This window comes from Euphorbia lathyris, chromosome 9, assembly GCF_963576675.1.
Source record: "Euphorbia lathyris chromosome 9, ddEupLath1.1, whole genome shotgun sequence".
In the NCBI taxonomy this organism is placed as follows: Eukaryota; Viridiplantae; Streptophyta; class Magnoliopsida; order Malpighiales; family Euphorbiaceae; genus Euphorbia; species Euphorbia lathyris.
This window is the reverse complement of record NC_088918.1, coordinates 9,601,657-9,672,648: the sequence shown is the minus strand read 5'-3', so window position 1 is coordinate 9,672,648 and position 70,992 is coordinate 9,601,657. Positions and strand designations below refer to the sequence as shown.

At 39.8% G+C, this 70,992-nt stretch overlaps 7 protein-coding genes across 10 annotated transcripts in view; 4 read left to right on the top strand and 3 right to left on the bottom strand.

Moving 5' to 3' along the window:
* The first annotated feature begins 16,964 nt into the window (after positions 1-16,964).
* On the top strand, positions 16,965-21,804 carry LOC136206601 (protein MAINTENANCE OF MERISTEMS-like). The gene is made up of 6 exons (XM_065997720.1): positions 16,965-18,717; positions 19,444-20,094; positions 20,170-20,334; positions 20,401-20,796; positions 20,867-21,217; positions 21,333-21,804. Exons 2-5 carry the CDS (start codon positions 19,492-19,494, stop codon positions 20,975-20,977), a joined length of 1,275 nt encoding a protein of 424 aa, XP_065853792.1. The 5' UTR covers positions 16,965-18,717; positions 19,444-19,491; the 3' UTR covers positions 20,978-21,217; positions 21,333-21,804.
* An 18,390-nt stretch (positions 21,805-40,194) lies between these two features.
* On the bottom strand, positions 40,195-42,435 carry LOC136206849 (L-type lectin-domain containing receptor kinase IX.1-like). Its single transcript, XM_065998040.1, has one exon. It carries the CDS (start codon positions 42,414-42,416, stop codon positions 40,509-40,511), a length of 1,908 nt encoding a protein of 635 aa, XP_065854112.1. The 5' UTR covers positions 42,417-42,435; the 3' UTR covers positions 40,195-40,508.
* A 1,396-nt stretch (positions 42,436-43,831) lies between these two features.
* On the top strand, positions 43,832-46,637 carry LOC136207243 (pectin acetylesterase 12-like). Its single transcript, XM_065998546.1, has 6 exons — positions 43,832-43,877; positions 44,665-44,747; positions 45,905-46,034; positions 46,117-46,190; positions 46,276-46,362; positions 46,398-46,637. The coding sequence occupies exons 1-6, from the start codon at positions 43,832-43,834 to the stop codon at positions 46,635-46,637; spliced, it is 660 nt and encodes a 219-aa protein (XP_065854618.1).
* Positions 46,638-48,329: 1,692 nt separating this feature from the next.
* On the top strand, positions 48,330-50,557 carry LOC136207167 (L-type lectin-domain containing receptor kinase IX.1-like). The gene has a single exon (XM_065998456.1). It carries the CDS (start codon positions 48,337-48,339, stop codon positions 50,272-50,274), a length of 1,938 nt encoding a protein of 645 aa, XP_065854528.1. The 5' UTR covers positions 48,330-48,336; the 3' UTR covers positions 50,275-50,557.
* Positions 50,558-51,303: 746 nt separating this feature from the next.
* On the bottom strand, positions 51,304-56,066 carry LOC136205392 (zinc finger BED domain-containing protein DAYSLEEPER-like). 3 transcript variants are annotated; one of them, XM_065995957.1, is made up of 3 exons: positions 54,465-56,066; positions 52,008-53,689; positions 51,304-51,788 (listed from the first exon to the last, which is right to left on the bottom strand). In XM_065995957.1, the coding sequence occupies exons 1-2, from the start codon at positions 54,568-54,570 to the stop codon at positions 52,482-52,484; spliced, it is 1,314 nt and encodes a 437-aa protein (XP_065852029.1). In that variant the 5' UTR covers positions 54,571-56,066; the 3' UTR covers positions 51,304-51,788; positions 52,008-52,481. The 3 variants fall into 3 exon arrangements, with proteins under 3 accessions (XP_065852029.1, XP_065852032.1, XP_065852031.1); XM_065995960.1 differs by having other exon boundaries at positions 52,008-53,683; XM_065995959.1 differs by lacking the exon at positions 51,304-51,788 and having other exon boundaries at positions 51,994-53,689.
* Positions 56,067-56,487: 421 nt separating this feature from the next.
* On the top strand, positions 56,488-59,823 carry LOC136206642 (protein MAINTENANCE OF MERISTEMS-like). The gene is made up of 5 exons (XM_065997789.1): positions 56,488-57,149; positions 57,713-57,989; positions 58,090-59,043; positions 59,132-59,542; positions 59,647-59,823. Exons 3-5 carry the CDS (start codon positions 58,426-58,428, stop codon positions 59,773-59,775), a joined length of 1,158 nt encoding a protein of 385 aa, XP_065853861.1. The 5' UTR covers positions 56,488-57,149; positions 57,713-57,989; positions 58,090-58,425; the 3' UTR covers positions 59,776-59,823.
* Positions 59,824-69,461: 9,638 nt separating this feature from the next.
* Positions 69,462-70,992, bottom strand: part of LOC136206189 (zinc finger BED domain-containing protein DAYSLEEPER-like) — a 3,957-nt gene continuing 2,426 nt past the window's right edge. For both annotated transcript variants that reach the window (XM_065997146.1, XM_065997147.1), the window contains exons 3-4: positions 69,875-70,992; positions 69,462-69,657 (exon numbers count right to left, since the gene is read on the bottom strand). The exon at positions 69,875-70,992 is cut by the window's right edge. In XM_065997146.1, coding sequence (XP_065853218.1) covers positions 69,596-69,657; positions 69,875-70,992 — 1,180 coding nt within the window. In that variant the 3' untranslated portion in view covers positions 69,462-69,595. The remainder of the gene's footprint in view (positions 69,658-69,874) is intronic.

Sequence of the window (70,992 nt, the reverse complement as noted above, 5' to 3'; positions counted from 1 at the left end):
GACTCAAAGGAATGTTAATTGGTCATCCTGAATTACTGAATGTGAGACTTTGATCCTGCTGTCCCACGATCCTTAACAGAGATGACTCTGGGGTGTGAACGACAAAGGTTGGGTGTCACAGGAGGTAATGTCAGGGTAGTTATACATTGGATTGAGCATTTATCACTCCCGATTAATGGGAGATACATCCAAGGATCGCTTGTGGAAGACTCGACTCTAAATCTTTGCAAGGTGATAGCTTAAGAGTAAGAAATACATATTTCACTTAACCTATCTATTTTGAGTTGACTCGACCTATACAAGTAAAACGAACGTCTCGCTATATGTGACTTGACATCACCCATAGTCATAAGATTCAGTTCAAGGATGTAGTTGATAAAGGATCGAATTATACTGTAACTAATACGGAAGGGTTAACGACAGAATCAACTTGTCTTCTTAACGGACTCTGGGGGAATGATTACAGACTTGCCAATAACATACTCAGTACATCATTCCGTTATGCAAAGATTAAATATAATTCTTGAAGAAATTAATTTAATAGTTGCATACGGCCAGAAGTAGTAAGCACCTAATGGATGACACATAAGACTTGGAACCAAAAGAGAGATGGATGTCATTAATAGATGGAAGCCCAATTGAGCCCAGTAAGGCCCATTTAATTAGAGGGGGCCGAAATTTGTATGTAATAAATAAGGAATTATTTTAATTCCATTAATCCTAATTTGATTAGGAATGTGAATTAAATTAATTAAGAGATAATTAAGTTAGGAGTTTTAATTAGATTAATATACTCCTATTATTATCCAATTAGGTTATTTATTATTATCCTAGATATATTAGATATATAATGAGATAATAATTGGGAATCCTTTTCCGAATTGAATTCCTATTAAGTAACTTATTCCTATCTAACTAGGGTTTAGATACAAGTGATTATATATACCCCCTCTATGCATGAATTTCGACCCAAGCTCTTACCCTACTCCTTTGTGATTTTCGAAATTACAAGTAAGAGAGAGAAAGAGAATTCGACTCCCCTAGTTCGTGGACAAGAATTCATACGGCTTCCATCAATCGATTAATTTCATCTATCTCCATTTTCTTTGATCTTGTGTTGGTTAATTAGAGGCAATCTATTTTGGTTGCATCTCATACGGTTGATTCTAACTTAACCTCACCGTGTTATACTTCGTGCTTGGGAACTCGGAGAAGAATTATGGGCGCTTCTTTAACAACGGTAGATTGTTCTTCAAAAGGTATTTCTTCTTATCCCTCATACCTTAGCCTAAAATTCCTTCACAAGTGTCACTATAAATAGGCCATTCAGTTGCTTCATTCTATACAGATCTTCAAGCAAGCCATTACGGTGACCAAATTTCTACTCGAAGAATCTGTGTTGGAAAAAGCAAAGCAAATACTTACACCAATTTCCTTATTATTGTGTAAAAGTCTAGAGTGATTATTCAATCATCTAAAGTGTCTTAGCAATTGTTGTTTAGGACAAATTCATTATCATTTCTAGAATTAGAAAGCAGAGGCTGAGTACTCGGTTATAGTACTCAGCGAGAGATTAGGAGTGAGTAGAGGTATAGAGGAAGGTACTCTTGTCATACTCAGTTTCTAAGTTGTAAAAGGTTTGATGCTCTACCTTTAAAGAGCTCAGTAGAGAATTCGAAAGCTCGAAACGTGTTCCGGGGACAGGACGTAGGCTTAGAGGCCGAACCTGGATAAATCTGCTGAGTAACATCTTTCTAACCTTAAACTCCTTATTATATATATTGCTTGCTTAAACAAAACTGACAAAGTAAAGAAGTCACGCTGAGTTGTGTGCATTGAGTATCTGAGTTCAGGAATAGACTCAAGTGCTATCTCCTGACTCAACGACAGAAGCTGACTTAGGTGCTGTTTGATAAAACTGAAAATTAAGTGCTGAAAAAATAAGTACTGAATTTTAAGTGCTGAATATTATAAGTGCTGAAAATATTGAATGATTTAATTTTTAAAAAAGTATGAGTTGATAATGTTTAACTTAAAATGATAAGTTAAATATTTTAACTTATCAAAATAAGTGGTTTTTAACTTAATTAACTAATTTAAGTGGTAGAAAAACAACCGTTATCAAACGCACTTAAATTAAATAAGTGCTTAACATTTTAATTTAAGCAATTAAGTGCTTTATCAAACAAGGCCTTAGTCACAAGTTGACTAAGCTAGTGTCTTAAAATTCACTCAGCGCGTTGTGTAAATCCTTTCTTAAGAAAAGAAGTCAGACTTAATGTACAAATTTTTTAAATAGTTCATATCCCCCCCTTGGAACTAACTTGTTATGTTATAAGGGACCAACAAGTGGTATCAGAGCCTAACAGCTCACTGTGAAAGGTTTAACTACCTAGAGCTGATCCCCACTATGTCTGAAAACAGCATTCGGTTTCTCCCAGGAAACCAGACAACTCAGATCTTACCTGAGGGGCTGTCCATTACTCGGCCTCTCCTATTCTTCGGGTCTAACTACACCTTTTGGAAGAATAGGATGAAAAACTTTATTCAGGCAACGAATATGAGTGCATGGCTTTCAATAGTCCAAGGCCCATTTGTTCCTGTTGAAGTTGTGGCTGGCCAAACAGTTGTCAAAGCTGAGGCCAAATGGACAGAAGATGATCTCAAGAAGCTACAAAATCACGCTTCGGCTATAAACATGCTTCACTATGCGCTTGATGCTGCAGAATATAACAAGATCTCAGGTTGTGAGTCGGCGCAAGAGATCTGGAAGAAGCTAGAGGTAACCTACGAAGGAACCAACAAAGTGAAGGAGTCCAAGGTGAACCAGCAGATGAGACTATATGAGCTGTTCGAAATGAATGATGGTGAAGAAATCTCTGACATGAATGCAAGGTTTACAAACATCATCAATGAGCTCAAGAGACTTGGGAATATCTTCACTGAGGAAGAACAAGTCAAGAAGATTCTTAGGAGTCTTCCTAAAAACTGGCAAGCAAAGAAGACTGCTGTTGAGGAAGCTCAAGACTTAACCACCTACAAATATGATGAACTCGTCGGCTCACTGCTGACCCATGAGATTTCAATGAAGAACTTCGAGGTGAAGGAAAAGTCTGAAGACAAGAAGCAAAAGTCTATTGTCATGAAAGCTGACTCCACTGATGGGAGCTCAGCAGACGATGAGGAGATGGCCATGTTCACCAGGAAGATGAAGAGGCTATTCAGAAAGAATGACAAATACACTAAGAAGCCTTACAAGAAGTTTGATAAGTATAAAGCTGAGTCCAGCGACAGCAAATACAAGAAGGACAGCTCAAAACCCATTACATGCTTTGAATGTCATCAAACTGGCCATATCAAGTCAAGCTGCCCCACGATGAGGAAAGAAAGGAAGAACGGCAAAAAGGCAATGGTGGCAACATGGAGCGACAGTGATGAGTCTTCTTCATCAGAAGCTGATGCCACTGAGTCAGCAAAGATTTGCTTCATGGCTGACGAACTTGCTGAGCCATGCATTTCTAAGCATGCTGACCCCTCCATTGCATCTGATGATGAGGAGCAACCAAATGAGGTAATATCACTACCCCTGCTCAGAAATGAAATGATTAATGCCCCGAGTGACCTCTACACACTTGTCAAAAAGTGTAATAAAAAGGTTAGAGCACTCAGCAGGCGATGTGACGAGGTTGAGGAGGTCAAACTGAGTGACCTTCGATACCTTCTCCAAGACAACTCAACTTTGCATAGTAACATGGATATTATACACAAGTTTGTCACGGAGGTCCAATCAGATTCTAAGAAACTGAGGAAGGACGTCACAACCATTCAGAACCAACTAAAGGTTCCAAACAAAAGAAATATTCCTCTGAATACTCAGTACCGAGGTACTGGTCAGCAGAGATGGAATCCTCAGCGGAATGTCCAGTGTGACTTCTGTGGGAAGAAAGGACACACCACAAAGGTGTGCTGGCACGCTCAACACTGGGGTGCTGACCAGTCAGTGAGACATCCTAAACAGAAGGTCAGCTGTGACTTCTGTGGTAAGAATGGCCATACTGTCCAAGTATGCCGCCATAAAATAAAATATGATGCTTTACCTGTTGAACCTAACAAGCAATGACCCAAAAAGAATTGGGTACCTAAAGGTAACTAATTACATTGCAGGTAAGCCTGAGGTGTGCTGAGAAGTCAAAGATGTGGTATATTGACAGCGCATGCTCGAGGCATATGACTGGTGATGAAACTCAGTTCATCACATTTGAGCGTAAATGAGGAGCAAGCGTAAGTTTTGGAGACAACAAAAAGGGTAAGATAGTAGGGTCAGGAACCATTGGAGGTAATCCTACTATTGAGTATGTCTCCCTAGTCAGCGGACTCAAATATAACTTACTCAGCGTAGCTCAGCTATGTGACAATGGGAGAAAAGTTATATTTGATGACACTGGATGTAAAATATTCGAGGGTAAAACAAATGAGTTAATTTTAACTGCCTCTCGCATTGATAATGTCTTCATGCTGAACTTAGAGAAAAAGTTTTCAAAAACTGTATGCTTAGTATCAAAGGAAGAAAATTCATGGCTATGGCACATGAGACTTGGTCATGTAAGCATGGACCTCTTGGCCAAATTAGCAAGAAAGCAATTGGTTAAAGGACTGCCAGAACTTAAATTTGAAAAAGATCAACTATGCCACGCTTGCCAAGCTGGAAAACAAACCAAACAATCTTTTAATAGCAAAAACATTGTCTCAACTAAGCGTCCATTAGAGTTACTACACTTGGATCTCTTCGGTCCAGTCCAGCCGCTGAGTCTGGGTGGAAGAAGATTTTCCTTGGTCATTGTAGATGACTTTTCTCGGTACACTTGGGTCATCTTGCTGAGTAGCAAGGATGAGACCTTTGAGACATTTTCAAATTTGGTTAGAAAACTTGAAAATGATAAAGACCTAAAATTGGCTCACATCCAAAGTGATAATGGTGGAGAATTCAAAAACCAACAGTTTGTTGAATTCTGTGAAGCCAGCGGCATTGACCATAATTTTTCTGCTCCTAGAATGCCTCAACAAAATGGGGTTGTTGAAAGGAAGAACAGAACCTTGGTTGAAATAGCCAGGACAATGTTGAGTGAGCATAGGCTTCCAAAGTACTTTTGGGGAGAAGCTGTCAACACAGCGTGCTATATTCTTAATAGGGCTCTTGTTAGACCTATACTAAAGAAAACCCCCTACGAACTTTGGAAAGGACGAAAGCCCAATATTGGATACTTTCGAGCCTTTGGCTGTAAATGTTTTATTTTAAACACCAAGGATAGCTTAGCCAAGTTTGACTCAAAAGCTGATGAGGCTATCTTTTTAGGCTACTCAACAAACAGCAAAGCATGCAGAGTTTTCAATAAACGAACTCAAGTTTTAGAAGAGTCAGTACATGTCGAGTTCGACGAAACTAACCCTGCAGATAGATACCAGCCGCTGATCGAGGATGATCCACACTCAGCTCCCGCTGATCAAGAAACAGCCGCTGAGTCATTTCCTCAAGGGCTGACCAAAGGTAAAAGTGAACCTCAAATTGTTTTCACTGACCAGTCTTCACCTGCAGAGATTGTTGAAACACAGACAGCATAAGACATCAATCTACCAAAGGAGATAAGAATACCAAGAGGACACTCAGAGAGTGCTATTCTTGATGCCGCTGAGAATATCATGATGACAAGAAATCAACTCAGGAGATACCTCAGCAACGTAGCTTTCGTCTCAGTTCAGGAACCAAAGAACTTCGCTGAAGCTGAGCCCGATGAATTCTGGATGAGCGCAATGCAAGAGGAGCTTGATCAATTCAGAAGAAATGATGTATGGGAGTTAGTGCCACATCCAAGGAATCAGAAGACCATTGGAACAAGATGGGTCTTCCGCAACAAGCTGGATGAACAAGGAAATGTAGTCAGGAACAAGGCACGACTTGTAGCTCAGGGCTACAGTCAGCAAGAAGGTATTGACTACGGTGAGACCTTTGCCCCAGTGGCAAGGCTAGAGGCTATTAGGATTTTATGCGCTTATGCAAGCTATATGAACTTTAAACTGTTTCAAATGGATGTTAAAAGTGCATTCCTTAATGGAGTTATAAACGAGGAAGTTTATGTAAATCAGCCTCCAGGGTTTGAGGATTCTAAATTCTCAAACCACGTTTATAAACTCAAAAAGGCTCTGTACGGCCTCAAGCAAGCACCACGTGCTTGGTATGAGAGGCTGACCAATTTCCTGCTGACTAGAAATTATGTCAGAGGCAAAGCTGATACAACCTTATTCATTAAGAGAAAGGGTAAAGATACCCTGCTGGCTCAAATTTATGTTGATGATATTATTTTTGGTGCAACTAACGAGTCAATGTGCAAGGAATTTAGCAAGCAAATGCAGATTGAGTTCGAAATGTCAATGATGTGAGAACTCAACTTCTTCTTTGGACTTCAAATTAAACAAGGAAAAAATGGCATCTTCATCAGTCAAGCTAAATATGCCAACAATGAGATATTGAAGAAATATGATCTTGAAAATTGCAAGCCAATATCCACTCCTATGGGCACTGGCACTGTCCTATGTGCTGACGAGAATGGTAAGTCGGTAGACAGCAAACTATATCGAGGTATGATAGGCTCTCTACTTTACTTAACAGCAAGTAGACCAGACATTCAGTTCTTAGTATGCTACTGTGTTAGATATCAATCTAACCCTAAGGAATCTCATTACATCGCTGTAAAAAGAATCCTTAGATACTTGCAAAGCTCAGTGAACGCAGGTTTATGGTATCCCAACACTCATGATTTTACACTCGTTGGATACACTGACGCTGACTATGGACGGGACAAGCTTGAACGAAAAAGCACCTCTGGAGGATGTCACTTCCTAGGGAGCTGTATTGTATCCTGGTTCAGCAAGAAGCAGGCGTCAGTAGCCTTGTCTACCACTGAAGCTGAGTACATTGCTGCTGGACACTGTGTTGCTCAAGTCCTATGGATTAAGCAACAGCTTGAAGACTATGGTGTTCAAACAAAGACAATTGAAGTCAAATGTGACAACAAAAGTGCAATTGATCTATCAAAGAACCCAATCCAGCACAGCAGGATGAAGCATGTCAGCATCCGACATCACTTCATTAGAGACCATGTACTCAAGGGTGAGATCAAGCTGACCTTCGTCCCAACAGATGAACAGCTTGCAGATATCTTCACGAAGCCACTGGCTCGTGAGTAGTTCAGCATACTGAGAGAAGCCATTGGTATGTTTAATCCTCTTCAGTAAATTCCAGTTCTTAATACATATCCATGCTGAGTGAATTACCATGCTCAAAGACTTATATTATTACTTGCTGAGTGTTTAATGCAAAATGAATGAATATCACATACTGAGCAAAAATGCGCACTGAGTGGTTATCTCAAGCTGAGAAATCAATCACTTAAACCATCCACTTGCGTAAAGCTGACTAACTCAGAATTTAGAACGATTAGAATTCTAACGCCGAGTAAAAGACCCGTTGCACTTAATGCTAAAGCACGTGAATAGCCACCTAGGATAACGTATGCGCCGAATGTGTCATAAATGCCAGTATCCTTGTCGGGTGACAATCCCAAGGCAAAAATGACACATGGATTCGCTAAGATCCACCTCTCACCTCTATAAATAGTGGGCAAATCCCCACTTTTATTTCTTTACGCTTACAAAAGTTTTCAGACTTTCATACTCTCTCTAAGAAATCACAAAATCTCTCAATCCTCTCTGCGAAAATGACTAAGGTTTCACTAAACATATCCGGTGCCGTTCACCCCCAGAACTCCTCCGATGCAAGCCCTAAATCTCCTACACAGCGTGATCTAACTCATGCTACCACACCGAGCAAGCAAACCCAAACTGTCCAAGGCACCTCCTCAAAGGGAAAGAAGCCTAAATATAGAATATACACCAAAGTCTTTGAGAACGTCCGAGAATGCAAAATTGACTTCTCCAGGTGGTTCTCGGATGAATTTGTAAAAATTGAGAAGCCATTCTGTGAATGGATCTCAAAGAACGAATGGACCGAGTTGTTTTCTATACGCTGTCCTACCTATCCTGACTTGGTTAGAGAATTCTACCACAACTTGTGCGTAGCCACTGACAACCAAGACCTTTTGGCCACCAAGGTAAAAGACAAAACCATCTTTATAAATCCCACTTACCTTGCCAACCTTCTGAACCTCAAGAATGAAGGATCCATTCTGAGAAAGTCTGGAGATCAGGATGATACTGGGTACTCCACAACCTTCTGTAAACCGACTGGCCATGCTGGCGAAATCTCAAGCACTTCAATGGGCCAGCACCAAAAGATGGCGCACTATCTGCTGACCAATTACATCTACCCTAAGATTAATTGCACCAGCTCAGCGACGAATTTCGAGCAGTGCTTCATATGGCACATGCTGACCTATAAGCCCATCAATATGCCAGTTTTCTTGATAGCTGGTTTCCTAAGGAGCACTGGCATGCTAAGGCTGGGTTCACTCATCACCAAGATCCTCATCGATCACTGAGTGGATCTAACCGAGGAAACTAAGGCTCAAGGATCTGAGATTACTGCCGCTGCCCTGTTCGCCCTCAAATTTGATCAGTCGATCAAGAAAGGAAAACTTGCCGCTGACCCAAACGCTGAGGGGACAGTAATACAAAAGGGCAAAAGAACTAAGGCCCCTGCTGCCAGAAAGAGGAAAGCTGTCCAAAGCATCTCTAAGCAAGCTGCTCCTGCTGCCAAAAGGATAAAGATCGTGTCCAAAGGAACGACTTCACAAGCTGAGCCTGAGTCAGCTAAGAAAAGACCTAGGCAAGCTGAGCCTGAGGCAGATGAAAGGGAAAACATTGATGAAGAACCCCTGAGTAAGAAGCAGAAGAACTCTTCGGAGCTGAGTCCAATCGATGCCATTCCTGTTGGCTTCTTCGTGCCTCAAGACTCTCACTATACTCAGAGTCAAGGCATGCACGCTGAGCAACAGGAAGATGAAGTTGAACTGGATGATCACCTCATCGAACAATTAGAAGAAGAATTAGATGAGGATGATCAGGATGATGAGTAAGAAGAAGAAGGAGAAGAGAGTGGTCAGGATGACACTGATGAGACAGCATATGAAGAAGAGGCTGAGCCAACTCACACTGAGTTGACTGCAGAAGAAGAAGCTGAGCAAACTGAACAGCAAGATGCTGATGAAGGAGTAAATTCTCCATCTCATTCCATTCAATCCATTCAAGCTGATCCCACTCCTCCAAGAACCCAGGGCAAGAGAAGAAGACTTGTCAAAACAACAACCGTGCTTGATGTCATGGATGACTTAGCACAGAAACGATCAACAACTGACCCCTCTACTATTAAGCTGAAGTTCTTCAAGAAATCTTCTACTACTCAGCCAGAGGAAACTGAAAAGCAAGCCTCTGTTTCTCTTCAATAGGAACAAGCCGACTTAGATGCTTCTGTGAACCCAACAAACACCGAGCCAACTCTCAATGCCGATGTTGAACCTAGCCCTCTGCCGGCTTAGGAAATCCCTTCTCAACTTTCAACAGAAAGTCAGCTTGAGCCTGACTCTGAACCTGCCTTCAATACTGCTGTTCAATCACCTCACCATTCTAATGAACAAGTGCAGGATGAAACACTAAGACCAGTAACTGACCCCACTGGCACGTCAAATGCTGACCTGAACCTAACACCTTCTACAACTGGTCACACTGCTGCTCAATCATTGAATTATCTCAGTGCCACTGAGTCTGGTTGAAGGATCATCAACTCAGCTCAGGCCTTACTCCAAGACCTTCATCAAGGTTCTGAACCTACTTCTGGGTCTGCCGACAATGAGTCCACTCAGCTCCCTCAAGTCACTCAACTTCTCAACGAGGTTCGAGGTCTCAAAGACTTGCTGAGTGTGATGATAAATATACAAGCCGAACAGCCTAAGCAGGAGTCTATCACAAAGCTGGCGGAACTCCAGCTGACTATGGTTCATCATATCAACTCCCTTCAGGGACAATTTCATGCCTTGACAGCTGCGAACCCAGGGTATGCAACTTCCGCTGAAGTTCATCAACTGTTTACCTAGCTTCAAACTGAGCAAGAGAAGACAAACCAACAGCTTTCCACTTACTCTCAATGCTCAGTAGAACAGATCGGCGAAGCTGTTCGTCTTCTGAATCTCAACAAGGCAGAGATGGACACTGACCAGATGAAACAGAATGAGATTCTCCAGCACACAAATCAAATATTCACCCATGTCCGTCATTCCAACATTCAGCGTCAATATTATGACTCATCTCTACTCAAGATGTTTCATCAAGCTTATGCGGCACTGACTGATACACTTACATGGATGGGTAAATCACAAGCCTACGCACTGAGCATACTCAGCGCTACTGAAATCGGCGTGCCTCAAGAGGTATTTGATGATGGAGTTGCTATCTTTGATGGCATTAATGAAAGCACCGGCAAACTAAAGGAATTCTCAGCTAACCTATCCATTGCTTCTCAAAACAGCACCTTTAGGCCTCCTCCTCCTCCCGATGCTGCCAAAACGGGGGAGAAAGAACAAACAGTTAGAACTCAGCATGAGGTCGCTGGAAGTAGTCCGCATAAGGGAAAGGGCAAAATGGCCCATAGGAGGAAATAACATAGAGCTTAGTTAAGTTAGCTAGTTTCTATGTATTCCAATCTATGTGTAATGATGACTACTTGCTAATACTATACTTGCATCTTATTTCACATTGTTTGCAATCTTATGCGATGCTAAGTTGTTATGTTTTATATAATGCATCTAAATGTATGCTGTGTGGATTAAATGCTGACACTGACTTGTATGATATAAAACATTGTCTTATAAAACTCATTGAACAACAAATACTCAGCGCTCTCTGATAAGATCAATCTTCCGCTTAAAACTGAGTTAATAGAATATGTTTCATGAGCTGACCTTTACCTAGGACTTACTCGATTAAATCTTAAAATGTTTAGAGTAAAACTGAGTCAGTAGCTCAACCCTTACGGGGGAGTTTATTATGTTATAAAAGGTCAACTATCATGGGGGAGCTCAAAACTGAGTTCTTCACTGAGTAGTTTTGCCAACATCAAAATGGGGAGTTTGTTGAAACACCTTTCCACATGATTTTGATTTGACAAAATTATTTAAGTATATGATTAAAATATTCTAAACACATTAAGTTTAAATGCTTTGATTTATCATACTAATGTGTTTGTTCAATGTTGAGTTAAATTGTTTATAAGACATAATGACTTAAAGGCTAAAGGCCCAAAGTAAAGTCAAAAGCCCAAGTCAAACAGATCAAGACCACTCGGCCCGCGTAAGCAAAACGCTGTCGTTATGAACAAAACGCAGCTCAACATGAAGAAGGATCTGGAAGATTTTCTTCATCTACTTCGGAACGAAGCTGCTGAGTTGGACGACAAAGAGTACAAGACAGCAGCTGAGCAAGGAACAACTTTGAGACAAAGTATTTCCACTTTTGGTAAAGTTCAGAAGACACAGAATGCTGTCTAGAAGACTTTGCCATTAACGGCGAAACATTCTGTCTGTCTGACCAAAAGCTGACCGAAGACAGAAGATGCAAGAATCTGATTGGGCAACGGTACTGAGTGTGTACTGAGTGACAACGACATCAAGCCGTTTCCCTCCAACGGTTATTTCGAAATTTGAAATAACTGACACCTCAAGTGTCACTATAAATAGGCCCTTCAGTTGCTTCATTCTATACAGATCTTCAAGCAAGCCATTACGGTGACCAAATTTCTACTCGAAGAATCTGTGTGAAAAAGCAAAGCAAATACTTACACCAATTTCCTTATTATTGTGTAAAAGTCTAGAGTGATTATTCAATCATCTAAAGTGTCTTAGCAATTGTTGTTTAGGACAAATTCATTATCATTTCTAGAATTAGAAAGGAGAGGCTGAGTACTCGGTTATAGTACTCAGCGAGAGATTAGGAGTGAGTAGAGGTATAGAGGAAGGTACTCTTGTCATACTCAGTTTCTAAGTTGTAAAAGGTTTGATGCTCTACCGTTAAAGAGCTCAGTAGAGAATTCGAAAGCTCGGAACGTGTTCCGGGGACAGGACGTAGGCTTAGAGGCCGAACCTGGATAAATCTGCTGAGTAACATCTTTCTAACCTTAAACTCCTTATTATATATATTGCTTGCTTAAACAAAACTGACTAAGTAAAGAAGTCACGCTGAGTTGTGTGCATTGAGTATCTGAGTTCAGGAATAGACTCAAGTGCTATCTCCTGACTCAACGACAGAAGCTGACTTAGTCACAAGTTGACTAAGCTAGTGTCTTAAAATTCACTCAGCGCGCTGTGTAAATCCTTTCTTAAGAAAAGAAGTCAGACTTAACGTACAAAAATTTTAAATAGTTCCTATCCTCCCCCCCTGGAACTAACTTGTTACGTTATAAGGGACCAACAAGTCTTTCTAAACTCAGCATTGAGATTAGAAATGGGAAACCCATAGGGGTTAATAAAATGAAAATCAAAAAACTAAAGGGTAGCCAAAAGAATTCCCAAATTTCTTTTAATACCTTGGAGAAAAGGGGGGCGGCAGGAACCTCCATTAGGCTCATAGGAGTCCCGAATAAATACCTGGCTTAGTTAGGCGGGCCTGGGTCTGTTGTCCTCTCCTGATGGATCTGTTTGTTTGGAATGTGAGAGGAGCGGCTATCAAGGCGACCCGCATCCATGTAAAGGATTTAATTAAACAGTTTAACCCTACTTGTTTTGCGTTATTAGAAACCAAAGTTAGTGGAGTTAGAGCTGATGAGGTGGTTAGTTTATTTAAAAGTTGGAAGTGTGTCAGGTCGGAGGCCACGAGTCGGGCTGGTGGGATTTGGCTTTTCTGGAAGGCGGATCTTGTTCAGTTTGATATCGTGTTGGTGGATAAGCAATTTATTCATAGTAAAGTTACTTATCCTGGTAATAAACCCTTATTTATCACTGTGGTGTATGTTGATCCTATCCTTGCTAATCGTAAACGTCTTTGGGAGGCTTTGTTTTCTTTAAGCACGGGTATGGCGGATGCCTGGTTCATTGCTGGAGATTTTAATGATATTGCCCTTATGAGTGATCAAAGAGAGGGAGGTAATCATTATATTAATCGTTGCCTCAATCATAAACAGAATATGGATCTTTGTGGTCTGTCCGATCTTGGTGCGGCTGGTCACAAGTTTACTTGGAAACGTAATAGTACCTTGGTTCACTTGGACAAAGTTTATGCTAACATTGTAGCCTAGAGTAGGTTTCCTGAGGAATCTGTGTTGAATCTTCCTTTCCGTCATTCTGATCATTGTCCGATTTTAGTCAAGTTGATGAAAGCTCCTCATTCTAAAGGGATAAGACCCTTTAGGTATCTGGTGGCTTGGGAATCTCATCCCGAGTTCAAGAATTTCGTTCATGATAATTGGAAACCCCAGTCCAATGTGCTTATAGCTGCGGAGGGTTTTAGAAGGAATGTGGTGGATTGGAATAGAAACATTTTTTGCCACATTATTAGAAGGAAACAGAAAATTCTGAGCAGGATGGAAGGCATTCAGCGTATCTTGGAGAACAGATTTGATCATAGTTTGAGTTGTCTTCTTAGGTCTCTCCAGAATGAGTTGGAAGCGGTGCTGAGGCAAGAGGAGTTGCTTTGGTTTCAGAAATCGAGGAAAGCTTGGATTAAGGATGGTGATAGGAATACGAGGTATTTCCATCTTTCCAATGTTATTAGGAGACAGAGGAATCAGATTAAGGCTATCAAGGACCCTAATGGGAATTGAGTTTATGAGGAAGATGAAATCCGTCTTTTGGCGATCAATTTCTATAAAGATTTATTTAAAGAGGAGCCGGTGGAGTTGGATAGAGCTCGTACGAGGACTACGTTTCCAATGGTTGGTGAGGATAAGATGATTGATGTTTTTCACCCTATTGATCAAAAAGAGATTAGTCAGGCGGTGTTCATCATTAGAGCTACTAAAGCTCCGGGGATTGATGGGCTTCCGGCCGTTTTTTACCATAGACACTGGGATACTGTAAAAGATGGTGTTTATGATTTCTTTAAAGCAGTTTTTGATGGCTCGAAGGATGTTAGGATGGTTAATAAAATACTTCTGGTCCTGATTCCTAAAGTGGATAAACCGTCTTCCTTCTTGCAAATGAGGTCTATTAGTCTGTGTAATGTTCTTTACAAGGTGATTATGAAAATTGTGGCTAATAGGATTCGTGGTATCCTTCCTGTTATTATTAGCCAAAATCAAGGAAGCTTTGTCCCTGGAAGACAGATGATGGATAATATTGTTATAGCTCAGGAGATGGTCCATTCAATGAAGATAAAAAAGGGTAAGCATGGCATTGTGGCCTTGAAACTGGATCTGGAGAAAGCTTATGATCGGCTCAACTGGAGATTTCTTCTGGATAGTTTGGATAAAGCTGGGATCCCGGAGACCTAGAGGAGGTTGATTGAGGTTTGTATTTCTTCCCCTATCTTCCAAGTTTTAATTAATGGGGATTTGTCTGAGGAGTTTACTCCCTCCCGGGGCATCCGTCAAGGGGACTGTTAGACAAGGTGCCGCGGCCTAATCTCCCGGGCGGATCGGGGGGTGGACACCTCATGGCGACGTAAGCGGTGATTGGCGCCGAAAGGAACCAATCGTGGAATCAAGCTGCTCGGCAGGACCGGAGCCTGGAGTATAGAAGAGTCGCCACCCACGAATGGGAAAATGAACACCGATCCCTTGCGGGAGACCGGTGTGGGTTCGGGAAACTTAGGTACGAGCCGAGAAGGCTAGCTCCTTTCCGGAGAAAGGCTACTAGGCGCCCCAACATCGCCCGGTTATGAACCACCGGCCTCCTACTTAGCGTGTTAGGCGATAACGGACTAATCGCATATTTCTTTAGGTTTAAAATTCATTTGAAAACCTTTTCTTTCTCGCTTTGAAAAACCGTTTTGAGCATGTTATTGAAAGCCATTTTAGTAAAGAATCACCCATTTACATGAATTAAAAATACATAGGAGAGAGAGGGGAAGAAGGAAGAATTGATTCATTCACGGTGTGATTTTAGGCTTTAGACTATACACTAACTCTAAGCTAATCTCACTCCCCAAAAACGAGTTCATTTACATGTTTCGTTCCTTAATCGTCGTTGGAACGATTTAGGGACGTTTTAAAACCCCGTTAATGACGTTCACTCGGATCGCCGTTGGAACGACTTGAGCATTTGAAACCGTTGAGCAAACGTTTTTACTCTAAAAGCGTGATTAAACATACAGTCAATTTATTTTGTACAAAAACCATTTGATTAGGAAAAACGATTCAAAACTTCATTATTCACAAAAGCGATTTTAATTACGAGGTTCGCTTAATCCGTCGTTGGAACGAATTAAGGTTTTAAAACGTGATATTTTGGAAACGGTTTAAAAATGTCAAGAAAACATTATTTACATTTTAGGAATATCTAGACAAGCTTTAATTTAAACAAACAAATTAAACTCTCTTTTTGTGGTTTATTTTCCCCTTTTTCACTCAATTATTTTCTACTTGAACATAATTACAATAATTAATGAATTAAACCCAAATTCACCCAAATAAGACTAATTTAAAAGAGTATATATATAAGTATGAAAATAGAGTAAATATATATAGATATACGTATGTACAAAACATGATTAATAATACCCACTAAAACAAAATAGAGAAAATAATACACATTAATAAAAATAGTGATAAAGATACTACTAAGTATAATGTATTTAACCAAGTTCATAAATAAGAAAATGATATTTAACCCCTCCCCAAAATGGTTTGTGATAAGTAGATATAGAAAATAACCCCTAATAACCCCAAAATAACAAATATGTATAACTTAAATGAATTTAAAGGAAAATCTATATATATACATATAATTTCATCAAATTAAATTAATGAAAAATAATATCTAAACATGTTAAATAAACATATACCAAAAGGTTGAAAATAATTTGAATACATATATTACATAATTATCCATATATATATATAAAGGACCAAAAGTCTAAGAGTTAAGAAAGGAGGACCAAAACAACATTTTTTACATTCCAGCAGCTTTACCGACGGAAAATCCGTCGGTAAACAGCCTTTAGTGACAGAAAATGGATACAGAATCAGTCCTACAGTTTCCAGATTTATTCAAAGGCTTTAGATTAGACTTATTCTATCGTTTTGGATCCCCGAACTCCCAAAATTGGATCATAGTCTATAACGGAGAATCCTAAAATGATGTTTTATTTTAAAACGTTACTTAGAAATATTTTCAAAACTTATAATTACAACGTTTTTTAATCCCGAACTACCTTTGAATCGGATCACGGTTCGTATTGGGATATTAAAACGAGGTTTTTATTTCAAAACAAAATCGAACATTTATTTAATACGTGACGAAAATTAAATAAATACGAAAAATTAAATAAAGCGTGATAAATAAATAAATAAAATTATAACATAACAATAAATAAATAAGGAAAATAAATTAAATAAAATAAAACGAGTCTAGTCCTCGGATAATACCTCAAGATCGGTATCGGACAGTCGAAGTCGGTTGATTCCACGAGTTATGATTTTCCGGTTTTTGATGAAATATTCAACTTTGGAAAATTTGGAATTTTTTTGGGAAAAAAAATATTTTCTCCAAAAAATTGACTCTCTCTCTCTAAAAATGTCTAGAGTGAGAAAACTCCAAAAATTCTCCCCCCCTCCAAATGCACGGGGATCCGTGCCTTAAATAGGCAACGGATCCCGGAAGCTTTGGGCGACGCCCAAATAAAATTGCGCGTCGCCCAACCTCAGTTGGGCGCGCGCCCAACCAGCGTTGGGCGCGCGCGCCGAACTGATGTTGGGCGTTCGCCCAACGAGCGTTGGGCATCCGCCCAACGTCGCTGGGCACTCGTCCAACGGCTGCCGGGCGCGCTCGCCCCAGCGGCCGTCGGGCGTGCGCCCCGCGCTGTCGGGCGTGCGCGCCCAACGGTCGTCGAGCGCGCGCTCCGCGCTGCCGGGCGTGCGCGCCCAGCGGACGTCGCGCATGTGCTCTTTCGCCGCCAGGCGTGCACGTCCAGCGGACGTCGAACGTGCGCCCCGTGCTGCCGGGCGTGCGTCCGACTGTCGTCGGACATGCATCGGCATGCCGCTAGGCGCTCGCACCACCTCGCTGAGCACTCGCGAGCCGTCCACTTGACGACCGCGACTCCCATTAACTTTTCCTTTCCCTTTTTTTTATTATATATTTGTTCTTCTCTTTTTTTTTTTAAATTTCCGCTTCGACCGCTTCGTTACAGGTTTTCGTCACAGGTCCTCCGACTCGGTGTCTACAGTTGCCCCTACTTTCCTATTTTGACAGTGATGTGTGTGTTTTGAAAACGTTTTTTGCTAACGCAACACATGCAATATAAAACATATTAAAGTAAAAGACACGTAAAGAGTAGGAGGAAGAATACCTGATCTCTGCGCTGCGCGCTCCAGCTTCGTCTTCGATCCTCTTCGTCCTTGCCTTCGAATCGGCTGCTGGCGGATGTTCTTCTTAAGGACCCTAGCCTAAATTGACTGCGGGTAGAAAGCTCTTTCTAGCGACCCTAGTCTCTAAATCGATTATGGGTAAAAATGGCTCAAAAGAAACCCTGGTCCACGACCGCGGGTAAAATGGCTCAAAAGCGACCCTGGTCTACGACCGCGGGTAAAATGGCTAAAAAGCAACCTTGGTCCACGACCGCGGGTAAAATGGCTAAAAAGCAACCCTGGTCCACGACCGCGGGTAAAATGGCTAAAAAGCAACCCTGGTCCACGACCGCGTGTAAAATGGCTCAAAAGCAACCCTGGTCCACGACCGCGGGTGAAATGGCTAAAAAGCAATCCTAGTCCACGACCGCGGGTAAAATGGCTCAAAAGCAACCCTGGTCCACGACCGCGGGTAAAATGGCTAAAAAGCAACTCTGGTCCACGACCGCGGGTAAAATGGCTAAAAAGCAACCCTGGTCCACGACCGCGGGTAAAATAGCTAAAAAGCAACCCTGGTCCACGACCGCGGGTAAAATGGCTAACAAGCAACCCTGGTCCACGACCGCGGGTAAAATGGCTCAAAAGCAAAAGGTTCTCTCTAACAATTCTGAATTCTGAAGCGCTGTCGTCGGTATCTTTACTGGAGCTATCGTCTCGGGTATTCGAGTTGCTTGATAAGAGCGTTCTTATCTTTTCGTCTGGAACGATTTAGACTAATAAATATTTTTCTGTCGACTGTTGTCTGTATTTTAACTGGCACCACTGTTCTGTGAAATTTGGGCTGTCGTCTGGAGTCATATCTTCATGTTATCGGTCACCGCCTGGCAGAAAATCAGGCTGAAGCGGACTGCAAATCGAAGGTTTGTGCACCTGATAATTAATTATTTACTTTTTACCTTTATGTCACATCATACCTTTTTCGCTATTTACGGGAATGTCATTCCCTTTTCTTATATAAGGTGGTGGGGTTTCATTTCAACCCCACACCTTCTCTCTCTTCTCTCTCTCTTTAACTTCTAATTTGGATCATTCTCGTGATGGATTTGGATAAATACGATGGTACGAAGGGCATGGATGCGGGTTTTTAGAACCTGACTACAGTGATCCCTTTCCAGGATCCTGCTTCACATCTGAGCCGGACCCATGCTAACCAGGTAAGTACCCCTTACTCTTTTATTCTTTGACTAGACTTCTAGGCTTTAGTAGCCCTACTTTGAACATGATTTGCATGCTAACCTCTAAGCCGTTTAGAAGACCTTTAGTTAGAAAACGCGAATTTCTATGCACGTGAGCAATGCTTTATTTATTTTTTGAAAGAATTTTGACTTATATGCATGTGGATAGTAAAAATACAAACAATGCATGCCAACAGTAAAAATGTGAATAACCCGTGAATAGTACACGTGAATAGTGAAAACGTGGATAGTGCATGTGAATAGTAAAAATGCAAATGTGCACGTGAATAGTGAAAACGTGAAACATGCATGTGAATAGTAAAAACGTGAATAGTGCATGTGAATAGTAAAAACGTGAATAGTGCACGTGAATAGTAAAAAATGTGAATAGTGTACGCGAATAGTGAAAAAAAATAAACGACTAAATCAAATGCTTTTGACCTACGTTAGAATTGGATTGATTTCCTTGCCAACACGCGGGAGAGTGGAACACCAAAGAATAATGAATTAATCAAATTCTATACAAATGATCCTATGAATGACACCTCACGGGGTAACGACCCTAATTAACTGGTAGTTCTAAGTTAGACCTAAGCATGACCGAAAGAACAACTAGGTTAACAGACTTTTATGCGTCGAAGCGAGGTTCTCGAGGAGTAATGATTTTAGCTGGGCCCCTTTCCTTACCTGTCCTGTTTCTTCCAGGTTCTTGAGATTTCTGGGACCACCGAGGGTATCCACCTCTGGCATGCCATGCTTAGCCCGACGGCCGAAGCCCGAGTCCAAGAGTTGGGCTTCGAGCCCTTCATCCTGGCGCTGCCACGCGCCAACGGAGTATGTGATCGTTTCGGCCTGCGCACCTCGTGTGAGAGATGGGTAGACTCGACCCACACCTTTCACTTTTCATTTGGGGAGGTGACAATCTCGCCTCGTGACTTCTCCCTGCTGACCGGGTTGCGGGGGAGCTGTACCCCGGTTCCCCTCTTCTTTGATATGGTGCGTCCCCGGGTCGACCGCGATGAGCTAGCTGCTTTGATTGGACCAAGAGTCTATACAGGGGTCGGGTCCACCCCGGTGAAGTTTATCACCACATCAGGACTATTGAGTCGCAGGGACTCCTGTGGGCTGGACGACACCGATCAGGCTGTTCGCAGCTTTCTTCTGTATGCTTTGGGCGAGACGGTCTTCCGCACCAAGAGCGGGACGATACACGCGGGTCTCATCCAGGCCTTTCATGATTTGGAGGCAGTGTCGTCTTATGATTGGGCAGGAGCCGGCTTGGCTTTTCTGTATAAGTTTTTGGATCTGACTTGCCGGAAGCGCAAGGACTTCGGTGGTTACACCTTTGCTCTCATGGTACGTCTTTCATCCTTAACTTGTTTCTTTATTCTTTTCACGATTTCTGTTAGTAACCTTTGTTTCTGCGAGTAGGATTGGGCCTATGAGAGGCGGATCCTTCCATGCGAGCGTCGACGTAGACCGCGGGTGGTTAGGCCTCCGCTTATGGCTCGGTGGAGTGAGTTTGATCTAGGCGCCGAGAAGAGGCGGACGGTGACGCGATTCTTAGCGTGGATCGACTCACGGACTTTGGGGGAGGTGAATATCTTCTAATTATGCTAGATTTTCGTTTGATCAGACTTGACTTTTCTCTTTTGTTTTCAGATTCGGTTTAGGTGGGATGACCTCGACTTCGGTCCCGATTACGTATACGTCACCCGCATCCAGGGGCAGCAGTGCGTACTTACCGGCCCCTGTGGGCGGGCATGGTACTTGGGCGACCGGGGCATCACCGGGGTTAGTGCCTCGTATTGGACACCGGGCGAGATCCCCGCCTCCATGTTTGCGGTGCGGACCATGCCTCCGTCGGACATTCGTCGTGATTTGACCCGCCGCTTTTCCCCTAGAGATGTATGGGACCATGCAGGGAGTCCCGCTCTCTATTTATCGACACTATTGACCCCGATGGACGCCCCTGAGGTTATGATGGAGGTGGACTCTGTGGCAGACGTGTTTTCAGTGGAGGCTGTCGCTGCAGTCTTTGGTCGGGAGGAGGTTCCGGTAAGTGGTTCGACCTATTTATTTTTATTTACGAGGTGGTTAGTGGTATTTATTGTGCCTTTGCTTGCAGGGAGGTTCCTGGAGAAGTGCCCACACGTCAGATTTTTTTGATGGGGTCCGGGCTCAGACGTCTGCGAGCGAGCCGTCACATTGTGCCGGCAAGTCCTCTGGCGCTGCTTGACCAGAGTGGCCCCCTTTAGGCGTACCTATCCCCGAATTTGGGAGAGACTTCTCGACAGTTTGCTATGACGAGTCCGGAGTGGCCTATGCCGGTGTTGAGATGGCTCCTCCTGCTTTCACGTCGAGGATACCGTTTGATCCCCCAGACGCTCTCCAGACTTCGAGGGAGACGTGCACCGACTATGTGGGGCTATCTGGTTATTTCCGAGAGCGACTCAGCCTTCGTTGCGCCAGCCACCTGGTAAGTATCCTTATTTTATTTTAGTGTAGTGGAATGTATGCACATATGTATGTATGACTTCTGTTGTTGCCTTGTTTCAATGTTCTATTTTCTTTTTTCTTTTTTTTTTTTACAGAGCGATCTCCATGCAAACGAGCAGAGGTGGAGTGATTCGCAGCGGGAGGCCGATGCCAGGGTCGGCCAGGTCTATCGGGAGAGAAATGACCATTGGTCCGGGGTGATGCGAGCGGAGACCGAGGGGCGTCTTGCTGCTGAGGAGAGGACACGAGCGGAGACCGCGGGGCGCCTTGCCGCCGAGGAGAGACTTCGAGTTGCCAAGGAGGCCTTATCTGCGGAGCGGGCTTCCCGTCTGAGGGACTTTGAGGATTACTGGGATCTTCCTCCTTATTAGGCTCATTATTTATGGCTTTGTAGCTTTTTATTAGAATTACCCCGATGTATAGCTTGTGTATAGGGAAAGGGGTGGATAATACGTAGGCTTTTTTTGTGAAAAGAGAGGTAAGAAATGTATAACTCATGATTCATATTACCGTGCATTCAGTAGATTGTAATGATTCCAATCATCCTCTTCAAATATATTCATGCCTTTATTTATTTACAAACAATAGAAATACTTAGCCGCTTATACATTATTTTTATAATTGCTCAAGATACAACTGCTGTTACCAGGACCTGCCTTTTTCGGTTTTCAGATCCCAGCGATTTTTCATCTCTCCTTTTACTATCCCGGAATTTTCAAACGAGTGCCCTTTCGGGTTTTCACCCATTGGGATGTCCCTTATTGTTGCATAGGTCGCCCTTTGCGGGTTTTCAACCTATCGGGAATTTTCATTTCTTTTTTTTCTTTTTTTTTTTTACGAAAAGTATTTCTTAAGCCTATCCAGATTGGTAGGTTCGGAGAACCCCATGCCGTCCATAGTAGTAAGCTTCACCGCCCCTTTGCTTAGGATTTTCTTCACGAGGAATGGTCCTTCCCAGTTTGGCCTGAACTTGCCCCTAGGGTCGGTGTGCGTCATTCGGATCTGTTTCAGCATCAGGTCCCCTTCTTTGATAGGGCTGGCTTTGACCTTTTTGTTGAAGGCTCGGGCCATCCTTCTCTGATATAACTGCACGTGGTAAAGAGCCTCCATCCTTTTCTCGTCTACCAATGCCAACTGCTCACATCGCTTCTTCACACATTCCGTCTCGGGAATCTCTACTTCTACCGCGATTCTCAACGATAACTTTTCAATCTCAATTGGGAGAACGGCTTCTGCACCATATACCAAGGAGAACGGCGTTGCCCCAGTTGACGTTCTAATCGTCGTGCGATAAGCCCATAAAGCGAGCGGAAGCTGCTCGTGCCAATTCCGATGCGATTCCACTGTCTTTACAAGAATTCGTTTAAGGTTCTTATTAGCCGCCTCTACTGCACCATTAGCTTGTGGGCGATACGGAGAAGACCTATGATGCTCAATACTGTATTCCTGGAGGAGACTTCTCACTTCCCCCTGAAACTGGACCCCATTATCCGTGATCATGTGATGAGGCACTCCGAACCTGGTGATTAGGTGCTTTTCGATGAACTTCCTCATCTGCTTAGACCCCAACTTGCTAAATGATTCTGCCTCTACCCACTTGGTGAAGTAATCAATAGCGACTGCAATGAATTTGTGCCCATTCGACGCATTAGGCCTCACCTCCCCGATGATATCAATGCCCCAAGCCGCAAACGGCCAAATGGGTGCTAGCACGTGTAGTTCCATAGCTGGTAAGTGATTATAATCTCCGTGGATTTGACAATCATGGCATTTCTTTGCATATTCGTTACAATCTCTTTCCATGGTGAGCCAATAAAAGCCTTGCCTTATGATTTTCTTTACCAATACTGCTCCTCCCATATGGGCTCCACAAATTCCCGAGTGTACTGACTCCATTGCCTCACGGGCTTCTCCTTCATCCAAGCATCTCAATTGTAAACCATCGGCGTGTCTTTTGTAAAGCAAGTCATTGTGGATGACAAATTGCTGAGCTAACCTTCTGATCACAGCCTGATCCCTAAGTTCTGATTCTGTCGGGTACGTTCCACTCTTCATGAAGTTTATGATATCGAAATACCAAGGCTTTCCATCTGCCCCCAACAGCATTACATCTTCGTAGCATGGTTTGTGAGACCTCCTCAGCACCAAAGGCTTCGAGGCAAGATTCCGGAGATTATCCCATACCGACACCAAAGTGGCCAAAGCATCTGCTGCCTGGTTCTGTGTTCGGGGAATGTGATAGAAACGACACTCACTGAATCTCTGCGCCAATCCCTCCAACTGGTCTAGGTATGGACGCAACCTTTCTTCCCTTACTTCCCAGTTTCCCTGTGCTTGTTCGATAATCAGTTTTGAGTCACCCCAGATTTCAACATATGCTGCTCCCAGTGCTGCTAATGACTCCAACCCATAGATGCACGCTTCGTATTCGGCCATATTATTGGTGAGAGGGAAGGATAACTTCTTAGCCATTGGGACCCTTTCTCCTTCTGGTGAGATAAGTAGCACTCCTACTCCGGCTCCATTTGAGTTAACCGCTCCATCGAAGACCATTTTCCACGGTATAACTTCTATTGCATTCAAGTGCTCATCGGGGAACTCATAATTTATCTCTTCCTCTTCCGTATTTAGAGGCTGATTGGCTAGAAATTCCGCTACAGCTCTCCCCTTGATAACTTTCTTTGTTACATATTCGATGTCAAATTCGGACAAGAGCAACAACCATCGGGCTAGCTTCCCTGTTAGAGACGGAGTTCGGTACAGATACTTCACGGGATCCATCCGAGAGATAATGATCACTTTGTAAGATTGAAAATAGTGCCGCAGTTTCTTTGTTAGCCATACTACTACCACGCACGTCTTTTCAATCATGTTATACTTAAGCTCGTATTCCATGAACTTCTTACTCAGATAATACACCGCGTGCTCCACACCGGTGTCCCCTTCTTGGGCCAGCATTGCCCCAATAGATCGCTCCTCGATCGCTACATAGAGGAGAAGCGGTTTTCCAAGTTTAGGCGGTCTCAGAACCGGTGGATTAGACAGATAGTTCCGGACACTCTCCAATGCTTGCTGGCACCTATCATTCCAAACCGTGGGTTGATCTTTCCGTAGCAGCTTAAAGATCGGCTCGCAGATCGCAGTGAGTCGTGCTATGAACCGACTGATATACTGAACCTGCCCCAGGAATCCTCTCACTTCTTTCTCATTCTTTGGCGCCGGCATTTCTTGTATGGCCTTTACTTTGTCGGGATCCACCTCAATCCCCTTGTTACTGATAACATAGCCTAAGATCTTCCCCGATGAAACGCCAAAGAAGCACTTTTTCGGGTTCAACCTTAGCTTGAATTCCGCGATTCGGGCCAAAAACTTCTCAAGTGCAGCAAAATGCCCCTCTCTCGTCTCCGACTTGACCATCATGTCGTCCATATAGACTTCCACCTCTTTGTGTATCATATCATGGAACAGTGTCGTAGCCATCCGTTGATAAGTTGCCCCGGCGTTTTTCAAACCAAACGGCATTACCCTATAGCAGTATGTTCCCCACTCAGTCGTGAACGAGGTCTTTGCCTTGTGCTTCTCGGCCATCTGAACTTGCATGTAGCCCATGAAACCATCCACATTCGTGTGTAAGACACTGGATGCTGCACTGTCAATCAATACATCGATATGAGGCAATGCAAACTCATCTTTGGGGCATGCTTTGTTAAGATCTCTGTAATCAACGCACATTCTCACTTTTCCGTCTTTCTTTGCGATTGGCACTACATTTGCGACCCACGGAGGATAGTCAATTACTTCGATGAAACCTGCCTCTAACTGTTTCTTCACCTCTTCTCTGATCTTATCTGCCCATTCCGGCCTCATGCGACAGAGCTTCTGTTTCACGGTCTTAGCATCGGGGTATGTTGGGATACGGTGAGTTACGATTGATTGATCAATTCCTGGCATGTCTTCGTATGTCCAAGCAAACACTATTTTGTATTTTTTAATTATTCTCTCAAATTCTTTCCTCTCTTCAGTGGTTAATTCTTGAGCAATTTGTATAAGTTTAGGATTTTCATCCGTGCCAAGATTGAAAGTTGACATTTCTATTGTATTGATTTCAAATGTAGGCATGTTATATGAATGAGAATGCATGGAATGATCAGAATCAACATCAAGCAAGTAAGCAAAATCAGAATTCATTTCATTGATAGTATCGGCGAGTACATCGTCAGATTCAAATAAAGCAGTAATACAATTTTCATCATCGGGGTTCTTAGGTTTCTTATAAGCCTTGGAGGTACTGGGCTCGTCCAACGCTCCCACAGTTGCTTCAATAGTGATGACCTGCTTCTCAGCATTCAGATCTAACATCATGATCTCCTCGACGAAACAGCTTGCCTTTCCTTTGCCCCAATCGGTAACATCATTGAAGATCTCGAAACCCGACAGTATCTTTCCTTCGGTGCTAGTCCATGACTCAGGAGCCCCCGAATAAACTTTCCTGTGACCCTCGTTCACAAAATACTTCTTTAGGCCCACTTTTCCTTCACCACCTGTGTTGGACGGACCTCCCTGCTCATACCCCAAACCCCTCCGGGTTTTCTGACTCTTGAAATCCGGGAATTCTGGCAACCCTTGATGGTGTGCTCCCAAGCCCATACCGGGGATGAAACCCCCTTTCATCATCTTCACCACATCGGTGGTCATGCTAGACTCGTAGATCCCAGAAACTTGGAATCCGGAGAAAAGCTGAGGCTCAATTCCCAATGCCGCCACTGAACTCAATTTCTTCGCTCTGATCGTCACTATCTCCTCCCCGAAGGGAAATTTGATCATCTGGTGGATCATGGAGGGCACACCTCCCAACTTGTGGAACCATGGACGTCCCAACAATACGGCGAACGTCACCGGTATATCCAGCACCGTGAATTCAGTTTCCTCTTCATGCGGCCCTACTTTCAGCTTAGCCTTAAAAACTCCTTCAATGTGCCTACGGCTATCATCATAGGCCCTGATCACGGTTTCCGAAGCAGTCAAATCTCCTCTTTCTACTCCCAACTTGGACAAAAGTTTCAGTGGGCACACATTAATGGCTGATCCATCATCGACCATCACACAACTAGTCTTTTTCCCGTTAATTTCAGCTCGGATGTACAAAGGCTTGTTGTGAGCCTTCCCCTCTTCTGGGAGATCTTCATCAGTAAACGTGATTTCGGTCTTCTTCCGGGCCATAATTGCCCCTACTAATGCTGTCGGCTCAGTATCGGTAGAAATAACCAAATTATGCAGCTCTTTCATCAGATTTTCACGGTGGTATTTGGAATGGCATAAGACTTCCCACACCGTAGACTTAGCTTGTGTTTTCTTCAACTGCTCGAGGACCTGGTCATCTGGCTTGGGAGCCGATCCTTCCCTTATCTCAGTCTCACCCACGGGTGCCTTTCCCTCGGCCACCCGACCTGATCTTGTCATGACAGCAATTTTCGGCTCTTCATCAGATTCATCCCAAATATTGATAGGAATTCTCCGATCAGTATCCTCCTCATCCGAGGAACTTTCCCAAATGTCCACAATCATCAGATCCATTACGTGAGGAACGTTTGAATTCAAATAAAAGGGATCCGCTGATCCATACAAAGCCCAGCCTATTAAATCATCGTAATCCCTGAGGGATACTCTGCTCATCCTCCTTGCTGCCAATGGAATTGCACCTCTCTGTATGCACATGAGCTGCACCTTATCACTCATCGTTTCACGACACTGCTCATAGCGGTGCCTCCACCTCCTAACATAATCCACGAATGGTTCCTCGGGGAATTGCCTGATCCTATCTAGATCTTCCAGGGATCCCGTCCATGGAACATACATCTCATATCTCGCCACAAAAGCATCCCTAAGCGGTATCCAGTGACCCATTTCCTCCTCTGATAGGCCTTAGTGCCACAACAAGGCTTCTCCCATGAGGGTTTCCGGGAAATGTTCATGTAATTCACATTGAGGGAACCCGGCGTCATACATATGGTTGCGGAATAACCTTGCATGCTCAATAGGATCCCAGTATCCACCATACCTGGGCATTGCTAACACCGCTTCAGGTGTCTCATAGGAGGGCGAGTCTGGTGTTTGTTCCGCAAGCATCCATACTGTATACTCTTTGATAAACCTCTTCGTCATCGCAGCCCAATCGCGCTTAATATGCATTGGGAGAGACATGTACCACATCAGCGGCTCCCCCATCAGTGAATTGCAAAACAAGCTAGTGATCTCTTCTTCCTTAAGACCCAAAGGCCCCATGGCCGACAAGTAGAAGTGAAGATGTTCCATCGGATCCTTGTTGCCATTATACTTACTGACCCTCGGTAACGGACACTTGATAGGTCCAATCTGCATCGCAAAGCGCTCTGCGGTCCTGTCCTTAGCTCTCTGGTACTTTTCTAGGAATAGATCAGACAGTCGTTCCCAATCATGCTTGCAGGAGTCGGGCAACGAGTGGAACCATCCCAAAGGCTCACCTATCAGCGAATGGTGGAACCACTGAGTGATCTCGTCCACCCCAAAAGATTCAACAAACATATCGTGCATATACTCACGCAAGTGCACATCGGGATCTTCCCCTCCACTAAACAGACTTAATTCTGGCACAATAGTCCGAGACGACCCTTCCCCGGTCTCTTCAGCACTATCTTCATCATACGGTGCTCCACCATCCAACCCTTCATCCATCGGTTCACCCTTCTGTTCTTTGCCAAGGAAGGACACATATAGACCAGTTCCTACATTGCTCTTCTCATCGGAGTCCAACAAATCCTCTTCATTTTCCCCGAAGGATTCCCCAACCCTGCTTTCTTTCAGCCCGACTCCGATCATGCTCACCCTATGATTAGGTAGTGGATTACGCCTAGTGGAAGGGTTTGCCAACGAAGGATCAGCTATCTTCTTCTCCTCAATCAAATCTTGGATCTCATGCTTCAACCTCTCACAGTTCTCAATAGTATGCCCATAACTGCTGTGGAATTCGCAGTATCCCCTAGCTTGTATCTGCGGAGAAGGTGGTGCTTTGTTATAAGGAGTGAGGGCTTTCAACAATCCCTTTTTCTGCAATCGTTCGAAAACTTTTGCGTATGTCTGATCAAATTTGGCAAACTGCCTCTTTTCGATAGCATTAAGATCAAGCACTTTCACTGTGGCCGATTCTGTACTCGCGCTTGGCCCTCCGGCACTATATCCAGACTTTGTCCACTTGGTATAAGCTTTCTTCGGCTCACCATCCCCCTCCACTGTCAAGGCGCAACTATACATCTGATTAAAATCGGTAAAAGGCATATACCGTAGCTCATTCTTAATATATGGCAACGTGTTGCCAATTACCATTCGGATCTGATCCTGCTCAAGCGGCTTTTGCTTCATAACTGCCGCCTTGGCTCTCCACCTCCTTACAAAATCGGAAAAAGATTCCCCGGCCTGCTGCTTAGTGCTCTCTAGCTCCTTTAGAGTAACCTCAAGCATAGTATTGAAACTATACTGAGCGATAAATGACTTTGCCAACTCCTTCCAATCTCTTTTCGTAACCATTGGCAACGCATGGAACCATATGAGGGCAGCCCCCTCCAGTTAAGTGTTAAACAGACCCAGGACTTGATCCTCAGTCAGGATCTTGTGCTTCATTACTGTGATATACTGACTCATGTCGGCGGTAGGATCCCCAGTTCCATCGAACTTTTTCATGTCAGGGAGCCGGAATTTCAAAGGCAAAGCAGTTGCCAACAAAAAATTCTTCAAGTTATAAAAGTCCTGACTTCCGGAGCTTCCCCCACGCAGATCCTGCACCTCCTGAGTGATATGCTGCTTCCACTCCTCTTCCTTAGCCTTCTCTTTCTCGAGCTGTTTCTGGATATAGTCCTGATAGTCATCCTCGTTCCCAAAGTGGGGACCAGTGTTTGCCTCATTCTCAGCGCGCTTACTACCACTCTTGTTATCCTTCAACGCTAGCTCCGCTAGCTGGGCCAAAATTCTGGCCAATTGATCATTAATGTTGTTCACAGAGTTTTCCAATTCGGCCACCTTTTCGTTGGTCGCAGACATACTGATAGAAGACTGAGTATACTTGGGTGAAGATGATCCGGAAGCCACAGCTGCAGATTCAGAACTGTCTATCTGTAGCTGATCAAACTGCCTGACTAGCCGATTACTCTCACGAAACCACAACCGCTTAATGATGACGTCTGCGCGAACGATATCCATTAGTATGTATGCATGATTTTATATGCATAATTCGTGGTGTGTGCGTTTATTATTTACGAATATATAAGATAAGAAGAACAAACGTTAGTTTAATTACACGCATCACAACATCTCTCTTCCACCCTTATTCCTCCACACACTCGATGGTCCAAGTCTCTTTCCTAGGATTTTGTTTTGGGGCTCACATTGCGGTCCAGGGGACACGTGATACCGTCGATTATTGTGGAAAAGGTAAATCATCCATCAGACAATACAGTTCATTTTAACGTATCAACGTTTAGTGACTAAGATATCGACCAAATTGGATTGTCCTTTCGGAATAACTCGTCTTTTGTTATTTCACGAGACGCATTAGTTCGGGTTTTGACTCCCTTTCGAGCGTATCTCGGATTTAGACGCGGTACGAGTTATTCTTCTGGTTCAATCGTTCGTTACCGACAACGATTCGTTCCCTTTTATTCGCGTGGGTTCGTGTCTCGATTTTGGATTACAACGGGATCTTTTGGATCTATTGAGAGACGTAACCACGTGTTTGTTTAGTGAGAGTATCACTTTTGGATTTTATTCTTAGGGAACGGAATTATCGCGTAACGTGTTCATTCCTAGCGTTAAGATTAGCTTGCTCGTTTTAGCTACGTGAAAAGACGGCGAGTCTTATTCGAGCGCACGATAATCTCTCGGCTAGCAACAAATTTTTACTTCTTCCAATTTACGGGATATATCATCCTAGCGTGGTTATAGAAAATCAACGTTTCGTTGAATCGCATGCTTATTCGAAGCAGGGATATTATCGTTCTTTTTCATTCAGGCACAAGTCAAGCAAGAACGCATGTCGGGCCATATTTCTTGCAGTTTTGGTAACGGTCGAAATGATCGAGCCATTAGTCAAACCCACAGTCTCGTCCATATGGTGCAATCATGCGGTTTAGCTTAATTCGGCTTCGTGATTTTAAACAGCGTATATACCAGTTCGAGGCACGTATTTAACGACATTGGTTCATTTTCTTTAACTATTCTCGGGATTGACATATATCGTAGATACAGAATAATTTTGGTCGTTTGTTTATTTTCCTTTTATTTTCTTAGTCACTTTTGCGGATACGTCCATTTCTCCTTAGAACAACGCAAGTTATAACGTAAGATCTCATTTTTTATTCGAAAGGGACGGGTCACGTTTATGAAACTCTTTACGTTACGACAAGGTCGTTCGAAACAGAAATGTTCTTCGTTTTCGTTTTATCATAATATCGTTTTATCCCAACGTATTTAAAGAATGTGAACAACGGCTATCGTTAATATAGTCTTTTGAATCGAGATACGACTATCCTTAATATCAAATCGATTTGTACTAATACGTGCTTACGTCATAACGTGTTTCCTGAACATGTGCCTTCTTCGGGACACGGAAAGGGACCAGACGGGTCGCACAAGTTCATTCATACGAGATGACTAAGTCGTCTTTAGTTCGAATCATTTCGATGCTTTGGGGCAGTTTATATATCGGTTTAAGAGTATACATTAACGTTCCGTTTCATTTTCTTTACGTATTTTAGGATTAGACACGTATCATGGCAATTTGAAAACACGAATTGATTCATTTATCACACCAAAAATAGTAACGGGTAATCCTATGGCAACTTCTAAGGCTACTATATGCTGACACGGCTGACCGCGGGACCTCACAGGACCGCACAAATTCGCCCCTAACGAATGGATGGGGACCCTTTGGCGCCTTACTGTAAGGGGGAACTTACACTAGCCTCTTTCGAGCGACGAATGGACTCTCGCTAGAGGTTTCACGGAAATTACCCAAAAGGTTTGCAATAATGCGTATGAATGCATACGAAAAGAAATAATACGATCCGTCCCCGTTAAGGGCTTAATACACGCCTTCCGGAATCAAATTTCTCGCTTCCTCAGCAGAGTCGCCACTTGTTAGAAAGGTGCCGCGGCCTAATCTCCCGGGCGGACCGGGGGGTGGACACCTCATGGCGACGTAAGCGGTGATTGGCGCCGAAAGCAACCAATCGTGGAATCAAGCTGCTCGGCAGGACCGGAGCCTGGAGTATGGAAGAGTCGCCACCCACGAATGGGAAAATGAACACCGATCCCTTGCGGGAGACCGATGTGGGTTTGGGAAACTTAGGTACGAGCCGAGAAGGCTAGCTCCTTTCCGGAGAAAGGCTACTAGGCACCCCGACATCGCCCGGTTATGAACCATCGGCCTCCTACTTAGCGTGTTAGGCGATAACGGACTAATCACATATTTCTTTAAGTTTAAAATTCATTTGAAAACCTTTTCTTTCTCGCTTTGAAAAACCGTTTTGAGCATGTTATTGAAAGCCATTTTAGTAAAGAATCACCCATTTACATGAATTAAAACTACATAGGAGAGAGAGGGGAAGAAGGAAGAATTGATTCATTCACGGTGTGATTTTAGGCTTTAGACTATACACTAACTCTAAGCTAATCTCACTCCCCAAAAACGAGTTCATTTACATGTTTCGTTCCTTAATCGCCGTTGGAACGATTTAGGGACGTTTCAAAACCCCGTTAATGACGTTCACTCGGATCGTCGTTGGAACGACTCGAGCGTTTGAAAACGTTGAGCAAACGTTTTTACTCTAAAAGCGTGATTAAACATACAAGTCAATTTATTTTGTACAAAAACCATTTGATTAGGAAAAACGATTCAAAACTTCATTATTCACAAAAGCGATTTTAATTACGAGGTTCGCTTAATTCGTCGTTGGAACGAATTAAGGTTTTAAAACGTGATATTTTGGAAACGGTTTAAAAATGTCAAGAAAACATTATTTACATTTTAGGAATATCTAGACAAGCTTTAATTTAAACAAACAAATTAAACTCTCTTTTTGTGGTTTATTTTCCCCTTTTTCACTCAATTATTTTCTACTTGAACATAATTACAACAATTAATGAATTAAACCCAAATTCACCCAAATAAAACTAATTTAAAAGAGTATATATATAAGTATGAAAATAGAGTAAATATATATAGATATATGTATGTACAAAAAATGATTAATAATACCCACTAAAATAAAATAGAGAAAATAATACACATTATTAAAAATAGTGATAAAGATACTACTAAGTATAATGTATTTTTATTCTAGTTAAAAACATGTAAAAATGAACCAAGTTCATAAATAAGAAAATGGTATTTAACCCCTCCCCAAAATGGTTTATGATAAGTAGATATAGAAAATAACCCCTAGTAACCCCAAAATAACAAATATGTATAACTTAAATGAATTTAAAGGAAAATCTATATATATACATATAATTTCATCAAATTAAATTAATGAAAAATAATATCTAAATATGTTAAATAAACATATACCAAAAGGTTGAAAATAATTTGAATACATATATTACATAATTATACATATATATATAAAGGACCAAAAGTCTAAGAGTTAAGAAAGGAGGACCAAAACAGCATTTTTTACATTCCAGCAGCTTTACCGACGGAAAATCCGTCGATAAACAGCCTTTGGTGGCAGAAAATGGAAATTTACAGAATCAGTCCAACAGTTTCCAGATTTATTCAAAGGCTTTAGATTAGACCTATTATATCGTTTTGGATCCCCGAACTCCCAAAATTGGATCATAGTCTATAACGGAGAATCCTAAAACGATGTTTTATTTTAAAACGTTACTTAGAAATATTTTCAAAACTTATAATTACAACGTTTTTTCATCCCGAACTACCTTTGAATCGGATCACGGTTCGTATTGGGATATTAAAACGAGGTTTTTATTTCAAAACAAAATCGAACGTTTATTTAATACGTGACGAAAATTAAATAAATACGAAAAATTAAATAAAGCGTGATAAATAAATAAATAACTAAATAAATAAAATTATAACATAAAAATAAATAAATTAAATAAATTAAATAAAATAAAACGAGTCTAGTCCTCGGATAATACCTCAAGATCGGTATCGGACAGTCGAAGTCGGTTGATTCCACGAGTTATGATTTTCCGGTTTTTTGTGTGTTTTTGATGAAATATTCAACTTTGGAAAATTTGGAATTTTTTTGGGAAAAAAATATTTTCTCCAAAAAATTGACTTTCTCTCTCTAAAAATGTCTAGAGTGAGAAAGCTCCAAAAATTCTCCCCCCTCCAAATGCATGGGGATCCGTGCCTTAAATAGGCAACGGATCCCGGAAGCTTTGGGCGACGCCCAAATAAAATTGGGCGTCGCCCAAAGCCAGTTGGGCGAACGCCCAGCGGCTGCCGGGCGCGCTCGCCCCAGCGGCCGTCGGGCGTGCGCCCCGCGCTGTCGGGCGTGCGCGCCCAACGATCGTCGAGCGCGCGCTCCGCGCTGCCGGGCGTGCGCGTCCAGCGGACGCCGGACGTGTGCTCTGCGCCGCCGGGCGTGCACGTCCAGCGGACGTCGAACGTGCGCCCCGTGCTGCCGGGCGTGCGTCCGACTGTCGTCGGACACGCGTCGGCATGCCGCTAGGCACTCGCACCACGTCGCTGAGCACTCGCGAGCCGTCCACTTGACGACCGCGACTCCCATTAACTTTTCCTTTCCCTTTTTTTTATTATATATTTTTTCTTCTCTTTTTTTTTTTAAATTTTCGGAACCAACCGCTTCGTTACAGATTTTCGTCACAGGTCCTCCGACTCGGTGTCTACAGGGACCCTATGAGCCCGTTCTTATTTGTTATCGCTATGGAGAGGTTATCTCATCTCATCCAAGATGCTGTGAACACTGGAAGGCTCCATCCGGTTACTATTAATAGATTTTGTCCCCCGATCACCCATTTATTCTTTGCTGATGATGTTATGATCTTTGTGGAAGGGAATGAGGATCAAATTGGTGTGATAATGGATATCCTGACAAACTTTTATTCTGCCTCTGTCCATAAGATTAATATCCAAAAATCTAGAATGTTATGCTCTAAGAATATGAACCCTAGGGTTGGAAGAAAGTTGAGTGAGATTTCGGGTATTTCTCTAACCAATTCTCTCGGTAACTATTTGGGGGTCCCTCTCCATAGTGATAGAGTTTCAAAAGCCTCCTTTAAGGATATCCTCGATAGGACGAATAAAAATTATGCTAATTGGAAAGCTAAGACCCTCTCCCTTGCGGGTCGTCTTACTTTGATCCAGTCTGTGGATGGTGCTGTCCCGAATCATTTAATGCAAGCTTGCAGGCTGCCTGAGCCGGTTCTGAATGACCTTGATAAGATCAATCGTCAGTTCTTTTGGGGGGATTCGGAAGAGGGGAAAAAGATTCATTTGGTTCCCTGGAAAGAGGTGTGCCAACCTAAGAATAAGGGTAGGTTAGGGATCAGACAAGCCAAAGATAATAATAAAGTGCTTTTAAGGAAGCTTCTTTGGAGGATGTGGCAGAATCCGGACGCTCTTTGGGTTCGGTTATTGTGCGGGAAGTACAGAAAGGATAAGATTTTCGGGGGCCCGAAAGAAAGAGCTCCTAATTGTTCCTTCTTATGGAAAGGGGTTAACGTTGTTTTTTCGGAGTTCTGCTCTGGGATTGGTTGGTCGGTGGGCAATGGTAGATCTATTAGTTTCTGGAATGATACCTGGCTTGATAAGACTCCTTTATCAGAAGTGTGTATTTCTCCTTTGCCTCTGGAGATTAGAAACTGGAGTATCGCTGATGTGGTAGACTCGGAGGGCGATTGGGTTTGGTCGAGATTTGATTTTTACCTTAATCTTGAAACGCTCCTGAAAATTCGTGGAGTTAAAGTTAGTTGTAAAGAGGAGGATGGGGATAGTCACTGTTGGTCCTTGACTAGCAGTGGTACTTATTCCTGCAAATCGGCTTTTGAAGCTTTCAGTCCTAACTTGGATATCCCTCCTTCTATTTCCTGGGAAAATATTTGGGCCTTAAAAGTTCTTTATCGCATTAGGAGTTTCCTGTAGCTTAGCGCCAAGAATAGGTTGCTAACTAATGTGGAAAGAAAGAGACGCCATCTAGTTGAGGCTGATACTTGCTGTAGGTGCAAAGTGCAGGCAGAGACCATCTGTCATGTTCTAAGGGATTGTGTGGGAGAAAGTGATTCTGAGGAAGTTGCTTCCTAACTTCTTTGCCCACTCTGAAAACGATTGGTTATTAAATGGTGTGAATGGTTTGTTAATGCCTTATTTGGAGCATGGTGCTATCCTCTTTGCCATTGTCTGCCACCAACTTTAGAAGTGGAGAAATACTGAGGTGTTTGATGGTAAAGCTATTGTGATTCCTAATTTTCTTGGTTTTTTCTCCAAGAGAGTTAACACTATCATCAATAGCTACAAAGGGGATTATTTAGCCAGTACTTGCCAGAGTTCTGTGGAGCATCTTTTAGGCTGGAGTAGACCGGGGGAAGGGATTGTGAAATTAAATACCGATGGCTCGTGTCTTGTGGACGGAAGAATTGCAGCTGGAGGGGTTCTGAGAGATGCTGGGGGCAATTGGGTGGCTGGTTTTTCACAGAATCTGGGGATGAGCTCTTCCTTTTCTGTTGAACTCTGGGGTATCTTCTCTGGTCTCAGATTGACTATTGACCTGGGGCTTAAAAGACTGCTCGTGGATTCTGACAACCTTGAAGCAGTTAATATGATTGCTAATAACAAGGCTATATGCTTGAGTAGCCGAAACCTTGTTAATGAGATCAGAAGATTGTGCTATTCATTCGATACCATCTCCTTTTGTCATGTGTACAGGGAACAGAATAGGGTGGCTGACCGCCTTGCGGCTGAGGGCCATGGAAGGATGCCAGGAATTTCAACCTTCTCTTCTCCTCCGAACTTCCTTTGTTCGATTCTGTCGGATGATCGGGTGGGGGTTAGCTTCCCCAGGCTAATCCCGGGTTAGGTTTTGGTTTTTTTGTTGTTTTTTCTTTCCCTTTCCTACCAAAAAATAAATAAATTTTAATTAGCATTTAAACTTTAAATACATATTAATAAAATTTAAAAATCTAATAAATTATATAACTTAGATTGACTTATAAAATGCATATCTTATTATTTTATTAGTTTACGTGTTAATAATATTAATAAAAATAATAACTATTTAATTTTAAAACTATATATTTTTTTAAATTTGTATATTTATTAATTTTAATTTCTCATATTAAATTTATTAATTTGATATCTTAAAATATCATGATTTGATATAAAAAATGTTATTATTACTATAACTTTTATCAATATATTGTTAATATTGTATTATGTATAAGAATCTTAAGGGTCTATTTGGTTTACTTGTTGTTTGCTGTTAGAAAAAACATTTTTCCAAAAAGCATAATTTTCATGCTTTTGTAAAAAAACTACTTTTCACATATAAAAGACAAATATGAAGTTTCTAACCAAACATCCAAAACTCTCCATTTTAAAGTAAAAAGACAAATAAGATAAGAAAATGAGATAAACAAACACCTCCTAAATGTGAATAAAAATATAATTTTCACATAATTTTTTGAACCCGGTGGAAACTCTAACCCTTGACCTTCTATATTTTTTGGTTCTTTGACATGTTTGCTTTTTACAACCATGATTTTCTTAATCTCATTCCTATTTCATTTTTCTTATAGAGGATTTCGAGTACTCATTAATATCGGATGATGTCGGGTGCCTGAGCGTATTGATTATTCATTCTCATTTTAGCAAGATTTTCTACTTATTTAATTTCATTTATGTCCACTGTTCAATTTAAGTAATTTTTAATGTTTTCGAAATTGACTAGATGATTTTGGAAAATGGTTAAAATTCGATGCAATTGATGAAAGTAATTAAAAGTGGGCGAAAGTAACTGAATGTCATTAAAAGTGGATGATATTGATTTAATATAATCTAAATCTAGTTTGAAATTCTAAGATCATGTTTTTTTTTAGTATTGTTGTTATTTTATTTTTTTTTGAACCAATTATTGTTGTTATTTTTTAAGCATCCAATTACTTCAACTAATCCAAAATAATTATATCACTTTAAGTGACTAAAATTAAGTGGAAAACAACCAAAACCGATAAAAACATCATATATTGTGTGAAAGTGATTAAAATTGGGTAAAAGTGATTAAATGTAGAAGAAAATGACTGCAATTGATTGAAAATGGGTGAAAGTGATTAAAATTTGATGATATTTTGTAAACGTGATTGAAATTGACTAAAACTAGATGAAATTGGCTGAAACTCGTTGAATAATAATAATAACAATATTAAAAACTTAAAAAAAAAACAACTAGGAGCTATTTGAAAATGACCCCCTTTGGTCCTTCTTCCTACCTCCTCCACACCAATTACCGTCGTGCTTCACACTGCAATCTCGCCAGCTAATCTAACGACGATTCATGAAATGAATCCTCTAATTTGCACAACTTTGATTCCATGTTCACTACCACCACCACAGTTCGACTTTGAGTTCATATTAACTATATTTAAATGTTTACAACAATAACAAAGTTTTAGTCCCGAAATAATTTAGGATCGGCTAATATGAACCGTCATACGAAATCGTGAATCAAATCATGTCAGCGACATAAATTCACTCCATATTTAAATGTTTAAACCAAAATAATTACACACATTATTTTAAATATCAAAACAAAAATAACATAATTAAAGTTGACATTCAAACCTAACTTAAATTGAGAATGCCGTAACGGTTCTGTCAGGAATTCCCGTCGTAATGGTGTACTAAAATTTGCGTTGGTTTCACCCACGTTTTTCATGCCGTCAGAATTCCGTCGTAAACCAGTTTACGACGGAATTTGACCGATTTGTGAGGTAACTTTCCGTGGGTATTCACGATTTTTCTAGTAGTGTGTATTGTAACTCCACTTAATAAATAAAAAAGTGTGTCCACTTATAATATATGTGGGTCCATACTATACATGGTAAAATATATATGAGAGGTCCTCCATTTGACATGAAGAACCGGGTGCTTCTAATAATTTCCCCGACAGTAGATACACTTTTCTAATTGCAATTGATTTCAAGTATGTTTGAATAGTAAATATGTAAAGAACCTACAAATTCGTGTTCCAACACCAAAATGGTTAAATAACAGTTTAATATGGAATTAAGGGTCAATTCTCCCCTGAAGTTGGTAGATATGTTCGGTTTAGTTCAAATTAAAATTTAGATATCAACTCAATCCCGAAGTTATCAATATTTAACAAATTAATCCAAATACAATCAATTTCAATACCTAAAATTTTATCGAATTTGGACTGATTTGTCAAATATTACCAATTTTAGGATTAAATTGATACCTAAACTCCGATTTAGGTAAGCTGAACCACTAATTTTATGAGTGAAATTGATCCTTAATTCCTTTAATATGAGATATGGTTGATAGAGAATATACTAATAGGTATCAAGGGTAATATGGGAATTGGGGGACATATGGTTTAGGATCTGATCAGTGAAGAGAGAGTTAGATGCTGTTTGATAAAACTTAAAATTAAGTACTGAAAAATTAAATGCTGAATTTTAAATGCTGAATATTGTAAATGTTGAACATATTAAGCAGTAAAACTGTTTGGTTTTTATCGAAAATTAAGTGCTGAATGTAATTAAGCTATTTGATAACTACAATACGAAAAATAAAAAACAAAAAATTGGACAAATTTACCCTTTTCTATTTTTTTATTAATTTTTATCCTTTTATATTAATTCAACTAATCTAAAAAACAAATAAATAAAATGTACATTATACAAATATTATAAATTTTAAAATGGAACTAAAGATAATTTTCAAGGAATACATCATGGCATGGCTGCTTATTATACCAAATAATCCATATAAAAGATCAGACTAAACTAATAAAACAAAGACAGAAAAAAAAAATTAGAAAACGAGGATTGATTTGCCCTCAAATTTAGGGGTATAATAGTCCATTGGATTAAAAATAATTAAAATGTTGTGCTGAGCGTGTTAAGTGGATATAAGTTTAATTAATTGGTAGATCCTTGTGATTAGTGATCCGATCCGATCTGATTCATTCGTTCGTAGAGCTATTTATTCGTAGTCCCACTTATGGGGTTAAATCATTCTGTTCTAAGAAGAAATTTTGAAGGACAGGTTATTCCCATTTCATTTGATTGTCAGTGGCGAATTGAAAGCTAAGCAGTGGGATCCCTCGTGATTGATTGAGTGATTATAAAGTTTAACCATTGAAGTTGATAGTTTATTAAATAGATCTTACACTAATGATGTGACATGTATATTAAGTAGACCTGTCCACGGGCCCGGGTACCCGCCCGGCCCGCCCAGGCCCGTGTCCCTTGGACCGGGCGGACAATAAAAATTGTTCATCGGCCCAGCCCGGCCCAAGCCCGCCAAAGCCCGCCTATTTTTTGGGCGGGCTTGGGATTAATAAAAATAACACGGGCCGGCCCAGCCCGGCCCGCTTATTAATATTAATTAATAAATATATATTTATATATTAAATATTTATTTTTAAGTATAATATTTATTTTTTTATAATTAACAATTATATATATATATATATATATATATATATATATATATATATATTTAGGTGGGCTTATATGGGTTGGGCTCGGGATTTGATTTTTAAGCCCGAGCCCAGCCCGGCCCAAACCCGCCTAAATTAATTGTGGGCTGGACTGAGCTTGGGCTGAGCATTTTTACTTAAAAACCCGACTGGCACGGCCCGAGCCCGGCCCAGCCCGACCCATGGACAGGTCTAATATTAAGTAGTTGTGGATATGAGATGCTCTAATATAAAAGCCACTCAATTTTATGTTTTCTAACATTACAACAACTAAACTTCAATTAACACCTCAAAATGACCATGGACGACTTCAAATTAGAAGAGCCCAAGAAGTAAAATGGTTTAGACCCACATTTTTCACGGAACCATGATTTTTATTTTCCAAAATTACGAGTTTCAGAACTTTCTCTTCCTACTCATTCACGTTCTATATTGTAACCAAAAAACACTTAAAGTTGAGCGATTTTCATGTTAGCTTTTGAAATTTAGTGGTCATACTGTGAAAATGAGGCTGATGGGTAATTCAAGCAACATCTACACAGAAGATACCTCCATGAAATGAAATTGTGAGAGATTTGAAGTAGAAGCAGGAGATGTTAAATCATGAGTATCAATTGGGAGCTGAGGTAGAGAGGCTTCAAAGCGAAGGGCTTTAGCTACTTGTCCAGAATTGAGTCTTTCCTTAGGTTTTGGGTGACTACACCATAAACCCACCTTCAACAAGCATTCCATTTCTTCCCTGTTGAAGTTTTTGCTTAGTTGTTCATCAGCTGCATCTATTACATTCCCTGCCAAGTAAAGCTCCCAAACCCATTTCACCAATGGAATCTGAAATTGATCTCCTCCACTTCCATGCTTAACACTCCTTCTACCACATGCAATTTCTAGGGCTACTATCCCAAAACTATACATGTCTGCTTCCTTAGTAGCCTTACTTTCATATGCATATTCTGGGGCAATATAACCCCATGTACCTACTACTCCTGTTGTTTGAGTCCTGAATTGTGGATCAACAAGCTTTGAAACCCCAAAATCACCAAGTTTAACACCAAAATCAATGTCTAAAAACACATTAGATGGTTTGATATCTCTGTGAAGCACACATTGTTCTGCTTCTTCGTGAAGATAGTGAATTGCTGAAGCCAAACCTATGGCTATTCTGTAACGCACCTGCCATGGAAGAGCTCTCTTTTCGCCGAATAGATGAGTGTCAAGGCTTCCATTAGGCATGAAATCATAAACTAGTAACAAGCTCTCTCGTTCATGACACCAGCCAATGAATTGAACTAGATTTCTATGTATCAAACGGCTTATTACCTTAACTTCATTGATGAAGATTTTCTCAGAATTCATGGAGATTTTCTTCACAGCAACTAGCCGAGAAATGTCACTCAAAGTTCCTCTATAAACATGTCCAGATCCTCCTTTGCCTAGCCTCATATGATCTGCAAAGTTCTGCGTTGCCATCTCTAATTCTTCCAAACTGAATCTTCTGGGAAAAGTTCCTCTTTCGAGATCTCTGCTCACTAACGCATAACTTCCATGGCCGTTTCTTAACAACTTAGTTCTTCTTTTCCGAATCACAAAATAACCTGCAATAAGTATCAAAAGAGACAAACCTGCTACTCCAATGAGTACTACAGTTTTCTTCTTCTTCACATTTTTGCTTCCAATTTCATTGATGGAATCCAAATCAGAATCGAATCCCCACGAGTGAATAGCCAAATTTTTCTCACAGAATTGACCTGAAGCAGCAGAAAATCCAACCCTAACCCAATCGGGAAGCACTTTCTTCAGATCAATGATGTACGACACTTTATAAACACGATCGGCGTCATAACTGCAAATCACACTAAGATTTTTGGCAGTGGAATTATAAGATATCCAAACACGACCTTCCTTGCCGCTAGTTGACCTAAGATCCCAATTAACATACGCAGATGAAGAAATGGAGCCATTGTTGATCCCAATATGAGTAAACGGTGGATCAAATGAATTTAAATTAGTATCAAACTCAACGACAACGATCGGATTCCGACGAGTAGTGGAATTAAATAAACCAAGACCACGACCAGCTGAGTTAGGTGGAATTGGATAGGAAACGGGAACGAGAAAGAAAGCGAAGCCATCGCTAAGCTTTGAAAGATCAAATATATCAATGGTGAAGGAAAAATTGGTAACGAAATTGGAAATCGTACCAGTTGAAGAGTCGTAGAGATGAAACGGTTTATAATAAGAAGCTCGACCAACTCGAAATCGCGAATAGCTTGCTGAAGGAATAAGGCGAATGGCTCCATTAGAAATGATTGCATCGCCTTCGTAAAAAATTTCAGTCGTTTCTGGTGGGAAATTTGGTATATTGAAAGAAAATGGAGTGACAAAATCAGGGAAAAGGAAGATGAACATCAAAACAAGGATCGACACTGCTTTCTCGTACTCCATTTTAGCAAATCCAAAGGAAATTAAGTCTGATTGAATTGAATTGGGATAATAACTGCACAAGGAAGGAAGCACCAAAAGTCAACTAGTCAAACTACCAAAAGTCAACTAGTCAAACCACAAATTGTAGCCTCTCATATTTAGCATGATTAAATAATTAAATAATAGAAGTCAAAATTTAAAGAAACACAAATGAAGAAAACATTATATTTACAGTAAAACCTTTGCCTGTTTGGGAATGAGCTGTTAGCTCATTACTGTTACCTTTAGCTGATTGATAATAGTGGTTTGTGCAAAAATACGAATAAGGACATTAATTTTGACGCAGGAGAAGATGAAGTCTATCTATTAGGGTTAAAGAAGTCCATTAATTTTTGCAAAATGCTAATTGAAAAAGCTCTTTTTAAGAGCTTTTTCTAAATTAGCGTTTTCATCCCAAAACTCTCTTCCAAACCTCTAAAGTTGGTCAAAACCGCTCTTTTTATCCCAAAACACTCTTTACCAAACAGGGCCCTTGTACAGGAATATATTTGGGACCAAATTATTTGTATAATAATTGGAAGGTTATTTACTAAATAGAATTTGATAATAGAGATTATTACCAAGTTTAGACTGAGATTTTTTTATAACAAAATAAAGGTTATTCCTATATAGAGTATTCTTATATAGAGGTTTTACTGTATAATTGAAGTAAATTACAATAATGAAGTGTCGACTTTGTTTTTACTTTTATTACAAATAAGTTGTAAGAGAGGTTAAGCGCGGACGGACGAACGAACGGACATGCCTTTGGTATGAATCAGAAATTATTAGAGATTAATTAAGAATTAATCAGATTTGTATTTTAGATATTTTCCTATTAAATAAAATATTATATAAATATAATTAAAATACGAATTATACTATATAAAAATAATAATATAATATTGATATTGTTGAGATTTAGCAACACCGCAGAGCGTCCCTGTGAGACACCGTTGGGATCGGCCGGGGGGCACTCTGATGCCTAAATCAGTAAATTTCTTAAGAGAATAAACTGTAATGACAAAACGAAGCTAAGAAGAATGTGTCTGAAAGTGTACCTTACTATCATGTTACAAGGGTATTTATACAAGTTTAAGTGATAACTGTAATAACCTTCTCTTTTAATGAAGAGTAATGCTCTTTTAATGTAACTTAACTCCATCTTCTAACCTCCAAGCTTTGGCCGGTTCTTAGCTGTCATTAATGCTAGTTAAATGATAGGGAGTTACGCCGTCTAACCCTCTGCTTCTTCTGGAAGGATATCGCCAGATGAGGCGAATCCTCCTGGGGCCCCCTCTTGGGCGGATCCTTGTAAATAGCCTTAGTACGACCCCGTATTTCTAACCAAGGCGGATCATCAAGTAAGCTCTTCTAGACGACATTGTATTCCTGTTATGAGCTACGTGGAGGATCACAAGAAGGAATGCTCAAGACGACACCGTATCCCTATCTGTTCGCCGTATATCCTGGAGCGGGTCCTTTCTACCTATAAGCCCTCTTTGTTAGGGAATATTTCTAGCTTAGTCCTTCATATTTATGGCGGATGTTATCAGAGACCCCCCTAAATGGTCTTTTAAGTTCTTTAGGACTTCTCAGCTTCCTCGCATGCTATTAACATTTATTGTACCTGACAAGGCCTTTATTTAGGCCAATTTGTAGGGACTGCCTATGAATTTGTCCAGCTTTTTCCATTTTTCTCAGATATTATTATTATTATTATTTTATAAAGTGTAAATGATTTATTAGATCCTATATTTTTACCTAAAATACTATTTAGACCTCGTATTTTAATAATACACTATTCAGTAACTTTTGTTTATTCAACAGTTTAGTCTCTCAGATATTTGAACTATGAAAGAGTTTAGTCGGTTTATAAGGGACTAAACTGTTGAATAAGACAAAAGTTAAGGATTAATCAATGTATTATTAAGATACAAGTACTAAACATTGTGGTAGGTAAAAATGTAAGGACTAATAAATTATTGGAATAAGATACCAAATAGGCGTATGGTTTTTGGGAAGTATCAATTTAGGCTCCACTTATACAATAACATTAATACAGACTTAACGATTAAAAAGTAGTACCAATTTCGGTATCGATAACGGAACGTGACATGTCGTTCATATTACTTGTTAAGTTCTGATGTACGTGAAGCTTAAATTGATACTCCCAAAAACGTTAGGCTTCTACATCATCCTAATTAGTTTTGTGCTTTTGATTTCACAGTCTGCTTGGATGGAACATTGCCTGGCTACCATTTTCACCGCGGATACGGGTCAGGGTCGAACAGTTGGCTCATTCAATTGGAGGTAGGAGTGACTATTCGAGTTATCGTGTCAAAATCATGTTATGTTACTTGCATAGTTTCAAATACATTGCTTAGTATTGGCTCGGGGAAAGTGTATGATAAGCTTTTTGGTCCGGTTGTTTTTTGATATTTGTATCAAAGTCTCCTAGACATAGTTATCAAAGACACGCCTAAGGCGCTAGGCTCCAGGTGTGTAGCCTGAGCAGTCAAAAGACGAGCTCTGCTCAAGATGCGCACGCCTGGCTACGCCTTTCTGAGCGTAGCTCTTTGTCGGAGGTGCCCCTAGGCGCAAATCATGTATGCGATTAAACATCAGTTCTCAAGACTGCTTTATGCTTTGATCTTAGCTCAACCGCGTTTCCATGAACGGTAGAAGCTACACATTGGCCTCTTTACTTGCGCGGAAGAGTATGAATTGAGATGGATGGTTTCGTTGAGTCTGCCTGTGATGTAAACTTTGTTCAAAGGGAAGGTCCGGGACCAAACTGATCCTGAACCATTCAGATGGTGACATATCAACACAATTGTTGATGTTTCATAGGGATGTAAACTAGGTTTGGGTGCAGATCTTAAAAATATTATATTAGATCAAATATTCGATGAAAAGAATCCAAAATCAAACGAAACTGCAGATTTTTTTGATCGAACTGGTTGAATTTGATCAAAATTAGTTAGAATTTCATTCCAAATATGAATCTTTTTCCTCAAGTATTTGGTCCAATATATTATCTCTAGGATATGTGCACAGCCTTAATATAAACTGAGAAGAGATCCGCCTTGATGCTGACGAGATAAGTATAGTGCCCTGTGGGGATCCCCGTCCCCGTCCCCACGGGGATCCCCGCGAATTCTCCGATTAGGTTTCGTGGACATGATGAGGAATCCCCGATATGTCGGGGAGCGGGGACGGGGAATGTAGTCCTCCTCCCGCCCCATTTACATCCATAATGTTTCACCATCTGAGTCGTCTTGGTCTTGCCCTTTACGCCAGTCATTAAGGATCAGTTTCAACGTCGGTTAGGACCAAAGGCAAATGCCCTATGAGCGCTTAAGCCGAAATGGACCTCAATCGATTTAGTCCCTTAAACCGGTAGTTTAGTTGTATCATAAATTCTGTCTTGAATTGAGTACTTGACTTAATCAGAAACTCTTGTGCAGGGAGGAGGATGGTGCAACAGCATTAGAAATTGCGTTTATCGGAAGACATCGCGGCGAGGTTCCTCCCGATACACGGAGAAACAATTAGCTTTTACCGGAATCCCAAGCAATAAGCCTCAAGAAAATCCCGGTACAGTTTAATTCTCAAACTTTCATACGAACTGTTCCGGATTTGGCTTACAAAATGATTCTAATTGGTGTCATTTTTGCAGATTTTTTCAATTGGAACCGAGTAAAACTCCGGTATTGTGACGGCGCCTCTTTCTCCGGCGACAACGAAAGTCGGGTTCGAAATCAGCTCTCTACTATCCACATTGTTGCTTCTTAAATGACCTTTCAGGCATTCAATGAAATGATTGTGTTTATTACAGGCCGCGCAGCTACAGTTTAGAGGCGAACGTATATGGCGAGCGGGAATCGAAGATCTAATGTCGAAAGGAATGCGCTACGCTAATCTTGCCGTGTTGATTCTAAACTTGTTTGCATTTTTCAGGCTCTTCTTTCGGGGTGCTCGGCCGGTGGTCTAGCTTCTATTTTACATTGTGATGAGTTCCGGAACTTTTTCCCCGGAAAATCTAGAGTGAAGTGCTTAAGTGATGCTGGTTTATTTAGGCGAATGACGCTTTCCCAGGTAACAAAATCAGGGAAAAGGAAGATGAACATCAAAACAAGGATCGACACTGGTTTCTCGTACTCCATTTTAGCAAATCCAAAGGAAATTAAGTCTGATTGAATTGAATTGGGATAATAACTGCACAAGGAAGGAAGCACCAAAGTCAACTAGTCAAACTATCAAAAGTCAACTAGTCAAAGCACAAATTGTATCCTCTCATATTTAGCATGATTAAATAATTAAATAATAGAAGTCAAAATTTAAAGAAGGCTTAACACATCATTTATGATCAACTCGTTGGCTCCCGAACTTTTAAAATATATGAATAGCTCCTCAATTCGTATAAAATGGTCGGATAATCCATTTAATTTATGTAAAATATAATCAATTAATCACTCGGTTACAAAAAAAAAAAGGTAAATTACATGCGGAAGGTGTATTGTACGCACCTTAAAAAAAATTAAAACGTAAAAAAAATTGAAATTAACTGTATGGTTGGCGGTAAATTTTTAAAGTTCATCCCTTTTTTAGTCTCCAACGCATTAAAACTGTAAAAACGTTATCATTTTTTTTAGAAACTAGCATTGAACTAATAGAAAATTAAACATGTTTATTTTTTTAATGGTAAAGACATAATAAAAATGAATATTAAATATGTCTATTTTTTTTAATGGTAATGACATATTAAAAATGAATTCAAAAGTGTCAAAATAAAGAGTTCATTTACATTAATTAATAATGGTAACATTTTTTTTATAATTATTGAAAAAAATAAAAAAATAAATAAAAACTTTTTTTAAAAATATGAAGTTGAACATAAACCTCTCAAATAGAAGTAAACATCCTTAACCATCTCATCTACCTTTAAACATTGAAATAATACTACATAGAGTCAATATAATTCTCTCCAAAATATTACGAGACGCCATTACTAAATTTTTTTTTTCTCAATTCTCCGGCCTCCTGCCGGGGCTCGAGCCCCCCCCCCCCCCCCTTGGTTCCGCCTCTGCAGCCATGTGATTAATTAATTACATTTTATACCAATTGAGGGGCTATCTGAATATTTTATATAAGTTAAGGGGCTATCAAGATACTTTGAAAGTTTAAGACATTAATCAAACTTTTTAAACAAGTTCAGAGGTCCATGATATATTCAGCCTTTAAAGAAACACAAATGGAGAAACTTCAGGTACGGATAAGACTAATTATGTCAAGACTCAATTCTTGCCTGTGCTCTGAGTAACTTTCTTTACAGAATTGTCTTGTTTTTGAAGTAGTTTTTTTTTGTAATATGTTTTAATTTATTTTGTAAATTATGTAATAAAATTTTAAGGCACGTGCAACATATCTTCCGTATTTGATTTATATTTTTTTTACAATCGAATGATTAATTGATTACATTTTACACAAGTTAATGAGGCTAATTGAATATTTTATAAAAATTCAAAGGATTATCAAGATACTTTGAATATATTAGATAAGCAATTGAGTTTTTTTAGGACAAGTTCAGATGACAAATGATGCATTAAGCCTTAAAAAAACAAAAGTTCTTCAAAAAAAAAAAAAACAAAAGTTAATCAATCGGTTGTTTAAAGATTACAAAATAAAAAATAGCAATATTATTTGAAAATTTCAAATACTTTTCTTATCAATCTCTAATGGAGATCTCTCGTGAGATCTTAAAATTTGATATTTAATAGTAAAAAAGTCAACTTATACTGCCATAACAAAGCCAGAAAGTCAACCCTTGATTTCAACGCATAACAGTTTTAAATACTTAAAAATAAAATACATGGACAATAAAATACCAAATGCTAAAATGTTGTTGGTGGTGATCGTTGTTTTAACCTTCTTGTTTGGTTTTCCCGGTTTTAGCCATCCGCTTAGCTTCAACTATCCGGATTTTCCACCGGAGACGACAGATATCCTTTTCGAAGGAGATGCTACCGCCGATAATGGAGCTATTCGCCTAATCCCTAGATCAAGCTATTCGCAGTATCGTGTTGGTAAAGCTTCTTATGCGAAGCCCTTCCATCTCTATGACTCTTCCACTGGTACCACTTCCAATTTCGTTACCTCCTTCAGTTTCCGCATTGATGATCTTGATCTTAAACTTAGTGATGGCTTTACTTTTTTTCTTTCTCCTGTTTCCTACCCAATTCCGCCCAACTCTGCCGGTGCTTATCTAGGTCTATTTAATTCCACAGCTCATCAAAATCAGATCATTCTAGTTGAGTTTGATACATTTTCTAATTCATTTGATCCGCCATTTAATCATATTGGGATCAACAACGGCTCGATTACTTCATCGGCCTATGTTAATTGGGATCTTAGCTCAACTAGTGGCAAAGAAGGTCATGTTTGGATTTCTTACAATGCTACTACCAAAAATCTTAGTGTGTTTTGTAATTACGACTCCGATCGTGTTTATAAGGGATATTCTAATGTTTCTTACGGAATTGATCTCAAGGAAGTTCTTCCTGAGTTTGTTAGGGTTGGATTTTCAGCTGCTTCAGGTCTGAACTTTGAGAAGAACTTTTGTATTAACACTTGGCGATTCGATTCTGATTTGGACTCCATGGAAGAAACTGGAAGCAGCAGAAATGAAAACAGGAAAACTAAAATTCTAATTGGAGCAGCTGAGTTGTTGTTTCTTTTGATTGTTGCAGGAGGATTTGGTCATTTTCTGGCAAGGAAAAGAAGCAAGAGTGCGTTGAGAAACAGTTATATGTTGATGAATATGGATCTTGAAAGAGGTACTTCACCGATAAGATTCACTTTAGAAGAATTAGAGATAGCAACAAATGATTTTGCAGATCATATGAAGCTAGGCCAGGGAGCATCTGGACATGTTTATAAAGGAACCTTGAGTGACATCTGCCGCCTAGTTGCTGTCAAGAAAATCTCATCCACAGAATATGTCAATTCTGAGAAACTCTTCATCAATGAAATCAAGGTAATAAGCCGTTTGATGCATAGAAATCTAGTTCAATTCATTGGATGGTGTCATGAGCGAGAGAGCTTGTTACTAGTTTATGATTTCATGCCTAATGGTAGCCTCGATACTCATCTATTCGGCAAAAGGAGAGCTCTTCCATGGCAGGTGCGTTACAGAATAGCCATAGGTTTGGCTTCAGCACTTCACTATCTTCATGAAGAAGCAGAGCAATGTGTCCTTCACAGAGATATCAAACCTGCTAATGTACTTCTAGACACTGATTTTAGTGTTAAACTTGGTGATTTTGGGGTTTCAAAGCTTGTTGATACACAATTCAGGACTCGGACAACAACAGCAGGAGTAGTAGGTACTTGGGGTTATATTGCTCCGGAATATGCATATGACGGAAAGGCTACCAAAGAATCAGACATGTATAGTTTCGGTATAGTAGCCCTCGAAATTGCATGTGGAAGGAGGACTATTAAGGATGGAGAATTTCACATTCCATTGGTAAAATGGGTTTGGGAGCTTTACTTGGCAGGGAATGTAATAGATGCAGCTGATGAACAACTAAGCAGAAACTTCAACAGGGAAGAAATGGAATGCTTGTTGAAGGTGGGTTTATGGTGTAGTCACCCAAAACCTAAGGAAAGACTCAATTCTGGACAAGTAGCTAAAGCTCTTCGCTTTGAAGCCTCTCTACCTCAGCTTCCAATTGATACTCATGATTTAAAATGTCCTGCTTCTACTTCAAATCTCTCACAATTTGATTTCATGGAGGTACCATCTATAACTACAAGCATAGAAGCTGGTCGCTAACAGCTTAATTGACTTATTTAAATTTTCTCAAGTGTTTATATTTGTCTGTTAAGGGCTTGTTTGGATAATAAGTGAGGGTAAGTGTAATTAGGTAGCTTTGTTTTAAGTGAGGGTATGTAAGGATGAATTTTGGATAGTTTTCTTTACACCCAAATCAGAGATAAACATGGTTTCTCAACAAACAAAAAAAAAAGAGATAAACATGGTAAATATGTAGTATTTATATCGGGACTCTAAGTATTGTATACGTCATTTGTCTAATTGTATTTCAGAGATTTGTATCCATGGAATGAGTAAACATAACTACATCAACATATACAACTAGCAATTAGAAGTTAGGCTTAATACATCATTTGTCCCCTGAATTTGTCCAAAAAATTTAATGGACCCCTGAACTTTCAAAATGTCTCGACAGCCCCCTGAACTTGCATAAAATGTTGAGTTAGCCCCCTGAACTTACATAAAATGTAATCATTTGATCACTCGAAAAGTAAGTTAAATACGGAAGATGTATTCCACGTATTTTAGAATGTGATTACATAATTAAAAAATAGATTAAAAATGAAGTTATTGCTTGCTCAACTATACAACTTGTCTTCTCTAATCTAAGAACCGTATACTCTGATTTCAGTCGTTTTACTTTTTTTAATACTCGTGCAATGCATCTTCCGCGTTTAACTTATTTTTTTTGCGATCGAATGATCAATTTGTTACATTTTATGCAAGTTCAGTGGTTTAATTGAACATTTTATACAAGTTCAGGGAGCTATCGGGACACTTTGAAAGTTCAAGGAAACAATCAAGCTTTTTGAACAAGTTCAGGGGGCAAATGATGTATTAAGCCTAGAATTTACAAACAATAGTCATTTATACTACATAAAATATATATAGATCACATAACACGATTAAACTTAATATATCATGAGACCTTGTAATTGTCCAAATATTCAATTGGTCTCTTGAACTTTGGAGATGTCTCATTATCCCTCTGAACTTACTTACAATGACATAACAACCCCATAAATTTGCTTAAAGTTATCTATTTACCCCTAAAATTGTTACAAATTACAATGATCAATTAATCCCATCAATTTACTTAAAGCGATACGCATTTTAATTAATTCAAATCTCTCCTTGTTCTTGCACGTGGATTTAGGAGACTAATGAAACATTTTAAGCAAGTTCATGAGCTAATAAAACATCTCCAATGACAGCTCAATGACTCAATCAGATAATCCGAATAAGTACATAAAAACCGTGATGTAGTAAGGGCAGGATAAAAAACGAATAATCACGGTAAGATTGCAAATCATTAAAATCCTAAGTCAAGAAATACCATAAAACTTCTAACAGTTCATGAAATCTTCAACTTCAAATACTCAAGCTAGAGTATATCAGAGATCATTACTACCCAAAAATCAAAATTCTAAACAAGTTCATATCAACAAAATGTCAATCACTGTCACTCCCTCCTCCCCAACTTGAGCCAAGTTCGCCAAATTCAGAAATCAATCCTGAAAATTCAAAATAAATGAAAAAAATGTCGATGAACAAACCAAATGAGACACTGAACATTGGAAACGGATATAAACTATGTTGCACGGACAGCATTTCTGCATTTTGTATATGTTTCAGTTCCCGTTTCTCAGTGTCTGTGCAACATAGATTATATAAACAACAGAAAAACATGCATATAAACAAATCTATCAATACCGAAAAGTTCATTAACATACCCTCATCATACATTTCATCCTCATCATGTTCTTTCACAATATCCATTTGACTTTTAGGAAGCCCCACTCGAAGCCAATCTTGAGCACATACCAAAGCTTGTAAGATTTCGAAATCCATATCACCTCTATACTCGTCAAGAACGCCTCCACCAGTGTTGAATGCTATGTCCGGACGCACATTAGACTTAGGAATCGCCAAGATATCTCTAGCCATACGTGCAAGTACAGGAAATTTACCGGAATTGCATTTCCACCATTCTAATATATCAAAATCATCGGTATCATCTTGCGTTAGCTCATCTAGATACGACTGGAGCTCCGATTTTTTATCTAATCGGAGCTTCTTGTATGAAACCATGAAGAAATTCTTATAAACAATATCTTCATTTGAAGCTGAATCTGATTTCTCAACAACATTGAGCTGAAGTTGAAGCAACTTCTCGCATTCATTAAACATCTCAAACAATGCTTCCTTCACATCTTTAAACAGAACACTCCCTTTCTCTTCCCCGTAAATTCGGTCGAAAGCAAACTCCAAAACCTCGAGTTTCGAACGAGGATCGAGAATTGAAGCATGTAAACAATCTTGTTCATCTTTTCATAGCCTCCCAAGTACTCATCAAGCTTCAATTTCATTTTGTTAGCAACATTTTGCAACTTCAAATCGTTACCATTTTCCCACTCCAAAAATGTTGCATAAAGATAACTAATATCCACCCAAAAGTTATTGGATGTAACATTTGAAGATCTAGAAATGTTCACCATAATGTCATAAAATGGTCTCAAAATAACACTCAATTTCCGAACAATAACCCAATCCGCAGAGCTAGGCGAGCCATCCTCGATCGCGAGTTTGAAATTCGGGTCGAGTTTCTCATACCTATCGAATGCCTTCTCGTATTTTTCAGCTCTGCACAACATCACATATGTAGTGTTCCACACATTGCTCTCATCTAAATACAATCTATCTGTGCTTTCGATCTTTTCGTCCTCAACACACTTCTTGAATTTCTTTAGCTTCTCAGGATTAAATTTAACATATCCAACTGCATCCCTCACCCGATTCACCGATAAACTCGCCTCCTCTAAAGCTTCAATAGCAACTGAGTTTATTATCTGAGCAATGCACTTCATTTGAAGGTACTTGCAGTCTAGAAAACCGCTTCCTCTCTCGATTAACTTATCTTTCAAGTAGACAATGGCGTCGTAATTTGAACTCGCCTTGTCCATTGTAACGGTGAACACCTTGTTAATCCCCCAATCAAGCAAACATGATTCGATTTCCGCACTGATTTCCTCACCGCTGCAAAGAGGATTTCCAAGAAAGTACAGAATCTTTCTATGCAACTTCCAATCTTCATCAATGAAGTGAGCTGTGATGCCCAAGTAGTTTAGCCCGTATTCTGAAGTCCAAGTATCGGTGGTTAAACAAACACTTTGACAATTTGTTTCCATAAATTTCTGCAATTTCAACTTCTCATCCAAATACATCTGGTAGCAATATTTCGAAAGGTCGAGTGAGGATGGAAGTTCGATTTTAGGATTCAATAGAGCCGTAAACTCGATAAAATATTGCCCTTCGACCAATTCAAATGGAAGTCCATCAACAACTACGAAAATTGCAAGAGTCCTTCTGACTTTTTCGAAATAAGCATCCTCACTATCTCCTACTGTTCCTGAAACTAAGAAGAGTGTACATTACATGGGCATAATGTGTATTATATTAACCGTTTATACAAGATATAGGATGTACCGAATATGTGATTAGCATTGATTTACTTCTGAAAATACATTACATCATAGAAAACGAGTTTACAAATTCTCTAAAGGCCTAATACATCACCTGCTCTCTAAACTTGTCCATAAAAGTAGATTGACTTCCTCAACTTTTTTAGTGTCTCACCAGCTCCCTAAACTTGCTTATTTCGTATCACCGGCTCCCTAAACTTGTCCATAAAAGTAGATTAGCTCCCAGCACTTTGCAAACGTCTCACTAGCTTCCTGAATTTGCTTATTCCATAACAACTAAATACAAAAACCATAATACTAACTCTCTATGTCTATCCTCATCCATTAGGTCTCTCAAACCTGCAACACTAACTCTTATAATAGGTTGAAAGGTATGAGAAGAGAAAAAATTACCCCTCGAATAGATGAAAATGTATTTTTAGAATTTAGGTTTAATAAGTTTTTGTATTTAGTTGTTACGGAGCTGGTGAGACACTTGCAAAGTTCAGGAAACTAATCTACTTTTATGGACAAGTTTGGAGAGTTGAAGTCACTAACAAAGTTCAAAGAGTCAATCTACTTTATGGACAAGTTTAGAGAGCTAGTGATGTATTAGGCCTTCTCTAAATTACAAAAACTTGACCCAACATAGGAAACTAATGCGGAAACGTGAAATGCTTTAAAATCAAAGTTTCCGCGCAACATAGGGAAAGCGGCATCTACACTTACCTTCTTCATCTTCATCTTCATCACTTGGAGCTTTGAAATCTTTTTCTTGCTGTAAATGTGACATCATCACAATCACCAAATATGCAAAATGCACATCATAATTCATATATACAGAAGAAAAAATTTAGGATTAAGATGTTAGTAACCCCTTCAATTTGGCTATAAAAGTCGATTAGCTCCAAATTTTAAGAATGACTGATCAACTCCTTAAACTTGTTTAAAATGACTGATTAACTCCTTAAACTTGTTTAATTGGACTACTGAACTTGTTTAAAGTAGACTATTGATCCTCTGAAATTGCTTCATATATACAGAAGAAATTCGGACTAATATTAGCAACCCTTTCGTTTGGGGATTATCTTCAACTTTAAGAATGACCGATTAACTCTTTAAACTTGTTTAAATGACCTATTTGGATCATTGAACTTGCTTTAAATAGCCTATTGATTCTCTGAAATTGCTTCTAGTGACCCATGGACCCCTTAAATTGCTTATAGTGATAAATGTTTCATCTGTTTCGACTTGTCCAAATCTCCTCTTAGCCTATTGGTCCTCTGAATTTGCTTCTAGCGATCTATATACCCCTCAAATTGCTTAAAGTGAAAAACGTTTCAACTGCTTCAACTTGTCCAAATCCTCCCCTAATCTCTTACTCAGTTATGTATGACTTAAGGATGTTAATCTTTCATTCTAACCAATTTCAAACGACTTGATATCGTACAAAAGGATATCGAAACGTGGCATCTTAGGAGCTCTCGGATCAACCACCACGTGTCCCAATTAGGACCTTTAGATCAATTAAGAAGCATACATGGAACATTTCTCCTCCAAGGGAAACACTCGTGCCGCTAGGTCAAAGACTCCTCCTCATGAAAGACCTTTCCCATAACCTGACTCCTAAGGAATTCTAAACACAAAGGATTCTTGGAAGATGAGGGATTCAGCCAGCCTTATATATACATAAACTCAACAACTCATGCCTAGTCCATACTTTTCAATCATTCCTAAAGCATCTAATGACTTAGGCATCGGAGGTGTTCGCCGCACTCGGCCCCCTCTCACCCTTACTTCTGTTTTAAAGGTTCCATCAAGACATTCAGACCCTCCATCCCGAGTTCATAATATCAGGTATTAATATGAACTGGAACTTTACTATTAGCTTGAGTTTTTAGTCCAATTGGTTTCAGAGTCAAAACATGTAAAGGAAAAAACCCAGAAAAAAACCTATATGATCAATAAAAACTTCAAAAAATCATCCAATAAAACAAAAGACCTATATGCTCAATCAAAACTTAGTTCAAGTTACAAGTTAGAACTCCAATCAAACATGAACAGCAAGGAAAGAGAAAGAAAATGGAAAACCTCTTTGTTCTGTCACGGAGAGAATATTGGTGGGTCTGGTCACTGGTGATCGGAAGAGAGAAGCCGTAGATGCAGAGAAAGCAGAGAAGAGAAAATTCTGAGAGACAGAGAAAGAAAAGTTAGGGCTATAAATTGCAATTACGGAAGTGGAAGCACCGAAGAACAGTTGGGTTCGGAACTTTGGTTCTAACCCATAAAGGTCACAACTTTCTTTTCTTTGGCGGGAATTATATCGTCGTAGTCATTAAGCCTTTGTTTGGGAGTTTGGAGGTTAATGGAGGTGAGAGTTAAATGAGGTAATGGAAAGGGAAGGGAAGGGTTGGAATGGAAAGTTAACAATTAACCTTGTTTGGGAGTTTATAGGATGTAAATGAGGTTAAATGTTTAACCTTGTTTGAGAGTTTAAATTTGGAGGGGAAGGAATGTTAAATTTACTCTCCAGAGACAAGAAATTTTAAAAAGGTTTACGTTACTCCCATTAACCCCCAATTTGGAGGTTAGAGTTTGGAGGTTAGAGGAAGTAAAGATTTAACCCCATTAACCTCCATTTACTCTCAAAAAATAACTCCCAAACAAGGTTAACTTAATACTTAACCTTCCATTACTCCAATTTACTCCCATTAACCTCCTCCTAAACAAGGGCTAAAAGCCTCAGCTTGCTCGGAAAAACATGGTGTAATCAATGATATTTTGTTGGGTTAATTACAAAAGTGGCTCCATTTAGAAGCCGATTTAAATTTTAAGACTTGTAACGTACTCCCTCCGTTTCATAATAATTGTCGTTTTGAGGAAATTTTTTTGTTTCAAATTATTTGACGTTTTACACTTTTCAAGGTGCATTAAATGAGTTTTTTCCAACTTTGTCCTCATATAATAAGAGAGGGAAATTTGCAGAGACATTTAAGCATTAATTGCAAGAGGGTAATAAGGTACTCCCTCCGTCCCATTATATAAGACGTTTTAGAAAGTGAAATTTGTTCCAAAATATAAGTCGTTTTGGTTTTCCAAGAACTTTTAATTTGGTTTTTTGGTCCAAACATTAAATATTTTATCTTGATATATGTGTTTTTTAACATTCCAGTGTTTATTGCCCAATAGTAGCATAAGAGAGAATTTTTTTTAAGTTAACCAAATGGACGACTATATACCGCACTAAAATTCCGGTTCACCGCCCTGTATTGACCCTTTTGCCCTTCTCATTATTTCAAACATAAGTTTTGAATATTCCAAATCCTCTCAACTTATTTTCCATTCTAAAAAAAACCGACCAAAAACGAGATGGCACAAATAGGAGGCATAGGCAAAGGATACATGGGTATTACGGTAAGTATTTCCATAAAAAAAAAATTCAAAATCGTGAGTAATCGGGCTGAAATTCGGGATTAAAATCCCAGAATTTGACGTAGGCGGGCGACCCGCACCATCTCCACATACGGTGGAACGCATGAACTATGCGTTCCACCGTAGGTGGAGATGGTGCGGGTCGAGCGATCCACCGTATGGTGGATCGCACGGCGCACGCGCTCCACCGTAAGGTGGAACGCGCGGCGCATGCGATCCACCATGCGGTGGATCGCTCGTCGTACGCGTCCACCTAAAGTGGAACGCGTACCATGCATGCGCTCCACCTTATGGTGGAGCGCATGCGCCACCCGTTTGGCCTAAGGGCCAAACGTTTGCGGCGCACTGGTCGGCCCTAAGGCCGACTGGTGCGCCGCACCCGTTTGGCCCTTAGGGCAGGTGGTGTAAACCACCCGCCCAGGCCAAAAAGGGGCAAATTTTGAATTTTTTTTTTAAAAAATTGTACGGACCGGGCGTAGGCAGACCCGAACATATATAAAAAAAAATTATGTTAAATTGAATATACTAAATAAATAATATTACAGGATCAGGAGGGAGCTGACCCTAGACGAACGTCTTCACGTCCTGTTACTGCATCTGCTCGGCGGGACCGGGCGGAGCAGCAGCGGTTCATGGCGGACGCCCGGAGGGCACATGCTGCACAGGCGGAGCGTGCTGAGGGACAGGATGAGGCGGCTGATATAGACATGGACGGGGATGCTTCTATGCATCGTCCTAGTGCTGATACTATCCCCATAGATCGTGGCGTCGTGACGAGGGGTCGAGACGGACGATTTTCTTCTACCGCAGCATCTTCTTCTGGTAAGAGAAATTAAAAAATGTGTTTATTTGTATTTGTGTTAATCGTGATTATTGAAAAATATACCAAAAATTTAATGTAAACCGTTTGCTGTAATTTCAGGTAGCAGCAAGCGATCAAGGAGTGTAGAGGATGACTGGGTTGTGAAGGACCCCGTCCCCGGGGGTCTATTTGATGGTGCTGTGATCCCCGAGCTTTTTGGGACATATTGCATGTGCTATATGGGCCGGTCAGGATAGGGGCGTCCTTAGGTGTCATACCAGATCAGGGTATTGCACGAAGCTGAGATTATGGTACAGTGGTTCTTCCAGGACGATTCAGTCGCGTATTGAGTCATCTGGCTTGTTCCATTTACCTGGTATTATGCACAGTCACATAGATGCTGCTCTGATCACGGCATTTGTAGAGCGGTGGTAGTCAGACACGTCATCATTTCACATGCCATTTGGCGAGATGACCATTTTGATGCATGATGTGTGGGAGATATTGCGCATCCCCGTAGATGGTGCCATGGTGACTGCTGATGCGACTGTTGATGAGCTTAAGGAGTGCGTGATGGATTTGTTTGGGATGACTCGGGTTCAGTTAGATGCCCGTCATTATGCTTCTGGTGGTATACGAGCCGCTTCCGTCATGGAGCACTGTGGAGGTGATCGGATTCCTGAGACCCAGGCTATAGCTTGGACGTGGCTGATGCTCGGTTCCACCTTGTTCGTAGACAAGAGTGGTGACCGCATCCGACCTTCTTGTCTGTTAGAGGTGCAGGACTCGGCGGCTGGAGCCGTTGGACTTTCTTGGGGATCAGCTGCACTAGCATATCTATACCGTCATCTTGGTATTGCTACCAGAGGAGATTGCGGGCAGATGACGGGTTGTATGACATTGCTCCAGTCCTGGATTTACGAGTATTTTCCTTGCTTCAGGCCACATCGAGAGGCAGTTATAGTTGACCCGGATCTTCCTAGGGCTTCGTTGTGGCCATCTATATCGATGGAGAAGAGTGATGAGCGGCTGAGAGCATTTCGTGCCCGGCTTGATGTGTTGACAGCAGATGAGGTATACTTGCTATATAATTATAAATACTGTTCAATTAAAACAAATTTGTATTACTTGTATGTGTTAATGTAATTTTATACATCTGTAGGTCATGTGGATGCCGTATGGCCCTGATGCCATTACTGAGACCCCGAGGACTCTATATTCTGGATGGATACGGTATCGGGATGTGATCGAGCCGTACATGCCGGGGCGATGCCTTCGACAGCTTGGACATGTGCAGACCATTCCTAGACCGATATTGCAGCCTTCTAAGGCTGTTCGCTCGTGGACCAGTTTGAAGTATCGTGTGGAGGTGCCAGCTGTGATGGTGCAGGGTATTTGGGACTCTTTTCCCCAGTCGTCCGTCCTTATACTGTCTGTATTCACTCCAGCACACACTCCATCAGATTGTGAGGATCAGTACATGCATTGGTACACCCGTCATTCACACCCTCGTCTACTTCCGGAGATTGTTGCACCCGGACCGGCTGTTTATACTCGCTCGAACAGTGAGATTGTAAGTTATTTTTGGTTTTTCTTGACTGGTCTAGTAATGTGAAATGATATTTACTGAAATGTGAAGTGATATTAACCTTGTTTTTTGTTCCTTACTTTTTATAGTGGGTTAGTCGATTATCTGGCTGGGGTGAAACTGTGTTGGATCACATGAGTCATCTGGACGAGGATGCTGCGATTGTATATAGGCAGTCGTTAGAGCAGATTATGGGTGCTTGGCATTTGGCCAAGTGAGTTATGACTGTATTTTGAAGTATTTTAGTACTATTTTGACTGAATTTGGTGGATTGATATTTTAGTACTATTATGACAGAATTTGGTTTTTTTTGTGGTACGTTTTGTTATTATTGCAAATTTAAGAATACATTAGAACGACATAAACGGCATAAACTGTAAAAATACATTACAACGACATAAACTGAAAAAATACATTACAACGACATAAACCGGAAAAAAAAGACATTAGTCACTATCTTCTTCGTACACCTGAATGTTTGGTGAAGATGTCGCTGGTACACCTGACTGTATTGCAAGGTATATCTCTTTCTCCTCTGCAATATTCGTCTCATATTCCACAGGAAAAATGTTCCATGGAGCATTTCCTCTATTTCTTGGCCAAGCTCGTCCTGGCAGGTAATCGTTCTTTGAAGCGCTGATACTCTGTAGTACTCGAACCTCTAATTTATAGCGATCCCAATTTTTCACGATCGAGTAAGGATAAGTTCGATGAACCTCATGAGAAATTTCAGACTCTGTCCATCTTAAAAAGATGATGGAGTTGAAATTTTTTTAGGGATAATTCCCCTCTGATTATCACGCAGTAGTCTGGCGAACATAGCTTTCCAGTCATCAATAGGCATAAACCACTTCAGAAATGTTTGAATATAACTAGGAATATTTCCTTCATTCAAATTGTTCAACCATTCCTCTAGAGCAAATTCAAAAGGCATGTAATACATATAACATAAGAACCACAGCATGTGTAGTGAGTATATTGGAAACTCACCAGCAGACGGAAGCTTGAAGCAAAACATAAATGGAGTTTCAGGATGGAACATTGTTGGACTCACAAATGTCTCTCCATATACACGGATTGCGTAGTATTGGTAATCAAGCATCTTCGTCGTGCAATCAGACTTATTCAAAGTTGATACTATGCTTTTCTCGGGAGGAAAATTAGGGAACTCGTTGGTAAAATCAGATGAAGCCATTTATGTTTGAGAGTTTTCGTTGATTGGAATTTAAAGAGTAAATGTGGATAACTGAAGTAGCAAGAATGTTTAATTTTATAGATGGAGAATATAGCCGTTGGAATATAGACGTTGGAATATAGACGTTGGAATATAGCCGTTGGAATACCACATGTTCGAATATAGACGTTGGAATATAGACGTTGGAATATAGACGTTGGAATATAGACGTTGGAATATAGACGCTGATACATGTAACATTACAGAACCACACATAATTGATCAGAATTCACCTGTAACATTACAGAACCACACATAATTGATCAGAATTCACCTGTAACATTACAGAACCACACATAATTGATCAGAATTCACTTGTAACATTACAGAACCACACATAATTGATCAGAATTCACCTGTAACATTACAGAACCACACATAATTGATCAGAATTCACCTGTAACATTACAGAACCACACATAATTCATCAGAATTCACCTGTAACATTATAGAATATCAACCACTAATATCCCCTAAGTTGGGCCAATCTGGTCCACTGTGTCACCCTATCCTGATAGAAGCGCTCCCATCCTACAACGCTTTGGCCTCGGTGCACAAACCACCAGTGTACTATAGGGGGCACCGGAAAGTTAGGCGATAAATTTAAACGTATGTAGTGCTGGCAGTGATTCCCTAAATGAGCTATACAAATCTCACGTGATGGTCTTGTAGCAGTCGATGCGGCATACAATGGTAAGATAGTATCACACAACGCTAATGTGTCCCCACCTGAGAAGCCAAATAACATGATAGCATAATTGTACATGGTAGCAACCGGCCATAAGTCATCCCAAACGATCATCCAATAATCTGGCGTACAACCTGCACCGTCCCAACTTACTCTACGAAGAGCTGCATCAACAGTATCAACAAACACTCTTTGATACAAACAACGGTTAGCAATTACTTCATTTCGAATGTGATGCCTAACTGTCTGCCACGCTTCTTCGTCACCAAAAATGTAAGTTGCTACCGTACGGAAACCACAATTTCCATCACCTACAATGTCGTAGTATGATTCGACGTATGGTTTAATTATGCCAACTATTTTATCGAAATGTACGAATTCAGAACCATGATACGTTTTTCCATCTGCATTCATGTATATTAGTGTAAAACAACTCTATATTGCAAAACAGTTATAAAAAAAAGTTAGGTTTATCAGATATAATTTACCTGATGAGGCAGCATTATGTACCGAGGATGACGAGCTAATTCTGCCACTTCTACCACGACTCCTAGATGAACTAGTAGAACGAGCCCGTCCACGATGAGTTTCAGTATATTCCCAAGAACTCGTCATACGTTTTGTGGATTTGCTCACCTTAGGTCGCCCCCGCACGTTAATTTTGACATCGGGTTCGGTGTACTGAGCTTGATCAGGGTGTAGTTGACCATGGATAAACATTGAAATATTACGCATTACGGATGGGTCGGCTTTAGAGACTTGGTCCACTAAGGACTTAAAATATCGCTGCTCCTCGTTCAGATCATTACGCCCGTCATTTTCATCAGTGTGACCATGATTGATTAAAAGTGTTCTCCAAAACACGTGAACACTCTCAGAACTGATCATTTGTTCCAGATCACAAGCTCGTTTCAGCTCACATGCACATGGTATCTGATGCGATGTTCTCAATACACAACCGCAACGCACGTACACTTCATGGCTCAACCCTCTCATACGCTCTAACTCTTGATTCAACAACTGCAGACAATAATGAGAGACTTTGAATACAAGTTGGCTTAATGGGCGTCCAGTGAAAGTGACTGCTTGACGAAGCCGGGACTGTTCAAGCATGTACCTGATACGAAGACAAAATTATTATTAGTTAGTGAAATGATACAACCCTAAATGCAAATTCCAAAATCGCAGTAGAAAAAATTGCAAATACCTTATATTGGTTGCTTGTGATTCAATCTGCTTGTGAACCTTCTGCCATACCGTGTCAAGGGACCCAGTTGCCGTATTGAGCCATTGCTTTAGACTAGCATGTTCGCTCTCCACTCGACAAGTAGTTGTGTTACCAAAATGTAGAAACTCCTTTGTCCAAGCAACAACAAACTTCTCCTTATGCACCAACCATGTCTCCTCAACATACGAGATAACTCCTTTGAACCTGCTCATCTTTTCCTTCATCATCATAAGATTGGTCTCGTACTCCTCAATGGTTAATGATTCTAATATTGTTCTCCATTTGCCATTCTTGAATTTAGAGGCAAGGCCTTTATCTCCAATGATTCTATACACACGATCTTCCACATCCTTATTTATATGCCAAGTGCATAGCAAGTGCGCTGCTTGTGGAAAAACTTCTTGTATCGGCTTTAATAACCCAAGCTCTCTGTCACTAACAACAACGGTCGGGTTCAGATCATCCCCAAGCAAAATCTTCAGCTTTGAAAAATCCAACGATAGCTCCTTTCGGTCTCGTCTTTAACAATAGCATACGCTATCTTGAAATTATTATTGCATGGCGTCATCCCAACAATCTCAACAAACGGCATTTTGTACTTGTTTGTTTTGTACGTTGAATCAATGCCGATGTACCAGTGGTAAGTCCTAAACATATCAACTGACTCTGGATGTGCCATGAACACATGCGTTATCACACCTGAATCAGTCTGTGTGTAATGGACATATTTGTTCTCCACAGCAATATGGTAGAATTGACTAGCCAGGTCTCTACCTTCAAACGCGTCCCTCCTCATTTTGTCCCTGTAATTATATATGTGTTTAATTACTGAGTTGTCCTCTGGGTATTTTTCTTTAACTGCTGCTAAAATAGCACAAGGCTTTGCTTGAGCTGAAGACATATCACGCACAATTTGTTTAGATGCGATACTGAGTCCGCTCATTTGCCGACTTCCCTCTGGATACATACGCATTGTATGGTTATGCATTCCAGTTAACCCAGCCTTAGCCTTTATCCCCCATCCTGAAAGGTCTGCATGTTGATAGGCTTTAATCTGAAATTTACAGCGGCACGCTTTAGTTTTACTTTTCCTAATTGCAGGATCTTCATCATTTTTCACAACACCTCTATATCGTTCACCCCATGAACAGCGCAACAACTTTTGTTTTCCCCCATTTTTGTGCGAAGATATTACAAGCTCAAACCCATTCTGAATAGCTATTTTTTTTTGCCCAATCAATAACATCCTGACTGGAGGGGAAAACGGTATCCGTTATGAAACGCGAACTATAATCAATGTTATCGGGGTTCCAATCTTCTATCGGTACCTGAATATACGAAAAATTGACATTAAAATTACAAAAAAAAAAATACTTCGGGGCTATTTCTCCCGTTCAAAATTAATTCGGGGCAATTTCTGCCCATATTGGCCTGAACGGGCAGGCTACCCGTTTCACCATAGGTGGAAACGGGCAGTGCGTACTGCCCGTTCCAAAGGTGGAACGGGTGGCGCGTACCACCCGTTTCATGGGTGGAGCGGGTGGCGCGTACCACCCGTTCCATGGGTGGAGCGGGTGGCGATTACCATCCGTTCCTTAGGCCGAACGGGTAGTTCATCCGTTCGGCCTAAGGAACGGGTGGTAATCGCCACCCGCCCAGGCAAAAACCAAATAAAAAAAATAAAAAAATGCTAAATAACGTTTTTAATTCTCGTAATATTACCTCGTGTTCGAACTCATTGTCTTCGGGAATGTTTTGATCCATTTTTTTCAAATCCGGGATTTGTGCTCGGGAGAGAAAACTAGAGAGAGTTTTGAAGGTTTTAGGGGAAAAAAAGTGGCAAGGGTATAATGGTCAAAACAGTGCGGTGAACCGGAAATTAGGGGCGGTATTTAGCAATACCCTTAACCAATGCAAATTTATTGATTTGAGTCAACATTAATTGTATTTCTTAATTTGTGTGAAAATCTATAAAACGACTTATATTATGGGACGGAGATAGTAATGTTTAACTACTTTTTAAGCTAATTAATAAGTTTCTTAATATGTGGTAGAAACCTTAAAAGACAATTAAAATGAAACAGATGGAGTATCTTATTAAATTCTACGTGCTCATTAAGGTGCATATGATAAAGATTGTCTTATTAAATTAGATGTTTATTGTTTACTTTTCCGAAATACTTTTATAAAAAAAATGTTAATATATCGTTGTATTTGTTTATTTTGTCATATATGTTCATGTATCAACTAAACATCTAAATATGCAATTATTAACGATATACAAATATAACATTATTTGAGATGTATTTGCATGATTGAATGTGTTAGAAATACCATTATTTCAGAGCTTAATAGTTTCACAGTCATGAATTTTCTCTGCAGTTTAAGCAATTACAAAGGAAATTGGTTTTGTTTTTTTCCTTTCCTGGTTTTGTTTTTTTCCTTTCCTTTCTTACCAAAAAAAAAAATTACAAAGGAAATTCATATCAATCAATTGAATTTCCTCTGCAGTTGTTTCCACGATATGACTACGAACTTGCATATCTTTATGATTTAAAAAAAAATTAATATAAGAATGACAATAACACCTATACAAATAACAAATTATATATGTCCGCTTGTTATATCAAACAACGTTAAAAACCATTCAGTTGCTTTGTCAACTTTATCTATAGAAATAATTAATTTTCTCTACAATTCCAGACACTGAGAATAGATTGTAGGGGCTGCGAAACAATTGTTTTTGCAATTGCTGTAATTGTGAAATATTTGTTGCTTGTTTTGTTTTCGCAACTGTGTTAACTATGAAAGAGCTAATTCATTGCGAAATAGTTTTGTTTTTCTTGTTTCCCTTACATTAAATGCCAACTTTTTTTGTTATAATGTGAAGATTTTAACCAAGGATTCTTCTAAAAATGATTCCAATAAAATAGATAGAGGAATACCTCTGAATGATAGTTTGAAAGACATCAAATTCAAATATTCATTTAGCTTGTATATAAAAGCAGCAATCACGATGAGGGCTGATTTTGATGTAATGAACAAAGTGAAGAATAATTTTTCAAAAAAGCAGATGAAAACGTTTAAGAGGAGTTGTTTCGGAAATTTTATGGATATGGAACTAGGTATAATATCTACTCACATATGCATGGTGTAGTAACTAGAGAGATTACTCCACTTAAATTGAAACACAGAGAGATGTGGTTCAACGTCAAATTTGGAGATTAGAAGTTCGAACTTATTACTAGGTTGAGATTTGGCGATATGAAACCAATTTTGCAAATATGAGTAATTTAGAGAAGAAGAATAAATTGAGTGATATGTACTTTAGAGGAAGTCGGAGCTTAACTCATAAACAAATATATGAAGCTTTTGAGAATACAAATTGGCACAACGAATAAGACTATGATGCAATATTCATATGATGTTATATATTAAACATCACATTTTCTTCACTATCGATCCAACTCATTCAGTCGATAACAATATCATCGACCTCACTTACTTTCCTAAGTTGTTTGATGGGTTTCCATTGGGAGTAGTGGCTTGGGAAAAGACGTACATGACCATGGAAAGGGCTATAATTGGTTATTCGAGAAAAGAGAAGTTTGAGGATTTCAATAATAGAAAGACTGATATAGCCATTCTATATCAACTAATTGGGTTAACACATGCATTACAAGTGTGATTCATATATATAATGTTGAATTTAGATTTGTATCAACATAGTTTAATTTATTTGAACTTTTGTACATGTTTAGATTCTTGAGATATGGAACGGGTATAAGAGCAAAATTTCCTTTGCAATTAATTCATTTAGATATATGTGGTCCTATGAATGTGAGGGCTAGGCACGGTGCCTACTACTTCATCATTTTCATAGATGACTATACCAGGTGTGATCATGTCTACTTAATGTCTCATAAGTCTGAAGTTTTAAGCTACTTCAGAAAGTTTATGAACCTTGCTAAGAACCAGTTAGATAGAAAGATAAAAGCTTTAAGAACCGACTGTGGTCGGGAGTACCTCTTAGATGAGTTTAAAGCTTTATATGATGAAAAGGGAATAGAACACCAGTTATCTATTCTATACGCTCGGCAACAAATTGGTGTTTCCAAGATAAGAAATCGTATTCTTATCCATGTACTTTTCTCCATATGGTAAGGTTTATGATGGCTGAAGCAAATCTACCCATCTCCTTTTGCGGAGATGCTTTTCTCACAACTACATATATCCTAAACATAGTGCCCTCCAAATCTGTCACATCAACTCCAAATGAGTTATGGACAGGTCATAAACCCGTTTTAAGCATGCTTAAACCGTGGGGTTGCACCGTTTTTGCCCACTATACCTCAAGAAGCAAGTTTGGTAAACTTGGCCCAAGAGCTAATAAATGTATCTTTATCAGATATCCAAACATATCAAAAGGATATGTTCTAGTGGGAGAAAACGTTAAAGGCCATGTGACAAAAATAGATTCATGAGATGTTGTCTTTTTGGAGAACAAGTTCCCAAAACTAGGGCAAGTAGACCATGATCTGAATTTATATAAGGAACTTGATTCAAACGGGCCTCTCCATTTGAATGGGATGAGTTTTGAGGAAGGACTTGACCCATTGGTTCAAAACCATGATCAAGTATAAGAATTTGATCATGAACCTCAAAATGTTTCGAATGAGATAGATCCCAATTTAAGTGGGAACATGATTCCTGATTCAGATGAGAATACAGAACAAAGTCTAAGAGAAATGGTTGCAGCTTATGATGAATATAGGAGATATATTTATCAGGACTCATAACTGCATCATACTGAAAGGAAAAAAAGTCAAACATCGATGATTTGGTATCAAAGGCACGACTCTTTTAATAACTCCGAGCGATGATGGAGCCTAGAAATGTTAAAGAGGCTCTCTCTAAAAATACAAATGGATTAAAACAATGCAAGAGGAAGTGGAATCTATGAGATCCAACCAAGTTTGGGAACTGGTTGATCTACTAGAGGGAAGAAAACCTATTGTTAACAAGTGGATTCTCAAAGTGAAGCGAAAGGCTAACAACAGTATCAAAAGATACAAAGTTGATCTTATCACTAAAAGGCTATACACAACATGAAAGGATAGACTTTGAGAGAGACCTTCTCACATATTGTAAGGTTTACATCTATCAGGTTAAGATTAGCTATAGTAGTAAGTTTAGGCCTAGAGCTGCATCAAATGGATGTGAAGACTGCTTTTCTCAATGGAGAATTGTACGAAGAAATTTACATGGAATAATATGTGGGTTTTATCGTACAAGGCTGTGACTTCAAGTTGATTGAAGAAGACCATTGTGTCTACACTAAACGCTTAGGTAGAAAATTTGTCATTCTATCATTATATATTGATGACATCCTGATAGCAGGAAATGACATTAGATTTGTGAACCAGGTCAAAGCTAGGCTATGTACGAATCTTAAGATGAAAGATATGGGTGAAGTCACATATATTCTTGGCGTTAAGATTTCAAGAGATTGTTCGAAGAACATGTTGGCCTTGTTTTAAGAGACTTATGTCAACAAAGTCGTCGATTGATTTAGTATGTATCGAGACTTTAAGTATTGTATACATCATTTGTCTAATTTTAATTTTTTGAGATTTGTATCTATGGAATGAGTAAATTAAATAGAACTCTGATATATTTAGAGACATGGAACATCGTAAACATAACTACATCAACATATACAACTAGCAATTAGAATTGTCAGGCAAATTTTAACACGATAATACGATTTATAGAGACAAATCATTGGACAAAATTTTCATTTTTGTGTTATTTATATTACGTAAAATATATTGATCGCATAGCACGATAAAGCTTAACACATCATGAGGCCTTGTAATTGATATTAAACTGGGGCCTAATACCCTCAACTTGTCCATAATAGTAGATTGGCGCCCTAAACTTTACAAGTGTCTCACCAGCTCATTGAACTTGATTATTTCGTATCACCAACTCTCTGAACTTGTCAATAAAAGTAGATTAGCTTCCTAAACTTTATAAGTGTCTCACCAACTCCCTGAACTTGCTTATTCGGTAACAACTAAATACAAAAACTATAATACTAACTCTAAATCTTCATCCATTTGATCTCTCAAACCTACAACACTAACTCTTATAATATGTTTAAAAGTATGAGAAGAAAAAAAATTATCTCTCGAATAGATGATGTATTTTTAGAATTTAGGTATAATAGGTTTCTGTATTCAGTTGTTGCGGAATAAACAAGTTTAGAAAGTTGGTGATACACTTATAAAATTCAATGAGCTAATGTACTTTTATGGATAAGTTTAGGGAGTTGGTGATACAAAATAATCAAGTTCAAAGAACTGATGAGACACTTGTAAAGTTTAGGGAGTCAATCTACTATTATGGACAAGTTCAGAGAGTTGGTTATGTATTACGCCTTAAACTTCTTACAATGACATAACGACCCCCATAAACTTGCTTAAAATGGCTTAAATTATAACTTATAATATTCGTCTATTAGTCCTCTCAATTTACTCGGAGTGATACACTTTTTAACTAATCCAAATCTTTCTTTTTTAACTAATGCAAATCTTTCTTTGTTCTTCCATGTGGATTTAGGAGACTAATAGAACAATGACTCAATTAGATAATCCGAACAAATATATGAAAACCGTGATGTATTAAGCGCAGGATAAACCGTTTTAATACGTCTAATCATGGTAAGATTGCAAATCATTAAAATCCTAAGTCAAGAAATACCATAAAACTTCTTACAATTCATGAAATCTTCAATTTCAGACTCAGATCTACAAGCTATAGTTATATCAGAGATCATTAGTACCCAAAAATCAAAATTCTAAACAAGTTCATATCAACAAAATGTCAATCACTGTCATTCCCTCCTCCCCAACTTGAACCAAGTTCACCAAATTCAGAAATCAATCCTGAAAATTCAAAATAAATGAAAAATATGTCAATGAACAAACCAAATGAGACACTGAACATTGGAAACGGATATAAACTATGTTGCACGGACAGCATTTCTGCGTTTTGTATCCGTTTCAGTTTCCGTTTCTTAGTGTCTGTGCAACATAGGATATAAACAACAGAAAAACATGCATATAAACAAATCTATCAATATAGAAAAGTTCATTAACATACCCTCATCATACATTTCATCCTCATCATGTTCTTTCACAATATCCATTTGACTTTTAGGAAGCCCCACTCGAAGCCAATCTTGAGCGCATACCAAAGCTTGTAAGATTTCGAAATTCATATCACCTCTATACTCGTCAAGAACGCCTCCACCGGTGTTGAATGCTATGTCCGGACGGGCAGTAGACTTAGGAATAGCCAATATATCTCTAGCCATACGTGCAAGTACAGGAAATTTACCCGAATTGCATTTCCACCATTCTAAAATATCGAAATCATCGGTATCATCTTGTGTTGGCTCATCTAGATACAACTCGAGCTCCGATTTTTCATCTAATCTTCGCTTCTTGTACGAATCCATGAAGAAATTCTTATAAACAATATCTTTATTTGAAGCTGAATTTGATTTATCAACAACCTTAAGCTGAAGTTGAAGCATCTTCTCGTATTCATTAAACATCTCAAACAATGCTTCCTTCACATCTTTAAACAGAACACTCCCTTTCTCTTCCCCGTAAATTCGACCGAAAGCAAACTCCAAAACCTCGAGTTTCGAACGAGGATCGAGAACTGAAGCAATGTAAACAATTTTGTTCATCTTTTCATAGCCTCCCAAGTACTCATCAAGCTTCAATTTCATTTTGTTAGCAACAATTTGCAACTTCAAATCGTTACCATTTTTCCACTCCAAAAATGTTGCATAAAGATCACTAATATCCACCCAAAAGTTATTGAATGTAACATTTGAAGAACTAGAAATGTTCACCATAATGTTATAAAATGGTCTCAAAATAACAGTCAATTTCCGAACAATAAACCAATCCGCAAAGCTAGGCGAGCCATCCTCGATCGCGAGTTTGAAATTCGGGTCAAGTTCCTCATACCTATCGAACGCCTTCTCGTATTTTTCAGCTCTGCACAACATCACATATGTAGTGTTCCACACATTGCTCACATCTAAATACAATCTATCTATGCTTTCAATCTTTTCATCCTCAACGCACTTCTTGAATTTCTTTAGCTTCTCGGGATTGAATTTAACGTATTCAACTGCATCCCTCACCCGATTCACCGATAAACTCGCCTCCTCTAAAGCTTCAACAACAACTGAGTTTATTATC

Coding starts and splice junctions, on each gene's coding strand:
- LOC136206642 (XM_065997789.1), top strand. CDS start 58,426: ATGCCATTTGGCGAGATGACCATTTTGATGCATGATGTGTGGGAGATA. Junction 59,044..59,131: donor ATGTGTTGACAGCAGATGAG/GTATACTTGCTA, acceptor ATACATCTGTAG/GTCATGTGGATGCCGTATGG. Junction 59,543..59,646: donor CTCGCTCGAACAGTGAGATT/GTAAGTTATTTT, acceptor TACTTTTTATAG/TGGGTTAGTCGATTATCTGG.
- LOC136205392 (XM_065995957.1), bottom strand. CDS start 54,570: ATGAATTATGATGTGCATTTTGCATATTTGGTGATTGTGATGATGTCA. Junction 53,690..54,464: donor TGAAGATGAAGATGAAGAAG/GTAAGTGTAGAT, acceptor CACTCTTCTTAG/TTTCAGGAACAGTAGGAGAT.
- LOC136207167 (XM_065998456.1), top strand. CDS start 48,337: ATGTTGTTGGTGGTGATCGTTGTTTTAACCTTCTTGTTTGGTTTTCCC.
- LOC136207243 (XM_065998546.1), top strand. CDS start 43,832: ATGAGCTACGTGGAGGATCACAAGAAGGAATGCTCAAGACGACACC. Junction 46,191..46,275: donor CCGGCGACAACGAAAGTCGG/GTTCGAAATCAG, acceptor TGTTTATTACAG/GCCGCGCAGCTACAGTTTAG. Junction 46,363..46,397: donor GAATGCGCTACGCTAATCTT/GCCGTGTTGATT, acceptor TGCATTTTTCAG/GCTCTTCTTTCGGGGTGCTC.
- LOC136206601 (XM_065997720.1), top strand. CDS start 19,492: ATGCTTAGCCCGACGGCCGAAGCCCGAGTCCAAGAGTTGGGCTTCGAG. Junction 20,095..20,169: donor GTTACACCTTTGCTCTCATG/GTACGTCTTTCA, acceptor TTCTGCGAGTAG/GATTGGGCCTATGAGAGGCG. Junction 20,797..20,866: donor TTGGTCGGGAGGAGGTTCCG/GTAAGTGGTTCG, acceptor CTTTGCTTGCAG/GGAGGTTCCTGGAGAAGTGC.
- LOC136206849 (XM_065998040.1), bottom strand. CDS start 42,416: ATGGAGTACGAGAAAGCAGTGTCGATCCTTGTTTTGATGTTCATCTTC.